Consider the following 71,850-nt stretch of genomic DNA (forward strand, 5'->3'; position numbering starts at 1 on the left):
ACGCGCCATGGTGATACCACAAAAGAGACCCTGATTCTCAAAACTTCGGATAAGGGAGGAAAAGCCCTGAACACAGATAACAAAGAGAAATGGAGATAAAGGGCACCCTTGCCTGAGACCCCTAGCAGGAACAAGCCGACCATAAACCTTACAGTTAATGACGAAGGAGAACTCAACAGTAGATATGCATTGCATAATCAAATCAATCAAAGGGAGAGGAAATCTCAAGACCACCATCATCGCTCTGAGAAAGCGCCATTCAACACGATCAAACGCCTTGCTCATATCAAGCTTGGCAGCAGCGTATCCCTCACTTCCGTTCTTCTTGTTTCGAATCCAGTGCATGCATTCATAACCCAACAGAATATTATCGGATATAAGTCGGCCGGGGACGAAAGCGCTTTGAGATTCATCAATCACCCATTTGAGAGCATTGCGAACCCTGTTGGCAAGAACCTTTGCCACAATTTTATAAGTTGTGTTGCAGAGACTTATAGGCCGAAAATCTCGCACTTCCTGTGGCTTCTTGATCTTGGGTATAAGAACGATCAAAGTTTGGTTCCAATGTCGTATACTAACGCGTCCATTAAGAACGTTTAGAACATCTCTCGTAACGCCATCACCAATTTCGCCCCAAAACCGTTGAAAGAAAAGAGGGGGAAACATCTCTGCAACCTCAAACATGGTGACAAGGATCAGCTTGTTGGTTTTTCGTTGAGCTCTGGTGAGGTGATGCTCCATGAATTCCAGAAAGCTAGAGAACGTGTTCTTGTTGAGGAGCAAGCTCTGCCGAAAGAGGGGGCTGAGTGCTGGTTCCCTCCACCCCCGGAGGTTCTCCGGCTCGACGTGGATGTGGCTTTACAGGATGACGGGCAGAAGATCGGAGTAGGCTTCATTTTCAGAGACTCCGCTGGTCAGATTGTGGCGGCCGGCTGTCAACAAATCGGTCACACGGCTACTGTTCTTCTTGGCGAGCTGCATGCGATGATGATCGCTATTGGGTTCTTCTTGGCAAACGATATTGGCCCAGTGATGCTCTTCTCTGACTCGTTGCTTGCCATTCACTCCGTCCATGATTCTCATCACGGCTCGGACTCCCTTTGCGATGACTTATGGGATGTTTTTTCTCACGCCCGGGAGCATGTTGTTCTCGACTTTTTTCATGCCCGGCGTACAGCTAATAGAGCGGCGCACGCGTTGGCTCCTTTTGCTTTTTCTTATACTGATGTAATGATCTGGAAGTCGGGATTCCCTCCTTGGCTTTCGGATATTGCTCTTTCCGACTTGTCTTAATATATGCGCTCTTTCCCTAAAAAAAAAAAAAAACAGCCTAACAGATCAAAAACCCCAATATTTATTTTTATTTTTTATTTTTTTTTGAGGTGGAACCAAAAAGCCCAAAATTTAATTTAATAGTACTACTTTCGAAGAATGACGATGAAGTAGAATTTTTGTATGCGCCGCCGCCGCTGGATCTCACTTTCCCCAATCTCTCAAACTCTGCAAATTAAGAATCCGCCGCGTCCACTTCCGCTGTCGTCTCCAACTCGCACTGTCAACTCCCTCAAGGCTCTCTGTTGTCCGACGGTAGCCGCCCCCAGCCCTCGCCGGCTCCTTCAATCGACGGCGGAACTGCGGTAAGGTATTCGAAGTTTGATTTTTCTTTTTCGACTTACTGTAATAAATGAATAAGGAAGCACTTATCAAAGTAGATTTGCACAACAGATTGTGTGTTCACTTTTCAAAACACATTTTTATTTCAAAGATAATTTTTTTTGAACAAACTAAAGTTTTCAGTAAGAATTTAGAAGAATACTACCATTCAAAAACTGTTGAAGATTTTTTCGAAGAAATAAAAGAAGTTTCCCTTCCCTGTAATCTCTAAAACCCTAAAATTGGAAATTCATATCCGCAGAAGAGAGAATAGGAAAATGACGCAGAAGGGAAATCTCTTCAAAGGGCAGAAGAAAAAGAAATCAGTTCCTCTCAATCGGCATGGCAAAATCACCCATACGCGAAAGGGTAACTCACATCACAAAGCACACAATTATATGAATGTATACCATTTCTAGTCTTATTTAACCATGCTATCATATATTTATGAAGGGAAGAAAGTGGCCAAGCCATCAAAGGTCACCAAAGAGATGGATGCCGATAGGGTATGCTTTCCTTTTTGTTTCAATTTTGCTTATTATTTATTCTTGTTTTGTTGTATGGAGACTCTTGTTTCTTGTTGTGAAAACAGTCTATTAGTCCTTTTAGGGGCGTTTACTTTGGAGGACTAGCCTTGATAGATAAAAATAGTAAGGCTAATCCCTTGTTACTTTGATGGATTGTAGCTTTGGGATATTTCAAGGCCCTTGATTATTTCTATTATTCAAGCTAGTTTTGTTTGATTCTTATCACATGGAAAGGGTGGGATTGAAGATATCCTACTCTTGAGGATAAAAATACTCAATCATACATGTAATTAATCATGCGAAGTAAACATCCTTTTGCTCTTTCTGGTGTGGTAGCTGCCTTTAGATTAGAAAAATGATAACTTGTGTTAGGTCATCAATTCTAAGATTTCTGTAGCTTATGCTGAGTTGTTTAACCTTCAAAAATGTTATGATCCGGGTGCATCCCCCTTCGCTTATGTATGGGCCGAGCATGTGGTTTGTAACACCTTGAGCACCCTCTCCTCAATAGTTGGCTTTTGGGGATGAGTTCTATTCGGGGGGTTGTAACAAAAACCTTTAATTTCTGCATTCCACTATGCTTGGACTTGGTAGGTCTGTCTACCGAAATTGATTCTCCTGTGCAAGAGTTGCCACAGTAGCTTAATTAGACAAAAATTGTGCCATATTTGTTGCTTTTTGAGATTGTTGTCTTCATAGTCCGTTCTTCCAAAACATAATTATGTATTATGTTTCCTGGTGCATTTCATACATAATACACTCTCTGATGCATCACTTCCAAAAGGCAATAACAAAAGTTGCTCAGTTCACTCAAGGATCATCGAAGGCTGTGCTTTATCGACCCAGTTAAGCTCATTCTCTTAGTTGAATGTATTTTCTAAAACACATCATGGCCTTGATGTGGTTTGATGATAAGAGCATACTTGTCTTCACCTGAGTTCTGTACCTTAAACACTAACTTTTAAAAGCTTACTTACGATTGTGCTCAATAAAATCTATTAAGACCAATGTTCAACAATTAAGATGTTGTGTAGAAAAGACTGGAAGTTGGTGTGCCTGCTCAATGTTCTGAGTTAAGGTGCTATTAGAAAAACACTCACCAGTCTAAATTCCAAAGGGGATAAGCCGACAAGAAAGGGATTATAGATGGGCGTGTTTGCAATTAAACCGGATAAATTATGGACACTAACTTCTAAAAATGTTCTCACCAATCCAGGCTACTTTTTTTTAACAAACCGAGATGAGTTAGCTGTAGCTTAGTGATAACTGTGACTCCACATCTTAGCGCTCATTCAGCAAAGCAGATTTATGTTAATATTTTTTGTTATGCATTGTGTTGTGTGTTTCAGGAGGTGAGCAAGTTTATAAACCACTGCAATGAGATGAAAGCTGTGACAGTTGCTAATAAAGATGGTGGGCATTTGAGTATTGTTAAACTACCGGCAGATTCCTCAAGTGGCGCAAAGAAGTAGATGGTCCACTGCAGGGCATAGTAAGAATTTTGAGTTGTAGAAGATCAATTTTGAAATTTAACAGTGTATCAGAATACTGTTTTGTTAAATCCTTGTGTTTCTACTGGGTGATTTGGTTATTGTTTTGTGTTTTAACAGTGTTGGTTATTGTTTTGTGTTTTAATAGTGTACATGTCTTTATTTCATTCCCAGTAACTGATTTTGGTAACTCATGTTGGTATTATACCAGTTTGTAACCAGCAGTAGAATTATGAAAAAATTTCAAGTGCAATTTGCAAATGAAATTTAACTTTTTTTTAAATGTTACACAAACTATGGTAATTATCATTTATATAATCATATGTAAGAAAGCACTGGCTTCAACGTCAAATAGATAATACACTTGTATGTAAAACTAATCTATTTGCTTCCATAATAAAAAAATGAAAAAAATCTCTATCCTAATTTTAACTTGGAATCTCCGGCTAGGATCACTAGTTACATGATAATTAATTCATATGGATAAAGTTGGGTGAATTATTTAATTACGTCTCCAATTCTATCAATTTTATTAGTCTTATTTATTTCATTTATCAAATCAAATGCGCCCATGTAAAAAACAGAAAAAAAAAAAAAAAAAAAAAAAGAAGAAACTTGAGTTTAATGGGAAGTGTTAATAGGCAAAAATGCCCACTTCCTTAAGTTTTTTTTGTAAAAATGCCCTAAGTTATCATACAAAGCATTTTATGCCCTAATTATGTGAAGTACCTATTTTACCCTTTGATGTTGATGGTTTGCTTGATTTTTTGTGAAAGTCTTACACATTTGACCGATTTGACAGCCACCCGTCATAAAAGTCAACGATTTGACAGTTATCAGTCAAGAGTACATATGACCGGTGGGTGGCTAGATTATGTGTCCGCCCGGGCGGACACATGATTTTATCGGTCGGACACATGATTTGGGTGGCAGATCATGTGTCCACCCGGTGACATAGAATGCTTATGTTTATAAAAGAGGGCATTTTTACTATAGAACTTAAGGAATAGGACATTTTAAATTTTCACTCGAAAGCTTAATGAAAAAAGACTGATATCTCAGCTCTTCGAAATATGTAGAAAATCCTCAATTAATACAAAAAAAAGAAAAGAAAAGAAACTTTGAGCCTAAGGAAGATTCTGATAATCCTCTCAATAATAATTATAAAAAAAAAACTTAGAATTTGCTTATTTAATTGTTAATTTATATATTAAGAAAAGAATTTTGAGCTCAATTAAGATTTTGAAAGCCCTCCCAATTAATATACAGTGGTTCTCGACTAAGCCGATGTATTCTTCCACTAGGTACTTTTTTTTAGTACTCCCTCCGTCCCAATATTGAAGTCTCCTTTCATTTGGGCACGGGTATTTAGGAGAGTTAAAGTAGATGTAAAAATAGTAGGGACCACATAATTAGTGCTTTAATTAATGATATTTTATTTCTTAATTAAATTAACTAATAATGCTGCATAGGCTGTTCCACCGCCAGAAATCAGAAACCGACCGCCACCTTCCCCAAATTCCACCGACCGCCAGAAATCAGAAGCTCCTCCTCCAGTTCCACAAATTCCACCGCCACCGGCTTCCCCAATTTATAGCCGGCCGTTACCACCTCCACTTCCTCCACTGGCTGTAATCGCTCCAGCTCCACCAACTCCAGCATCATCGGCAGCGGCATACTCCGGCAAGGCCACTATTTTCTCAACGCCCCAAGATTCAATCTTTAAGCCATCATCAGCTAAACCCATCTTCCACATAAGCAAAAATAATCAAAATCTTCCAAGATTTCCTACCTCTACCTCTCATGTCGCAAAGGTGGAGACCGCCGCTGCTCTTAACGCCGACGAGGGTTAAGAGCAGGGGCGGAGCCAGACTTTCGATTCAGGGGGGTCCAAAATTTTTTTTAAAAGAAAATTAATAATTAAATTAAAAAATAAAAATTAAATTAATTTAAATTGAAAATAAATGATAATCAATAACATAATTATAATATTATTTAAATTATAAAAAACACATTTTAACAGATTTTCAAACTCATATTCATTTTACGATGTATTTTGAAATAAAATTACTAAATATTGAATATTATATAGAGTGCAAATACAGGATACAGTCTCTTTCTAATTTGGAGAATTTTTTAATTGAAATTATGCGAAACGATGTCGTTTAGGCCTCACAAAAACGTCATCGTCTTTATTAATCCACGTAAGCTCCAATTCGACACTCTAGCAATCGAAAAACATTGGGGGACGAAATTGCAAAACTTGAAAAAATAATGATTTAATTCGCCAAACTAAAAAAACGTTAAAATTACAAATTCAAAATAGTGCGTGATTTTATTTTCCAAAATCCCATGAAACTTTTTAAGACAAAGTAACTTTCAATATAAAATTCAAAAAATAAATCTTTAAAATCCAATCCAAACATGTTATGTATAAATTAATTATGTGTTTACTTATTCTAAACGTCTTACCTCTAAAGCTTACATATCAATTACAGTATAAAATAACTCAACAAAATAATGATGTAGGCAAAATTATATATTTTTTATTTTAAATATAAAATTACGAAAATATCCTAGTATTTTTTAAAATTCCAGGGGGGCCCAGTGACCCCCCTGCCCCACCCCTAGCTCCGCCCCTGGTTAAGAGACCACAATTGATAGATCTGCTCTTCACCGCAGCCTTCAAACACTTCAAATTGCGCTAAGTTCAAAACAGAGAGTGACTATTTCAAAGTAAGAGAAACCCTCTCCAAATCAATTGAGTGATAGATCTGCAACAAAACCAATCGTCGAGGCTCGAGGCGGCGGAGGCGCGAGGCTCTGTGCTGGATTTGTGAGTGGAGGGAGAGGCCGTTCGTTGAAGAGGTTTAGCAGAAGGAAGAGAGAGGTGGCGCCGCTAGAAAAACGGGCGGTGGAAGCGGAGGAGATCAAAGGCGAAGGCGGTGGATGCAGAGGGTTGAGGCGGTGGAGAGATAGGAGGCGGCGGCGCCTCGCCAACGCCAGGAGAGGGTCGAGCCCTGGTCGCCGGAAAACGGGCGGCGAGGTAGGGGCCTTGTCGCTGCGGTCATCGGGAGAGAAGAGGAACGGTGGTAGTGAGGCGTCCGAGAGAGAGAAAAGGCGAATAGAGAGAGAGAGAGTGACAGATTTGGGAAAGAGAGTGACAGAGAGAGAGAGAGAGTGAGATTAAAGTTAGAAAGAGAGAGAATACCTAATTAATTGAACTAATTGTATTGTAATTTATGCCAAAAAAGGAAAGGAGACTTGAATATTAGGACGGCTCAAAAAGGAATAGGAGACTTGAATATTGAGACGGAGGGAGTACTTGATTTGTCTTATGTGTGGGGTTTATTTATAAGGTTTTAAAGAGACCCCATCTATTCGTTCCTTCGTTTTAGCCATTTGAGTTTTGCTCACTTAGCTTACTTTGCTAAGGTGTTCTCTGTTGGAACAATAAATTTATTTACACACCAAAAACAAAGAAATTCTGAAAAACTTTTAAGAGTTACTAACTTGCAATAAGTAGACCATAATAATTAAACTCCAACATCCCACACATCCCCTGCCTAGCTGCCTCACAAGTAACTTTTGTAACAAAAGAAAAAAAAAGCAGATTAGGACTCCAATTATATCACAAGATAACTGGTGCTCGAAAACTTGAACACCGCGATAATACCTCAAACATTGCTCAAACAAATAAGCTTGAAAAGTTTTTGCATGAACCTAGAAAACCAAATTATGTAGAGCTCAAAGTTTATAGCAGCACAACGAATGATATGAATTCGAATTATACCAGAAGAGACCGTCACCAAATGAAGCATAACAAACACAGTTCTTTGGCTGCAAATAGAAAAGCAGATGTCCAGCATTGTTATTCTATATTCCATTACCCCACACTTCATTCGCCTCGACTACACTTTTCATACATCCAAGCTACCAAAAGCACACAAGCAATGTGTGCATCATAATTCTGCACCAACTGAATAAGCAATATAACAAAAATTCTGACCACTGGAAATAATTCCAATCACTCTGCTTTGGTTTCTGCTGATCCGGGCTTCTCATCTGACTTAGCATCTGCAGAACAACACCCACCGCCATGGTGGTGGTGATGGTGGTGGTGGTGGTGATGCTTTCTACCCTTTAATTGTTTTCTCATATCATAAGCATCTTCTCCATCAGCATAATATTTGGCCTCCACATCATGGATCTTGTATCCTAATGTTTCGGTGTACAAATTAAAAGCAGCTCTGTTACTTTTCCTAACATGAAGTGAAACATACTCTGCCCCATACACCTGTTCCGGACAAAAGAAGTTTAATAAATCAGCTAGTGAAGCAGGTAGATAATTAACATAATAGCTCTGTTCCACATTGCCGAGTTTATCCTAAACAACCTATAGAACAGGCGCAACACCATGGCCCATTCAGAAATAGCAGACCTCGTCTGATTTACAACTACAGTGAGGGATAAAATAGTAACACTACTTTGCATGTTTTTTTTTGAGAAGAACACTACTTTGCATGTTGATGAAAGATATGCAGGACATGTGATGCAGATGGAAGTGTGAAACACACATATGATTCAAACATAAACTGTTGATCCAAGAAAGGTGCTAGATAATTGTGCTAAGATAAACACAACCCGTCCATTTACGTGGAATACCAATTTCGTTTGATAAGAAGAGAAAAAATCTCAATTAACAATAAAATTTCCAAAACCTAAAAACTCATACTAGTCATAGAAGTGAGCCCTAGTGAGTGTCACAGAAACCTTATGCACATTAACAACAAAATAAAGGGAAAATAACAAAGCTTAGCTTGCTGACTGGGACATCCTAATTTGAATAAGATTAAATTGAATGTTTGATGGTTTTTACTTAGGATAAGAGTAGATACTGTTTTTACATTATGAAACAAAGCCCAAAGTTTTCCGCATAGCATCTCTATACCAAAATAAATCCACAAAAGGTTGTAAATGTACAAAGTGAAGCAAGCTTTACCAAAGTCAGGATAGATCATCACAAATCAAGAATGGATAAACCAAATTACGCAAGGAAGCATCAAAAGGTGGTCCAGGAGAAAAGCTATCAAGTAATTAAATAAAAACTAATATTCAACTAAGCAAAGATAATTTCCGCCCTTACAACTCTAATCATCAAACAATGAAAGTTCATGTCAGCAAAATCCACCAAAAAAAAATGAAGTTCAATAGTCAGCAAAATCCAGCTCTCGTAGCTTGCGAGATTGTCAAATAATTGAATGTATTCGTATCAAGGAACTAAAGCTCTAGAACTAGAATAAGAAATCCACGGATTAGGTTACATATTTCCATAGATTGCCAAAGAAGCCAAAATACACAGGAAATCAATATTCAGAAATCAACAAAGTTGATATTAAAATGAAGAAGGTGACCTGTTCCATGGCGTTCTGAGCAGCAGTCATGAGTTTGGTGGCAAGGCCGAGTTTGCGGTGAGTTCTGAGGACGGCGAGGGAGGTGATGTGGCCGTGGCACTCGGTGGTCTCCTCCTCCATCTTGGCAAGAACATAGCCGACAATTTTTCCGTTGTAATCCTCGGCGACGTAGAGAAGCTGCGGCCACGAAAGGATGTGGTAGAAGTAGTACTTCATCTGGTAGTTCTCCGGCAAGCAGAACAGATTGCATGCCTGCATAGCCAGCAGATCATCGACTGTGGCTTTCCTTATGCACACCATGGTTAGGGTTTCGCGGAGGCAGACAATTAGGGCTAGGTTCTGATTTGGGGGTAGTGGCGAAGGAGAGGTGGACAATGCTTGTGTGTGTGTGTTGGGAAATTTTATTACATAAATCTATTTTTTTTAAACGGGAGAAAACTGTACATATAAATAAGTAAATGAATGAAAAAAAAAAAAGAATTTAGATTCTTTATAAAACAACAAACGTTTTTAACAATTTACTACCTTTTTCCTTTTGGGCAATTAAGAGCTTTTTAACTCGTGTCTAAAATGCATAGTTTTAAGGATTAAGGGTTGGTTTCAAAAAAAAAAAAAAAAGTTAGGGGTTAACTATCTACAAATACACGAATTAAATTCAAATTTGGGTTTAACCAAATTTTTTGTTTAGTCGACGGATATATATATTTTTAATTTTTAGAATTTGGCTTGACTTCATTAGTTTGTTTACCAATAATTTGATGGTCTAGAATTCGATGGACAATTAAAATGTACTACTGAAAATATCATGATAATAACTCTAATGATATTTATATTATTGGGTTTTTGATCACCAGAAATAGCCGAAAAAAAGAAAAAATATCAAATTATGATATCAACAACTTTCATGCCATTTTTTTGATTATTTGTGATGATCATAACTCAACAATACAAGCATCATTAGAAAAATAACGTCAAAAACTTTTCAATAATACTTTCAAATTGCCCATCAGACTCCAGACAATCAAGTTAATTAGCCAGCGCGAACTTTGGGCAGGGGCCAAATTCTTAAAAAAATGAAAGTTCATGTATTTTTTGACAAAAAAAAATAAATTTGGTTAAAAATTAAAATTTATGTATAATTCGAGTATTGATAGACAATTAATCCTAGTTTTAATAAGATTAATTATCCAAACTCTTAAATAATAGAGTTAATTACACATGAACTTTTAATAAATTTTCGTTTTACATGCCAACTTTAAATCTATATTAAAAAAAAATTAACTTTTAATTTTTTCTCATTTTGCATGCTTACCTATTTTCTGGCCAAACTTTGTGCCTAAAACAACGCCGGTTCTATTTTTAACCCACGGTTGTATTTATCCCATGTGACCATACTTATACCAAGCGAGCATATTTATGTCATATCATCACACAAGAAAATGGGTAAATATTTAAAATGAAAAAAAAAATTGTGTAATTTTGATACAAATTTTAAAGTTATTGTGCAAAATGATAATTTATTGAAAGTTCAATAATTTAATACAATTAACCATAAAAAGCAATAAAATTTGAAATTGATCAATCGGAAAAAATTTAATTCGAATGGTTCGAATTGAAGATAACCTGAGCTCAATGTTGGCTCGAAAATCAAGTGGATTGGTCCAATTAACCGAATTTTTTCGTATTACATGATTTTCAATCTTTATTACTTTACATTTTAATTCGATAATAAAATTTTTATACTTGTTGAACGTGTTTTGATTTTTTCCAATAGTAGTCATTCATGTTAGGGTAAATATTAAATGTATATCCAATTTTTATTGATAACGCAATCGGCAATTATTTATTAGTTATTATGTAAATTTACGTTGAAATGATAATAATTTTTATATCTAAAATGAGATGAAGTATCTTGATTTAAAAAAAAACATGATCTACTTTTTCTACAAAAATATGATTATCAACAAAAATTCATACACCTAAAAGGAAATCGTAAACTTACGAGCCTAACGGGCTAACCCGAAATAAAGTGGATTAGGGTTAGGATCGACATATTCTAATCCGAAAAAAAAAAATTTAATTAGCCCAAACTATAAATAACTCGAAATCAAATGAACTGATATCTTAGACCAAGTGGACCAACCTGATTGACATGCCTGCTAACATTACCTTACAAATATTAAATGAATCTCGCCCTCTCTTAATGAATCATAATTTACATACATTTGAACATACAGATACAACCCCTATCTCGTCATCAGAAAAAGTTAGGGTGTTGAAATAGAAAAAAGTAAAACGAAAATTGTTTTTAATTGCAGTAATTGAAAGTCATAATTGCAAAATAATGTAAATATTAGTATGTGAAATCGGACAACTAACCAATTTTATAACTCATTGATTGCAGAATATTTTATTACTCCTCCCGTCCACTAATTCAAGGCATTCTTTTCTTTTTAGTCCGTCTATTTTTAGTAAGATTTTTTCATATTTTAATTGGTGGGTCCCAATAAATAATACTCCTTGTGAGTTAATACACTTTGTGGGTCACTTTCTCCACTCAACCAATAAACAATATATTTGGTGGATCCCTTTCTCCACTCAACTATTAAAAATACATTTTTTCTTAAAACTCGTGTTTTACTTCTTAGATCTTGAATTAGAGGACGGAGGGAGTACTATTATTATATAAGTAGATGCAACGCTGAATACGCATATACATATATAGGAATTTGAAAGTCGAATCCAGCATCACATTGTCTTCTAATATTTGTTTCTCCCCAAAAAAGAAAAAATCCTACACCATTTATTTGAAACAGTCACAATTGTAAAATGGCCTTCAACTTGAAGCGCAATTACTATTCATTATTTTTCTTGAGCTACAGCTACAAAGGCGTCGACCTATAACGTTTTATTCATGAGACCTCCTACTCCACCAATTAGCTAGTCATGACACATGCAATAATAATGCTACAAAAGCTTCTCAGGCACAGTCAAGAAACCAAGTTCAAAACCAAAAGCAGATTTCATATCTTACCAAAACATCAAGCAAAAACAAAAACTTCTTACAGTGATTCCAGATACAGGTTAATACAAGGAAGATTGGCATGCTTACAGAAATAATAACTGACAAGTGTCATTTATTACCGAACTTCCAAACTCTTATGCATTTGTCACTTTGTGCAGTGACAACTTTCTGCATTCCAACAGCCAAGCATGTTATAGGAGGACGATTTGGCAAGAGATCGATGCGATCATCTTCAGTAAGTCTTATTGCTTTCTTTTTCTCAATGACTTTGTTCTTGTCTGTTGAACGGCTTGATATGGAGCTATTCTCCATGATGCATCTGGACAATACATTGCCACTGCCCTGATCGACAATTCTCAGCACACCGTCTATTCCACCAACAACCAATGTTGATGCATCACTCCGCAGATGATGCATAGAGTAAAGAACATTTGGACTCACTCGTGTTTCCCATCTTCTTCTCATTGTTCTGCAGGCACAAAATACATTAGTAACTCCATTCAATGATATCATCACAAAATCCTCTCTCTCTCTCTCTCTCTCTCCCCAACACAAACACACACAGCACACTCACGCAGATGCACAAAGTTATTCATATACACAAGCAACATAACAAACATTTTCTATCTGTTGCTGCATCGCAGATGCACAAAGTTAGTTATATACACAAGCAAAGTAACAAATACTTTCTACTGTTGCTGCATCACAGGATTATACGCTGCAATAATATACCTTTGTACTATACATAAGCTATATCCTCCATGTTTGTCATCAGTGCTTTACATTAATATCGTTCATGGTATACATGCACGGTGTATTTTCATTTAAAGTGCAAACATCCTTTATGAAACACATGTTTCAGTGGGCTGAAGAGTAACTGATCCCCGAGTGTGAAAGAAGTGCAAGGACCACTTCCATATGACATAAAATGGCCAAGGAATATACCATTACACATAAATATGATGCACCTCATAATACTAAAATATGACATAGAACTCTTGTATAGTCCATCTCATTATGCAGTATAAAACCTAAGGCTCAAGAAATCAACACGGGCAGGAAAAGGGAAATGGAATCCTTGGCTGCGCATACCTTAGGTCCCAACAAGATGCATAGCCCGTACTTGATCCACAAAATAGTGAATATGAGCTTGGGCTCAAACACAAAGTCTTTATGCCTGCCATGAAACAAAATATGGATAAAAAAATTAATACCCACAGTTGAGCAATTGCAACATTATAACTTTGTTCCTACCAGACCCCTTCACCATGGATAACTCTCTATGCAGCAACAGTTATCCAAGAAAGAGATGAAACTCCATCGATTGACACAGACCTTAGTCTTATGAGTATGAAACAAAATATATATGAAAATTTGTTTTCAGTTTAACAATAGGCATAGAGAGCTTGGACAAAAGAACTGTCAAAAAATTCACCAACTTCGACACGAATTGTAAATTGTTTTAATAATGACATTACCTTTTGAAATCTAGCAAATATAGACAGGTGTCACAGGTCCAAGATTTCTCAATGACTGGAAAAATGCCGTGGCATGATTTTTTTTCCACGCCGGCAGGAAATCTGGAGGAAAGAACTATTGGATCTTGAAGACAACATGCCACAACAATTTCCAGTCTTTGAGAATTTTGGGTGTCTTTTTTGCTACTAATCAAGAAGCGATGTCATTATAGAAACGGTTTATTAGTTGTGTCTAACTAAAACCAAACTCCAGTCAAAGTTATTAGGTTTTTTTTCCTTTTCAAATTAACACTGTAAAGAACAAATGCAGGATTATAATATAAATGAGGATCAGAATCAACAAATTTAATTAGGTAAACCTGCAGAACTAGTTGCATCAAAGGAAACCACCCTCTGATCTGATGAAAGATCTGATATTGAGATACTACCAAGAGAAGAACCACTGACAATAAGTTGCTCATCGCTAAAACATAAACTAGATACTGCCCCAGGATGCATCCTGCAACAGTAGAGGAACAGAAAATGTAACTAAAATGTATTCCAAAAATCATAGTATGAAAATCTATATGAACCAATGCTTCTATCCATAGTCAATAAGAAGTGCTTCCATGACTGAAGAAAACATCAACAGTGCTTGTCAAAAAATGCCAATGATGCAAAGAAATGAAGATTGCAAGGCATGAGACATATGGAAAACAATAGAAGGGAACATCTACGGACAAAGAAAGGGAACATGCTGAGAAAAGAAACCTGAGTAATTCCAAAATAGGGATTATGGCCAAAAAATACACGAACTTTGGTTAAAATTGTAATTTTCACCTGAACTTTCAATTAAGCCAAAAAATACATGAATTTATATTTTAGTTGCAATTTTCACCTAAGTTTGACTTCCGGCAAAATTAGAGCTTAGTTGGTAGTCGAAATTAAATCAAACATATTAATTTTTGCCTTCTTAGAACTCAGAGCTTCTAAATACTCCTCATCATCAGAAGCTAGACCAACATCATGTGAACTTCCGACTGCCAGCTAAGCTCTAATTTCGCCGAAAGCAAACTCAGGTGAAAATTGCAACTAAATATAAGTTCATGTTTTTTTTGGCTTAGTTGAAAGTTAAGGTGAAAATTGCAATTTTTATCAAAGTTCGTGTATTTTTTGGCCATAACCCCTTCCAAAATATTAACAAAATACGGAAAAGTAAAAGAATCTCAAAGAAACAAACATACTTGATTATTTGTGAAATCTTTTTGCTATACATGTCAAAGACACGCACTTTCCCATCCTCACAACCAACCACTGCCTGTGGATCTACATAACTGAAAAGAAAGAAAATTACTTTGGCACTTTAGGCAAAAGGTATTCTGAAAATTTGAATCAATCTTATATTCTATATTGCTGTCCATTTGAGAGTAGTATTCATCAACATTCCAATTAAGAAAATATAAGGTAGTATCTTGTGAAAGATACCAGATACAACCATAAGAAGCAAAACTTGCAGAGTTGTCACTCATTCTGAACAAATTTTATGATAATTCACAGAATATGGAAACATTTGTCAGTACAATAAGATATGTTATCTAGGGACTCTACATGCAACATATATAAAAACTGATAATAGTGGATCATCTAGTTACATACTGCCTCTCATGACATTGATAAGATTTAACGTGGAGCCTAATTTCAGGAAGGAAATAAAGAAATTGCTCGCTGAAGAAAAGTGTGATGGTCCAGTATGTAGTTCGAAAATAATTCCTAATCAGAACATCATTATAAATTAATGAAATACTGACTTCACTTTTAAAATAGTTGATTTTCTTGAAGTTACATAGTTTTTAGACTTTAAGGAGTGGATGTTACAAATAGAATGAAATATCACCCACCACATACACAGTCCCCTGGTAAACAAGCCTTCACGTGAGGAAAACAGATCCCTAGTTCCAAAACGCCTCCATATGCATATACGTGTTCCCACAAGACCAACAACCTATAGGATAGTGAGGAAACAAAACCCATAGTTACATGCAACAAGTCTTCAAATTAGATCTATAAGCCCCAAAGTTTATAACATTATATGCAGGCAATTTTCTGAGTGGAACCAAAATAACTAGAACAGATGAAATTATAAATGCAGTTTAAATTTACGACAGATGAAACTACAATATGATATCATGTAACTAAGTTCTCCAATATGATTCAACAAAAATAGATAATAAGTTACCACCACATCAAATTTTCTCAACTAGTACTTCGCCAATGCAATGTACAGATTTTAATTTTCTAAGCTGTAATGTTAAAGTTAATTAGATTAGGTTGTTGTATTTGTATATTAAAACAAAAAACAACTTACCTGTGTAAATAGAGAATGAAGAAATGGATTTATTTGAGGATATAATGCAAGATTGATTTATCTTGTCAAAATCTGAATCTAACGAAAACCATGTACACCTTTATAAGAAAAGGAACACAACTCAAAATGAATCAAGTCCAAGTTGAAATTTACATGCATTTGCCACATGTGAGCAAAGTCTAGTAAATGAATAAAACTGACTCGTTGTTATGCTTTATAGATTTAGTATTTTAAAGCACATGATGCATGTACATTTTTTGAAACATATTTGATTTGATCCCAAGAGAAAATTGATAAGAACTGTTTTGATATAATAAAGCAAAGACAAGAGATCAATAGCAATACGGCAAAGCCGTCCCAGCCTCCAGGCTCCAGAATAATATCCACCAAAATTAATAACAATAATAAACCCTAATCCCCTATAAATACTGCTCCAACTATAATTAAGGAAATAATATCAAATACTAATTGAACCCTAATGATAAAACTACTCCTTCAATAGCCCAGCCCACGAACGTGGGCTCACTCCCTTCCTTCACGCGATCTTCTCTTGTAAACAATCAACGGCTTCGGCCCATGCACCTCATGCACGTCAATATCCTGACCCTCTCCTTCAGCGTCGATCTCGGACTCTCTATCAACTCCATCCCCCATCGAAACAACCTTGTCCTCAAGGTTGAAATCAGGAAATTGGCCTTTGAAATTCTTTATATCAATCCACGTCGCGTCATCCTCCGACTGTCCTTTCCATTTTACCAGTAACTGTTCTTCCTCAGCTGATCCTCTCGCCACTTTCCTCCAAGCCAAAATGATTTCCGGTTCCATAACCGACATAATAGGGAGTTCGATAGATTCCGGCAATTCGGCCGCCACGGGATGATCCCCTACGGCCTTCCGCAACTGAGATATATGAAATACTGGATGTATTTTACTGCTCGCTGGAAGCTGCAGCTTATACGCCACCTTGCCCACGCGCCCAATCACCTCAAACGGGCCATAAAAACGAGCAGATAACTTGTGATGCGGCCCGCTCCGCAGCGACGAATGCCGAAAGGGACGTACCTTCAAGAACACCCTATCCCCCACTTCAAATTGCAGCTCTCGGCGATGTTTGTTGGCCTGCCGTGCCATCTCTTGCTGAGCTCTTGTCAGGTTATCACGAAGATGGCGCAAAATCTCATCCCTGCTGCCCAAGCTATCTGCCACCGCCGCGACTTGGCATTCTCCCGGAAGGAACCGTCGTAGAGAAGGAGGAGGTCGCCCATAGACAACCTCAAAAGGCGTCATCCGAGCAGCCGATTGGTACGAAGTGTTGTACCAAAATTCTGCCCAAGCGAGCCAACGAATCCACTGTTTCGGTTGTTCACTGGTGAAGCAACGCAAGTAAGTCTCCAACACCCTATTCAACACTTCCGTTTGTCCGTCCGTTTCTGGATGATACGCCGTACTAAACTTGAGCTTCGTCCCCGACTGCTCAAAGAGCTCCTTCCAGAATGCACTTACGAACATGGAGTCTCGATCACTAACAATGGATTTTGGAATACCATGCAGCCGAACCACTTCTTTGACGAATACCTCGGCTACTGATCGAGCTGAGATAGGCGGTTTCAACGCCATAAAATGCGCATACTTCGAAAGTCGGTCCACCACCACCAAAACAACTGAGAACCCTTTCGACTTTGGCAGGCACGTAATGAAATCCATTGAAATATCCTCCCAAATCTGCTCGGGCACAGGCAATGGCTGCAGTAATCCCGCCGGGGAAATCGCCTCATATTTCATCTTTTGACAAATCAGACATCGAGCAACGTAGTCCTTCACATGGCGGAACATGCCTTTCCAATAAACGTTACCCGCAATCCGGCGATACGTACGGTAGACCCCGGCATGTCCGCCCGCTGGGGTATCATGAAATTCAATAAGGAGCTTGGGTATCCAAGCAGATGATGCCGGTAGAACCACACGGCCCTGGTAGAATAGCCGGGATCCCACCAACTCGAACCCCGGCTTGCTGCCAGGTTGCTCTCGGACTGCTCGTATAATCGATCCCACATATTCGTCCTTCGCCTGCTCCTCCTCGACGTCACTAAAGCCCACCCACTCGGGATTGCTCAAGGTTGCCAGCTCACCGTCACCATCTCTCCTTGAAAGTGCATCAGCTGCCGCGTTCGATGCCCCGGTCTTGTATTCAATTTCAAAATCATACCCCAGCAATTTTGCCACCCATACTTGCTGAGCCGGAGTCACTATCTTTTGATGGAGCAAATGTTTCAAGCTGCGATGATCAGTACGGACCACGAATTTCCTTCCCAACAGATAAGGTCGCCAATGTTGCACAGCCAACGCGAGGCCCATCATCTCTCGCTCGTACGCTGATTTTGACAAGGTGCGGTCGGAAAGAGATTTGCTGAAGTACGCAATCGGTCGCCGTTCTTGCATCAGCACAGCTCCTATTCCCGTACCCGATGCATCGCACTCTACCACAAAATCCCTATCAAACTGTGGTAGCGCCAAGACCGGTGCCTCAGTTAGCACCCGCTTCAGCTGGCAGAATGCCTGCTCCGCCTCTTCTGTCCATTTCATAGGTTTCGGGGCGTCCTTCCTCAGTAGGGTCGTGAGCGGTCTTGCTATTAATCCATACTCCTTCACGAACCGCCTGTAGTACCCAGTCAAACCTAGGAAACCCCGAACACCTCGCGGTGTGGTCGGTCTCGGCCAATCGTTCACCGCACTCACTTTTGCAGGATCCATCGCCACGCCATCCTTGGAAATAATGTGACCCAAGTACTCAATTTTCTGGCATCCAAAAGCACATTTTTTTCTGTTTGCCAAAAAGTGATTCTCTTGTAGTATGCGTAGCACCACCCCAACATGCTCCCTATGCTCCTCCTCCGTGTGGCTATAAACCAAAATATCGTCGAAAAATACCAATACGAATTTCCTCAGGTGGGGCCGGAATACATCATTCATGGTGGATTGGAACGTTGCCGGCGCGTTCGTAAGGCCAAAGGGCATCACCAAGAACTCATAGTGCCCACTATGCGTTCGGAATGCAGTCTTCGGGATGTCTCCGGCTGCCACGCGGATTTGATGATAGCCTGATCGAAGATCGATCTTAGAAAACATTACTGCTCCCGATAGCTCGTCCAACATCTCTTGAATTACCGGAATAGGGTATTTATCCGGAATCGTGACTTTGTTGAGCTCTCGATAATCCACACAAAATCTCCAACTGCCGTCTTTCTTCTTTACCAACAAGACCGGGCTGGAGAAGGCACTCGAACTCGGACGAATAATACCTGCTAGCAGCATGTCTCTCACCAATCTCTCGATCTCGTCCTTTTGGTGGTGGCCATAGCGATACGGCCGCACCGATACTGGTTTCGCCCCTGCCTCTAGTGTGATCCGGTGGTCTGTGTCTCGCGGCGGTGGTAGGTCTTGCGGGTCCCCGAACACCCCCGCGAACTGCTGCAGCAACTCATCGAGCACCTGTGGAACTGGTTCGGATAATCGGGCCGCTGCTTCCTCGCTCACTACAGCCCACATCTGCGCCTCGGTTGTATGAGATAGAGACTTCACCCCAATGGGTCCTCGGCACAGTCGTGGATCTCCTCGCAGCGTGACTCGCCGCCCTTCTAACTCGAACTCCATTGACATCTGCCCGAAATCCATCCGCACTACCCCCAGAGTACCCAACCACGACATGCCCAGGATCAGGTCGACGCTTCCCAGTGTGAAAGCGAAACAGTCGATCTTGATTCGGCATTCTGCAAACTCCACTTCTACATCCGTACACCTCCCCTCTGATTCTTGTCTCCACCCATTGCCGAGTTCCACGCCAAATTTCCTCCTCTTATCCACCGGCAACTCTAACTCCCGTACCAACTTCTCTGATATGTAATTGTGGCTGGCCCCACAATCAATGAGTATAATGATTTTCCTTTCCCCAATCTTCCCATGCAGACGTATAGTCCGGGCTGTGGTGATACCTGCCATCGAAAACAAAGGTAAGTCACCTTCCTCATACTCCACAGGTTCCTCCCACTCTTCTTCCAGTCCTGTTGGTTGATAGTACTCATAATTCCTCAGCTCTGGCTGCTCCCCCTCGTCGGCAATCATCACTCGGAGTGACCTCATTAAGCACTCATGTCCGGGTGAATATGGTTTACGGCAACGGAAGCACAAACCCTTGGCTTTCAGATCTGCAAGCTCCTGTGCCGATAAGCGTGTGAACCTCGGCCGATATGGCTGCTGAACAGATGCCTCACTCCCCTTGATTGGTCCCGACTTCTCCCCTGGCCGAGAGCTGTTGCTGGCTGACCCTCGACTCTGTGCGCTCCCCGCCCCAGACCAACTCGCCGACCCGCTGCGCGTGTAGTTATTGTTTCGCGCAGATGGGCCCCACAATCCTTGGTTGATTCGTCCACCTCCCTGCATGGCCACATTTGCCTCCACGTCTCGAGCCAAATCCATCGCAGCCTCTAACTCTGTGGGTCTGAACATTCGTAGAAACCCTCGTATTTGGTCCTTTAGTCCTTTCATAAAATAGCCCAGATAATGAGCATCCGACAATCCTGGCACTTGACTAGAGAGCTGGACAAACAAATTGATATACTCATCCACCGTACCCGACTGTTTGATGTCAGCTAACCTCTCGAATGCATCCCCTGGGAAACGGGTGTCGAAACGTGAAACCAGCGCCTCTGTGAATTTCTCCCATGTGAGAGATGGCTTGCGAGACCGCAGCCACGTCGTCCAGTATAAAGCATCGCCTTCCATAGCCACCACTGCTGCTGCGACCTTGGTTTCGGGTGGCGTATCCATGATTTCAAATTGTTGATTGGCGCGAGCCACCCACCCAATCGGATCAGTTCCGTCGAACGATGGTAGCTGCAGCACGCCTCCGTTGCTTCTCCGGCTGCGCTTCTCTCCTTCTTCGCTCCCGTGCTCGGACCCGTTCTCGTCTTCAGCGTGGGATTCCTTCTCGCCGGAAGAAGACGCCGGCGTTTTCCTGATCTCCCTCAGCACCTCGGCGAGGGTGGCCGTGATGGCCACCAGATTCGCCCTCATCTCTCTCTGTTCGTCTCGTATCTCCTTCTGTTCCTTCTCCATCTTCTCGAACCGTTCATTCACCGATCGTGTCTCCATCGCGTGAGAAAGGGATCCGGCAGGTCGGACCAATTGATAAGAACTGTTTTGATATAATAAAGCAAAGACAAGAGATCAATAGCAATACGGCAAAGCCGTCCCAGCCTCCAGGCTCCAGAATAATATCCACCAAAATTAATAACAATAATAAACCCTAATCCCCTATAAATACTGCTCCAACTATAATTAAGGAAATAATATCAAATACTAATTGAACCCTAATGATAAAACTACTCCTTCAATAGCCCAGCCCACGAACGTGGGCTCACTCCCTTCCTTCACGCGATCTTCTCTTGTAAACAATCAACGGCTTCGGCCCATGCACCTCATGCACGTCAATATCCTGACCCTCTCCTTCAGCGTCGATCTCGGACTCTCTATCAAAAATGGATTTGAAAAAGTAAGGAAAGCCCAAAAAACTGTGGTTATTTTATGAGAGAAGTACAAAAGCAGAAGCCTAGTTTTAGAATATGAACCTAAAAGAGCCCAAGTTCTAAAAGTCTAATCTAAATAAGTCTTATAAGAATCTAAATTATTTAGTAGAATCTTCCATTGAAAATATCTTGACATTTTGGTAGAAAATCATAATTAGATAACAAATGACATTGAATTAAATGTTTTGCGAGTCCCCGACTATAAACAATGGTGCTATGGTGATAGAGATGCGTCGGGAGGGCTGGTTTGGAGGGCTATTCTCTGCGCAAGAAGGGAGCAATTGCAGCAACTTCAGCAGGCTTGTTGGAATTAATTTACTTAGCTTTGGGTCTTTTAGTTAATTAGTTATATTTTGGTGTTATGGGTTTTGTTCATGGGCCTCTTTTATTTATCTACTTATTAGTCTTGGTGTCACAGGTTTAGGGTATGCATGAGTATTTTCTGAGCAGCAACATAGGCTGTATCAGAGAGTTTTCTCAGTGAACCTTAATTTTGTTCCTTCTTAATTCAGTTAATTCCGTTGGTCCGTCTTTACTCTATCATATGGTCTCATTTTGTAACAATGTAAAACTGAAAGCCACATTATATGTGTTCCTTTGTATTAAACTCACTTTTAAATATTTCATCCGACCCTTCCCAAAATAGCATTTATCTTTCAAAGACTATGTAAGTACATTTCAAGAAAAGAAAAGGCTATGCTTTATATAAGAAACATTTAATGCACTAACCAGCTGAAGATTACCTTCCCCTCATCAAAGTCAAAATCAATTAGCGGTGCTCTATCAGGAAGCTGATATTCATCCAACCCCTTACAGCTCTCTGCAGACCAGAGACGCATGACCTGTGACTTTTAAGACTAAGCATTCGAAGTATGTATGCAGTCGAAAAAGGTGAAGAACAGATAAGTAAAATCATGCTCGTTTACATAGGAGACTATTTCTGACAAATACCCTCATCAGCAAGGTCATTATTCATAAACTATTGGTTTCATTGAAGCATCTAATCACCCAAGAGCACCGGAAATTTTGAACCTCCCTCCCCCAATAAAACTAAAACAGAAATACTAGAGTCAATTTTAAGAGTTACACTGTTATACTAAAATGCATATTCTGATAGAGGACACTGTCATTGAGGTAAGGTTTGGACTCATTAGCAGGGTGGGTTCACTTAGTAATTGTTTCTGGAAATTCTCTTGTGGAATGTCTAGAATGTACAGTGGGAACCGGTAATTTGCATATCCAAAATCCTTTGGCTGAAATGCCAGCATTTGCAAACTTGAATAATCGAGTGGATAGATCTGATGTTCATTATCACCAAACATTCTCACATAAAGAATAAAACAATATTTTTTGACAAGGAAACATCGTCGCTAATGGTTAAGCCAAGTATTGAGAATATGATTGAAAGATATTGTTATATGAAGTACACAGAATTGACATTTAAGATTTGTAAATTACAAAAGACAGCTACTTTCTCTTTGTACTTTTAGAGTATTTATAAAATAAATAGAAAAGTAAATCCATAAGTTTTAAGCAAGATCCTGTATTTTTTTCAAAAATAAGTTATAGGTCATAACTACATGAATCTATATCATGCAAGGAGACTGGTACATATCTTTTACTTTGACCTTGCAGAGATGAACTATGATTGATCATAATAGAGGATTCAGAACAACATAAGAAAACATAGGATGCTTCAATTTACTCAAAAGTAAGTTCAGGTAAAGTCCCACTCTGTATGTTTCATTTTTTTTTTTTTTGAAATGGTGTGTTTCATTATTATTAACTTGTCAGTTTCTCATTACCAGCATACTTTCTTTAGTAAAATAATTTGAGCCAGTCTCTCATTTCCAACATACTTTCTTTAGTTGTTTTCCAATCTTTCCTTGCATCTAGTTATCGTGCTAAGAAAAACTGTTAAAAGAAGAAAAAAAGGAAGAGCTACCAGATGCCTACTGCACATATTCGTAATAAAGCAACTATGCTGATCCCATAGAAAGACATTAGATGATATTCTTGATTAGTTGAACAAAGTAGAATGCTTCATACCTTATCTCCAACACCAGTGAGAATCAATCCCCTTTTCATTCTGCATTTGTTAAACCTAAGAAAAAAGCACACCAAAAATAGTTATGCATAACTACAATTTGGCCCAAAGGAACAAACAAAATATAATAAATCATCAAATGATCTTAAATGGAAGATCTAGAAGCTAAAAAATGAACAGTTGAGATTGCAACTTGATAAAATAATTTACTTTCAAATAAGCACAATCCTAGAGTTGGTAGAGGAAAGGTGCACAACAATAATTTATAGACAAAAGGATATATAAGCACAACAATTGTCTAGGATATATAAGCACAACAAATTTCAAGGGGTAGTTACCATGAAAAGTTCTGGAAAAGGAAATCCAAATATAATAGTAATGACATCTAAAACTTCAAATCATGTATGAATTTATCCTTGATTAAGGTGGAAAGACAATATGGTTCAGAAAACCTGACTGGTTTCATAATGTCATCACTTAAAATGCATGTCGATAAGGTGTTCCAAGAAAAGAAAATTATTTTAGAATCTACTTAGGTATGGGAAAATATTGTATTCTACACTAAAATATATTAAATAAAAATGATTATCTTGTATGAGAAAACAGATCTGAAGGTAGCTAAGAAATCATGGACAATAGTAGTATTCTTCACTTGAAGGGAATCGCTAGAGTATATTCAATAAATCATGTTCTAAGCTAACGAAGCCGCTGATGTCATTTGGAACTTATATTGAACAGACTCAAGGGAACTTTGGTCCTTCAATTGTGTCCTGACGAACGCATACTCCAAAAAATTGTTATATTATTCCTTCCTACATGTATATGGAGCCCTAAGTAATCTGAAACAACTACCATTAAATAGTACCAGGGATGATCAAATAGATATTACTACTTCCATCAGCAAGACCTGGCATGGTTGTAAAACCACTGGTTCCCACCACTTCAGAGCTGGTGGTTCACTGGTTGGTACAGGTTCGTAAAAGTACATGCCAACCTACCATATAACAAATTTTCAAGTCCACGAGTTGGAACCAGCAGTTCCGCACACGTGATCCCAACTAGTTACCCACCTCCAGGAATTTATAACCTGGGGTTGACCACAGGTTGATTCCAATTTGGACCCCTCATCAGGGAAGTTCTACCAAAAGTAATATGATTGCAACTCAAAAAGATTAGGTGATATGATTGATTTCAAGGCCTTAGTACCAATATATTACTAAAATAAATTTATCGCTACTTAAGTTGCTTAGCTCAGAAAGTTATAAATTTTGAAGTTTCAAAGCAACTTAAAAGTTGCCACTTGCCAGCCTGATATGAATAGAGTAGAAAAGGATAAAGATTTACCCTACCGAGTGAGCTTTCCACTGAAAAACACGAACAGGACCTTCTTGTAAAGACGATCTTTGTTGATCCATGGCTAGCTGCTCCATCTGTATATTTATTAATTTTTCTGAATAATTAGACAAATCAGAGACGCTAGCAGAATCAGCCTGCTGTAGCTTGTGATACTGTATTTGCAGCAGCTTCAGTTTACTAATCACTGTCCTCCTTCAACCATGAAACAAACCAAAAAAGATGGAGTAACAATTAATTTATGGAATAACATAACGTTTCAAGTTGCATGAAAATAAAAAGGAATACTCAGTTTCCATCATTCAATTAAGCGCTCCGCGCCAAAATTAACAAATACTAAGACAAAGCGCTAAAAAAACTAACTAAAATCAAGAGATGCACCGAATAGGATCGATAAAATTAGAAACAATCACTTCCTTACCATGACTTGCAGACGGCAGAGCAGCGAATTAGGTGGACGAGGTTGAGAAAAGCAAAAATCACGCAGAGAGCGTCGTCTCCGAGAGCGTCAATGGAGGTTAGGGAGGCACGGCGGTGACGCTTCGCCGACGCCGGCGGCCGGATGTTAGCGGATGACATAGGGTCCATGTGTATGTGGCGGTCTACTTTCTTCTAGCCCATGTCCCCTTTTCACGGTTGTCACATTTCCCTTTCTTTTCTTTTCCTTTTTCTTTTTCTTGTTCTAACTATGTTATCACTTATCAACTAACAACCTATTTTCTCAAAAAAAAAAAAAAAAAACTAACAACCTACACTTCCTAAAAAAAACCTCTACACTAATCCAACTTTTTAATAAAAATTTCATTTATCTCTCTTCCACGTACACAACTTATAATTCAACAACCTTTATGTTTTATCAAGGGTAAATTTGGTTTAACACCATAATAAATTTTCAAATTTTAGTTTTTCCCACAAACTTTCATTCTTGTTTCAAAATACATAATAAATCTTTTTTTTTGGAATTTCCCATAGTGTGACTTTCCGGCGAATTTTTTGAATGATGTGGCTCCGAATTTGAATGATGTGGCATATTTAAGGGTTAAGTACCAGTTTTTCCCTCAACGTTGACACCTATATCGCCTTTAACACCCTAACGTCAGAGTTGACATTATTTACTACCTCAACGTTTCAAAATTGAAGCAAAATGCCCCCACGTTTTAACGGCTGCCCCAAGCGCAGCTCTAACAGGATCAAGCACCGTTAAAACGCATGAGACAATTAGATTGTCATGTCACGTAATTTCTATATAATTACATTGTAATGCCACGTCATTAAATTTTTGATCGGAATCTGTCATCGTTGGAAATTCCAAAAAAAAGATTCATTATGAATTTTGAAACAAAAATGAAAGATTGTGGGAAAAACCAAAATTTGAAAATTTATTATGATTTTATACTAAATTTACCCTTTTATCAATGACCTCTTTTAACCTAAAATATATTTACTTATATTTGATTTTTATTATATTTAAAAAATATATAAAAAATATTTATATTTGTAATTAGCAATTAAAAATTTTCTACACACTTAAATGAAGCTACCAACTCAATAACAAAATAAACCAAATTACAAATAGATGCGTGAAATACTAAATTGCAAATACGAAAGATACATAGTAAATTTATCTAACATTATTGAATTTTTGCTATATATGCTCAATCAAGTCGTTTCTAAGAGTTGTATGAGCTTGTCTATTGCGGAGTTGTTCCCTATTAGTCATATATGTGGATAAGCTTGCAATGCGTTCGGTAGAGTATCGAAACGGTTGATCGCTATCTTCTTCCTGTACTCTTGCAGGATTATCCATAAAAAAATTATGTGGGATCATAATAATTTTGGTATGTCTCCCGTTCATCTTCTACAATCACATTGTGTATAATGCTACAAGCCATCATAATTTTTCCCATCAAATCCTTGTCCCAAATAAAACATGAGCGTCGAAGAAATGCGAAACGAGCTTGTAGAACTCCAAACGCTCGCTAGACATCTTTTTCTGACAGCCTCTTGGTGTTGAGCAAACAACCTGTGCTTTCGAGTATGTGGAGCAACAATTGACTTGACAAATGCAGCCCATGGATGGTATATGCCGTCGGTTAGATAATATGCCATATTATTTTTGTGACCATTCACAATGTAATTAACATTTGGTGCTCGATCTTGTAAGACATTACTAAAAACTGGAGATCGATGGAGTACATTAATATTATTGCACGAATCTGGAGTTCCAAAGAAAGCACGTAATATCCACAAGTCATATGATTCCAAAATTTTTGTTGGTTTTCCACTTCTCCCAGCATATTACCCAGTCCATCTAGTTGGACAATTTTTCCATTCCCAATGCATGCAGTCAAGACTGCTAATCATGCCCGAAAATCCATGTTTTTCCTCAATATAGAGTAACCTTGTCAAATCTTGTTCAGTAGGCCTTTTGAGATACTCATCACCGAAGCAGGAAATGAAACCTTCTGCGAATTTTATTAGAGTTGTTCTTGTTACAGCTCCATTCATTCACAAGTATTCATCAACAACATCAACTGACGAGCCATATGCCAACACCCATATTGCTCTAGTACATTTCACCAATGGTGATAGACCTTGTCTACCTGTGGCATCAGGTATTTGTTGAAAATATTCGTCATTAGCAGAAATGGCCTCTACTATACGAAGAAACAAATTTTCTTGCATGCGAAATCTACGTCGAAAAACTAAGGAGTGTACGTCGGTCTTTCGACAAAATAGTCATACATCAAACGCTGCTCGCCAATCTCGCGTTCTCTATTAAAGTTCTTTCTTCTAGCTCGGGGAGTGGGATCTCCATCAATTGGGATTTCCTTGGATCATATCCTTGATGATGCGATTGATTTGATGATTTTGTTCAGCGATTTGCTCATCCCATTCATCAAACTCATCAAAATTGCAAGAGTCAAAACTTGAATCCGAATCTACCATTTAAAGATTGAAGATTTGTAAAATGAGAGAGAAAGAAATTATAACTGAGAAGAAGCAAAAGAGTCTGGCGAAATATATTGTGTAATTTTAATAGAGATACAAAATTATTTAGTATAGATAATTTGTACATGTGATATTTTTCTCATCAAAGTTGAATAGACAAACACCATTATCATATCAACTCTATTCGGAGCTAGTGTCCAAGTAGCTTGGACAATGACAATTCAATTACCATAGCATTTTTTTGGCATGGACGTGAATATAATAAGTAGGAAATGTCATAACTTTTGGAGCTACCGTCTAACTAGCTTCAATGTGAACATGATAAAGTTATGGTAAAGTTAGTGTTTAGCTTGGACAATGGCAATTCTCATGACAAAGCTTCTGCTTCACGCGTGCAAATATAGCTTGTCATAACTTTTGCTCCTACATGCATGTGAATATAGTCAAAGTTAAATAAATGAATGGATAATATAATATATAATTCATATTTCACATTTTTGCTCCTGCATGCATGCATTAACATATATTACTAATTGAAATTACATGCGTGGGATTTCCAAATTTCAGCCATTTATTTTTCAATCCATTACGTGGGATTTCCAACTTTTTAACATAAATTACTAATTGAAACTACATTAATTAGATAGAAACTAATTCAAATCCCATAATCATATAATTAAAATGACATAAACTAAAATTACAACAAAAGAAGCTACATTGACTGTCTAAACACAATTTCAATTAGACGACGTTTCATCTCTTCATCTTGTGGGGACAAATGATCTTTTTCCAACAATGTGTTCAACATAACTTCCTTCATCTTAATAGCCTTTCTTTGTTCCTTCTTTAGCTCCAAGTAAACTCTAGCCTTATGTAGTTCGGTCATTGCTTCGATCTCATTGTCTTTAGTTAGTCTCAAAGCATGAATTTTTGCAACAACTTCATTATTAGATGAAGATTCTGATATCTTACATTTTCATTTTCTTTGGCTTTATCTCTTCCTGTAGGACGGGGAATAGTTGAACAATCACTACTTGGAGTTTCTGGGTTGGAAGGTGTAGAATAGTCTTCATTTTTAGAAGTCCTCAATCTTTTGGAGCTGCCACCACTTTCTTCATTAGAAACTTCATCTTCAGGACGTAGTCGTGTTGAGGCCTCAAATGAAACATTCCATTTAGGGGGCTTACTCATAACTTCGTTGAATATAACTAAATCTTGAAACTTGCAACCACATGTTTCATACTCCCTCCGTCCCAGAATTAACGGTCCGTTTCTTTTTGGCACAGGTATTAAGAAAAGTTGAATTAGGAAGATAAAAATGATGACTACATGTTTAAATATATTATAAATAAAACTAATTATTATTCAAAATCTGCACATCTTCAAAATCTTCTACCCATTCTAAAATCTTCAAAATCTAGAGCTCAATTCAAGCTTCAAAATCTGCACATAAAACATTTCGGGCAAAATCTACAAAATCTACATTCAAGCTTCATAAAAAAGCTTCAATCTACTCAATCTACATTTCAATGTTTTTTTTCAAAATCTTCAAAACCATTTCCAAAATCTGTTCAAGCTTCAACCCATTCTCTTTGCACACAAATAGATCTCTTGCAATTTCCGACGAGATTGGCCATCGATTTTCGGCGAGAACACTGTTACAAATCACCGGAAAGCTAAATCCACCAGAGATATATGTCAATCATTTACAAAATATACGAACGAAATTCAGATTCGGGACAACATATGTGAGAGAGAGATTGAGCGAGGAGACAGAGACAGAGAGTAAGATAGAGGGAGAGACAGATGTGAGAAGGATATGGAGGCAAAGTGAGCGAGGAAGAGAAAGGGAGCCGAGGCGACCGCCAGCGCTGCATGCGCGCGCCACCGTGGCTCGCAGCGATCGTCGCGAACAGGGGAGAAAGAGAGAGCAGATATAGGGTAGAGAGAAAGTGATCTCGAGAGAGAGAGAGAAAGAATGAGGGCTACCTGAGGTAGGGGGCGGTGGTGCGACGACGACAACGGTGGCGGGACTTACCGAAGGGGTGAAATTGAAAGAGAAAATGGAGGCAGATAACCCTAGAAATTGGAGTGAGAGAAAAGAAAGGAATGAGTGAGAATAAGAGGCGCCAATCTCGCCGCGCCGGAGGCGGCGAGAACCGGTAATGTCGTCGGACGATAGAGAGTGAGATAATGCAAAGAAAGAGGGAAAGTGAGTGTATGTGTCAGAAAAGAGAGTATGTTTTGGGAATGAAAAAGGTAGAAAACTTAGGAGGGGGGAAAGATTAGGGTTTGATAGTTTCATTAAAAAATTTAATTAAATGTTAATTATAGCTAAAAAAGGAATCAAGCCATTATATATGGGACGTAAAACATGGCATTAATAATGGGACATATGAAGTAATAAATTGCATGAGCTTCTTTTTCAACATCTGCCTGGCTCATTCCACTCATTTTCCGACTATATGCTTCCTTACAAGTAGGAACCCACTTGTTTCTGTTTTCATTTAGTCGTTTTCAACGACCTTTTATCATATTGATATTTCTTTCGGTGAGCTCTTCTGGATTATCTGCTTGAGCTTGTTCATACAACTTGTGAACTCGTGTCCACAGAGAGGTAATTTTTTTTATTTCTTCCACGTACATTATCTTCACTAAGATGACACCAAGATGACATTAGAGCTACATCTTCTTTCACGTACCAAATATTTTTTTGTCCTCTTCGAGTTTTGTCTAACTGTTGGCCTTCACTAAACAAAGCCCGAGTAATATTTTGTGGTGACTGGACTTGTTCAAAGGTAGGAATTTGAGTGAGATTTGAAGAAAAATGAGAATTTTGATACTATGAAGAGTTTTGATGATCTTGGGAATTTGAATAATACGAAGAGTTCAAAAAAGAGTGGAAGTTTGGAAAATGATTTGGATTATTTGGATCCATAAATCCAAATGTTGATTTTTTTCGAAAATAGAAATACGAAAGATAAGAAAATAGAAATAGGAAAAGATTGTGTATGAGAAACTATGCCACTATGAGCAATATTCAAATTTGACATTTTCTTTTATGTGAATATTTTTAGTTACAAAATTAGTGGTATAAAATGATTACAAAATTAATAAAACAATCATTAATTAAATGATGACACTTGTGCCACATGTCAAAGCAAGAATAAAATTTACTGAAGTTGGTCTGCAATCTACATAATAATAGGTTGTGGTTGTTTTCAGTTTTAACATTTTTTTTGTCTTTTTTAGTTATGACCATTGATGATCGATCATAAATAAAAGTAGTCCCTCAAAAAAAAGCATTTTTTAGTACATATAATATATAATTATTTAAATTTCTCTTTTTTTTCTTTATAAATTTTTGTCCCATTTTATGCGAGTAAGTATGGCGCGATTAGGACGTGATTGTTAATTTAAATTACTCAAATTAGCTATCATGCTCAAGTTTGGGACCTATCTAATTCATTTAGTTGATTTAACTATTGTCCATTTTAATTTTATGTGTTTACTAGATGTGTTATGATTTACATTTATCATTAATGGCCAATGTCCTTGGATTGCTACAGTACGATTTGAGGTTATGAATTATATATCGTTAGGGGGCCGTAAATAGGGTCCAGGATGGAAAGGTCCTTGGATTGCTACAATGTGATTACATGATAAAGTTAAGGTTGAACTATTATATTATCGATAGGGGCCCGTAAATAGGGTTTAGGACATTAAAGTCCTTGATATGCTACCGTGCGAATTGAGGTTATGCATGTTATGATCGTAATTTGGACAGTTATTGCATGAAGTCCCACAATGAGTGTACTTTGTATGTTCATCTCATATTTAACATTTTCATGTCTTTAAGGTTAGAGATGCGTCGAAGGTCAAATGGTGCATTAAATTATTTTAGGAAAATGATATTTTTGCAATATTATGTTATTAGTAATGTATTTTAAAATAAAATATAAATTTTCTGATTTTCACATTAAATATTTATTTATAGTCATGATTTTTCACATGAATATTCATTAAAATTTTAATTAGATTAGGGTGTTACACGTAAAGAAGGTACACAGGAAATTTAGAGGCGCGACTCATACGCATTGGCACCAGATCACCAAAGGTAACACAGTTCATGAAGAGGTAGCTGACAAGCTCAACTTTTGTGTTCTTTTTAGTATCGTGTCTAGGTCTAGATCGAGTCTTTTTCTGTGTGTTTTGCTTGTTTTTGTGTCTGAGAGGACACTTGTGTGGGTAGGGACTCGTGGAAGTCGTAATGGGCATAATGGACAAATTCTAATGGGATCTGGGAAGGCGCCTCAACGATCAAGTCTAACGAAACCCGCAGATTGGATGTAATTCAAAGATTGAGAGTCACTTATGCTAATCTATTAGGCACAATGTTGATCAAGAAGGTAGTATCGCTCAGAACAGGAGTTCTGTAGGATCTTGGGCACGATGGAGCTGACATTTGGGAGAGCGTGTTGAAGCAAAGGCGATTGCCATCGACCAAGATGTCGGCCTGACTACCGCTCAAAATTAATCATCCATCACGGGAGGCATTTAGGGCATGAAGAGTTACAGGATGGACGAAGAAAAGATGAACAAGGAAGGAGGCTGAAATGACTAGGCGTTCAGGGCAGGACGATGACGTGGTAGATTAGATGCGGGACTATTCCTTTTTCCCCAAGTGCGGAATCGATATATTCAAATTTTCCGAATATGCATGGATCAAAGGTGAGCATATCCAAAGAGAATCCTCAATTTGAAGACTCTGTCTAGGGCAGAACCTGAACACTCCAACTGGAGGCCGCCTCTTTCGAAGCTGTAGCCGCGTGTTGGCCTTCGGCCCACGTCTGAAAATCTATAAATACATGTTGTCATTTCATTTAAAGTGTGCGCAAACTGATAGTAGATTGTGTGTGTGCCAAAAATAATTACTTTTAATTTTTTGCATTTAGTAGTTCAAGTTCCAGTTTGGGCAAGACGTTTAATTATGTTCTTTTGCCGGCAGTGAAGTATCCTGCCTTACTTTTCATTTAATAGTAAGTACATTTAATTTCATTCCAATGTCTTATTTATTTTTTATTTTCGCAATTTACTTTATGTTTAGCTAAATTTATAAATCTGGGCAAGGGATAGATGATGTGGATATGAACTAACAAATCATGAGGTTAAAATTGTATTTAAGTAAATTGCATGAATGTGTTCGCGATATGCTAGGTAAGATAACCAAGTGTCTAAATCGATTTGATTAGTTAAAAGGTCATTAATTAATTGAATAGACTTAGATCATGATAACACTCATGTTTCCATGGTTTTTAGTGTTCATATGATGTAAATTCTACGTCAAAGTTCTAGTTATAATATTTATTAGACCACTGGTTTATCACGTCATGGCAAGCAAATATAAGTAAATGTTTTTGCCGTAGGTCCTTTTTTCCTTATTATCTGCAGTATTGTTGGTAGTATTGCAGGGACAAGTTATGTTTGTGTACATTTTCTCCTCCTTTGGGGAGTTCATGCCAAAGAACTATGGTGCAATTATGTCCCTACAAAGTAATATATGTCATTTAGCTTATGCAAAAACAAAGTAATATATGTCATTTAGCTTATGCAATTATGTCCCTACAAAGTAATATATGTGTCCCTACAAAGCATACACAAAAACAAAAAAAATTACAAGCAACTAATATAAAGAGGGCTCAGTTGATAGGAATCACTTGATATGCATTTCAATACACACACTGCAAAATAATATAAAGCTGCCAAGATCAATTTGCTACGATTTAATCCCAGGTTCAGCAAATTAACAAGTTTCCAATCTACATATCACTACATTAGGTAATATACATCAAACGGAAGCATCCAAACAAATTCAAGAAGCAATAGAGTCAATACAGTTGTTTCGCAAAAAGAAACTCCAAGTCCAGTACAACCATGCTGCCAACTACTTGTTTATCATGTCGAGCAAGTAGTAGACGTAATCTGCTTTGGCATCATCCGGCAGGCTGGTAAACACATCGAGGTGTTCCACCTCCTTGGCAAGTAGGTCGGTCACCTCAAATATTACTTCTTGGGGCAGACCGGGGATAGACATCAGTTGTGAGAACAACTGCTTTCTTGCTGCGGATACATCATAATCATAACCTATTCGGCCAACAATTGTATCAAGTCTCTCCTTTGTCATGTGGCTGATTTATGCCAACGCCTCGAACAGTCTGTCGGACCCGTCTCCGTGCTTCCTCTTCCTGCTAGATGCGCCCACGGCAGCCTCTGACTTCTGGGTTTGGCTTAGTATCAACGGTCTCATAAACATCTTCGAGAGACACGTGATAGTCACCGTCAATCTGTTCTTGGCTAAGATCGATTTTGCGGTACATTTCATGAGTCGCTTCCATTAGGTCTTCAACTTCTTCACCCGTCGCCTTATGTTTTTTGAAAATCTTTCTCCATTGATCAAGGTAAGGCCAGCTCTTATAGCGCATCGTCCATGCATTTTCATCTTTCTGCCATCATCTCCAGCGGTGTTAGTATTTGATACAACAAGGTTCATTTGATTTGATAAAAAAAATAGATACATACCTTCAAAATAGCCTCCCACTGTTCGTCATTGCAGTCAAGCATGTGCTTGCCATTCACGTTGAAACCCACACCACTATGTTTCAACATCAATGATAAAGAATAGTAGTTCTTCTTCCACGTGGTCGTCTTGGAGTTTATGTGAGGCATGCCCTTCAAATCGGCAGTAGGAAATTCCTTTTTCATTGCCTCCCCCAACTTGTTCAAGTATCCCGCGCGAAATCCGTTATTGGATTTCCATCCCTGGGCGACCAACTCATTCAAAGCAGCCAATAGGACTTCTTCTTCCCTCGTCGACCAGCTTCGACGCGTCTTATCCGTTTTGTTGGTGCGACAACCTCGTGCAAACCCATTGCTGCCTACCAAGCATATGAATATTATAACAACATGCTAAATAATATACAAGTATGTGGATTGGCAACGAAATCCGCTAATATCTATAGACATATGCAACATGTCTATCCCAAAATTATTCAATCACTCAAGAGTAGACTCAATTACAGAAACTACCATGTAATCAATAATAATCAATACACACACCGCAAACATTCAGAAGTATTACTCATGAAGGGCACAAATATGTTCCATCCCACAATTGATGTCATTATATGCCAAAGAAATCAATAGAAACATATCAAAAATGTTTCTTTTATGTGTCGACCAAACTATTCTAATGTTACCTTACAAATACATAGAAATGATAGCTGCAGAACACAAAACGCCCATAAACAATTACACCCAATATCACCATGACAATAAAGTTTAAACTCAAAATTGTTTTTGTCTTTCACGCACTAATACATTATCAGATACTTTGCAAAAATTTATGGGTTAAAGTAGGACTTACGGAACCAAATTCAGGAGTCGACCCAATGTACATACAACGCAAAAAAAAAAATATCTACAGATTTTTTTTTCGTGTAAGCGAGTCTAAGTGCGTCGACATTTAAGGAAAGTTCATGTTTCTCCGAATTTTGCAGGTCGATTCAATCATATATCCAAGTAGATAAATCGATAACTCACCTTGAGTCGCGAAGCTCATGTTGAAAAAGCTTCGATTCAACGCAAACCCAAGCGAAATGTCTTCCAAATCTGAACAGAAGCGGCGAGCCCTAGTGTTTTGGCGCTGGAAATGAGAATCGACAATTATGTATTGTCAGTCTCAAGTTGAGGATACGCTGGCCATTTTAGAATTTGTAGAGGGGTATATGTGTAAATGTATCAATTAATCTACCCATTGTTATTGAACACCAAACACCAGCTTTATTAAACTAACTAAAATATCAAACATAAATTAAGCTAGTTAATGCACTCTTATGTAGGAAACGAATCCAGACGTAAAATATGCGCCGACAACCAATTACACACACCAAATGGGTCCTTAGTCGTATTATGTATTCGTCAAGTCATGATATCTTATCTCGTACACGTTTGGTAGCTTGTATTATGGCAAAATAGCAAAGGTATACAGTGTAGTACGTTTGTTTGGTACTCAGATACGCATCTCACGAAGCCCGAAAAAAGGGGGAGGCCCAGTGAAATTTCATTGTTCCTTCTGTAATACCCACCTGAGCCCCCATCGGATACCTTTTCCAGCTCTTATCTGAAATTGAATTATGCCTTAATTTCCCTTTGCTTATCATTTAAAATTCATCAAATCTGATAACTCACATCTCCCTCTCTCGATTTCGTTCCCGGCGATGCTATCGTCGACCGCCTCACTGAGCTCGACGTGCCGCATCCGGCGGCTCCCTTCATTCTTTCCCTTATTCCTCCCACACGCAAGGTCATCACCAAACCTCTTCCTCCATCTGGAACCCGCCGCCGCCACTGTCTCCCCCTTCTTCTCTATTCCATCTCATACCTCTTGAAGAAAGCACAAAAGAAAACCCTAAAATTCATCTCTCTGAATTTTCGTTAGCCGCTGCCTCTGGAAGGCCGGCGAGCGGCGCCACGTTACCCCAATACCCACCTTATCTCCCTTCAATTCTCTATTTCTCTGGCTCGATCTTCCTCTTGATCTAGCCTGGCATACAACAACAGAAGGCGTCACCGCCGCCGTCACCTCTTCGATTCGATGGGATAATTCAGCCCACACCAGACCGGCGACCGAGACAACAACCACCTGCTGCTGCCATCTAGTGGCAAGGCCGTCATCTACCTTCCTCTCCTCTCGATTCTGGACTCAACTTGATCTTAAGCCGAGCCCAAATGGCTTGGTTCTAAGCACAAGAGTGAAGCATCACTCTATCTTACTGTAATTAACTTAACTTGGGAAAGATAGGATTTTTGGTGGTTTTCCCATTTGATTTCCAGTTTGTGAATCTATCTCTGTACACACCAACACCATAGCTAATTCTATCTTGTAGTGAAATATAGCTTTGCTAAGGTTAGCCATTTATGCATATTGGTTTTTCCTCATTTCTTCCCAACTTAGGCACCTGTTTCGAATTTCACTGGTTTCCCAAAATTATGTTTTTGAAATTGATTTCATGCTTTTCACGTGTTGGGGTTTAGATTTGAACCATTATTCCTTTCAATTCCTGTACATGAATTCTTGTTTTAAATGCACGTTTGAGGTTTTGTTGTGAAGACTTCCCGCTAGGGTTCCGATGTGCAGTCTGGGTCACAAATGGTGGGAGGTTTTTCGTCACCTCCATTTTGTGCCGTGCAAATTTAAATTTAAGTCGATTTCATGTTTGTGATCTTTTGATGGTTGCTAATTTAAGTAGCTAATTAACTCAACTTGTGCATAATTGATAAGATGCGTGATTGAGTATTTTTATCTTTAAAAGTAGATTTTTTTCAATCTCATCATTTCAATGGGATAAGAATCAAACAAAATTAAGTTAAATGATATAAATAATCAAGGGCCTTGGATATTTTAAAGTTGCAATGGGATTAACCTTACTATTTTTATCTATCAAGATTAATTCTTAAATAAACATAAATTAATCCTCAATGTAGATTACATTATTTTGTCCATATAACAATTAGATACTCAATAGTCTCATATAGCTTTACATATTTTATTATTTAATGTCGAATCACATATTGGATTTAATTATAGTAATAAAAAGTTCAAATTTTCTAACTCACTTTTTTGATAATATGCGTCATTGAAGTAAATCGATGTCTTTAGTTGACTTTAAAAAAGAAAAAATTTCCCACGAGAAATTATAGTTCGTTCATCCAAAGAGTGAATGGAAAAACATATAGTTTTAAGTTACCTGGCCCAAAAAAATAAGGCAAAGATGCGAGAACTTCTATATTGTGAAGACATATAAAAGTGACAGCTATCAGAATAAAAAGTGTCAAAATTTCTTTTATTCTCCTACTAAAAGTGACAATTATCACCAAAAACAAATGACAATATCATATACTCCATCTCTGTTGGTACGTCCTCACACGAGTCAACCTAAGAAAAATACATTGTCCAAATTTTCACTTAAAATATTTGGGTAGCCAAGATTAAAATATGAGGGATTCATCGCAGTAACAAAATTATTGCTCAAATCCTCCAGCTATAATAAATAATTCGTCTCACATTAATATGATAGCGTCTGTAGTCCAACGGTTAGGATAATTGCCTTCCAAGCAATAGACCCGGGTTCGACTCCCGGCAGACGCATTTTCAATTTTTTTTCTCTATTTTCCTTAATTGTTCTCCTTCTATTCTGATTATCAGACGCATTAGTTTTATTTTTCACGACTTAGGGGGGTGTATTCGTTGTGGATTTCCATGAAATTCACATAGATTCTAGACAACTTTCAAAGAATTTGTGGTTGGATTTCACCCCGATTTTCACTGATTTTCGAAGAATTTAGGGGATAATTCTGGAATTGAAATCCATGATGCCAACGCCCGCTGAGTCCCAGCGACCGCTGGGAATCCAGCGAGCGCTGGAAACCAAAAAGGCATCATGGAAACCCAGTGTTGAGCAATGCATTGGGCACCAAAACGGCACAGCAGCTGAGAGGTGAGGGGTGCGCCGGGGCGGTCCCGGAGGAGTCGGGGAGAGGAGAGATGGTGCGGCGCTCACACTGCACTGGGGGACTGTGGGCCTGCGGCGGCGGCAGCGGCAACGGCGTGGCGAGAGACACGGAGCGCGTAGAGAGAGAGAGGCAGAGAATTCAGACTCGCTCGAATCCTGGACAGCATATGCTGGAATCCAGCATATGCTGGACTCTCTCAACGGTGGCTGAGTTCCAGCGCTAACTGGCTTCTTGGCCGCGGGCGCTGGAACTCAGCGCTCGCTTAAAACTCAGCGCTCGCTTAAAATTTCATGGATTTCAATTCTCGTGGTTCTTGGTCGGATTTCGTCGTGTGTATTTTTTGGATGAAATCCATGAAAGTCATTCCAGATTTTAAGTCAATGGAATAACGAATACACCTAGATTTGTATGGATTTTAAAAAGTCTGAAACGAATACACCCAGATTTATATGGACTTTTAAAAGTCTTAAACGAATACACCCAGATTTCTGCAGACTTTTAAAAGTCTGGAACAAATACACCCAGACTTTTAAAATCCATAGAAATCTATTAAAATCCACAACGAATACACCCCCCTTAATTTTTCAATTCTTTTTTCCCTTAAATCAGTATTGCATCCCTGAAGTAACGATAAACATTCGACTTTACAAAATTAAATTATAAATTGCAACATTCTATGGCCCTACACTATTATTCTGCAGATGATCTGAGTAAAAATCACAATAAATCCGCTCCAAACACAGAGCAGGTATACATAGATAGAAATATTGATGATATATACACATTACATATATCCCGTATGTTTGAGGTGCAATATACAACTAGAGGTTGTGAGTGAGCTAATCGTTTTCCGATCTATGTAGATTGTGGAGGATGTACAAGGAAGCCGAAGACAAGAATATACACACCGAGTAGGTTAGTAGGTCGAAACCGGTTGTTATGGTTACCATCTTGCTCCTTTCAAACATCTTCACCAGTAGGATCATCACTATCACATGCCCGACTTTCGTCTTCAGCTCGTTCAGTGAGCTGATCTTCATCCACTTTGGCCTCTCCTGCAAGCCGGAGAACGTTTTTAGGTCTTAATGAAAGATGACAGCAGAGGAAGGACACAAACTTACCTTCAAAGCAAACATGCCGAACAAGGAAGATCCCTTGAGCGCGCGGTCAGAAGCTGCAGGGACATTCGGGGGCACATTTGAAATGAAGAGTCCGTACAACCCCATCCCAAATATTAACATGACAGTCCCGGCAAGATATACATCTGGAATTGAGAGATATGAATACAAAATGAGGTTCTTCTCATTTAGGTTAAAAAAAATTAATGGAAATAGTATGTTTTATTCAAGTTGGTTTGAAAAATAGTGAAGATGAAAACATGTATTGTTTCCACAATGCAATTTGGTAATATGCAGTCTTGAGTTTCAAATGCCAGGAGTTAGAAGGTTCCTTTTGGCGTTCAATCTTGCAGCAAGAGAAGGGAAACTATAAGACCATAGAAATGCAACTTTTCTCCTCTACGAACTTTGGAGACTCACCAATGGCTTCAACTAGTCGTAGAACCATTTGGCCGGAATGGACCCCTTTAACACAGCTCGTCCAGTATACTTTGTACGCATCAAATATGTAGACGCATCCCTATAAAACCATCATTCATTCTCAACAGAAGTCTTTAAAAGTTACACAAAGGCATTGATGATTGCAAATACTCATCCAAATGAGGAAAGCTAAAAGTTATTCGACACATTTTCTTTAATTTGAACTAGTGGTATGACTCAGTCCAAATGTTGGCATGTAACTAAACCATGCTACTTAAGTCTATAAATTTTTTGTTTCAGGAATATCGTACTCATACACACCATACGATGACTCATCTTATTCTTTAAATATGTTTGCTAGTTCATGGATATATTGGCTGATTAATGTGTTGATGACATTCTAGTTATACAGACTAGGTAGTATTTTGTCAATCATATTGTGGTCACTCTACAATTTCCTGTCATGAATCCAACAGATTCTGTAGTAAGAGCAGACAAGAAGCTATAAACTTGTTGCATCGTGCTAAGATAAAATAACACATATCAAGTTTTACGAAGGAAGCAAAAGAGAAGTGGAAAAATTGAGATCATTGGCCTTCTATCTGAGCTGAAATTGCCAGATAAGAGAATGTAAGAGAGAGAGTAATTACATTGAGAAAGCACAGCACCGAGCCAGCCAATGAACCGGCAACTGCTAGGAGTGCCAAAAACCGGAAATCAAATATGACCTGCACAAGTTAAATAGATTCAACAAACTAAAAATAAATGACACTGGTAACATATGAGTATATCTAAGCATAGACTTCTTTTTCTTTAATTGTTATACGTTATATGTTATTACATGATTAGTTCTTTTGGTGATCATGAGCATGACTTTATTGATGAAATTCAGCTCATCATCCCCCACTGGTTATATAGGAAATTTCTACATCAAATTATCCAGGCTAAAGCTAAATTACAAAGTTTTAACCAAGAAATGTGATTAAATTGATCAAGAAAATATCTGCAAAGCTGACAATAAAAATCTACTCTTTTTACCAACCTTAACCATTGCACTGAACACATTGCAGAATAATTAAACACTCAAGCATCAAATCTATTCCATCGAAATCAAATAACCATCTAGCCTAGGTTTAACCTATCTAATTTCACCACAACAACACTATTCAACATTTGAAGCAAATCCCCCACACAATATTTTTTACAGCTCCATTCTGCCCCAAAAATGAAACTCGATCGTCTCTTCGATAGTGAAAAGAATTCTACAGCAAAAGCACAATTAAAATAAATAAAAAATTGACATACCCTCTCAATATTGGACTCGGTAGATTGTACAAATTGTACGACCGAGCTTCCATTCGGATTGGCGAGGGTATAATTATAGGGCAACTCCGGCGGCTCAACAAAGGGCGCTTTCCCTTTTGCCGAAACTCCAAACTTTTCAGTTGATTGTGATTCTTGAGAAGCCTCTGCTGAGGAAGCAGACAGTGAGATTGAGCGTTTTCTGGAACCTTCCTTGGTAAAGTGTGGATTAGATTTGAATAGCGAGAGAGCGCTGGCTGAAACTGAAGATGAGAGCAGCGCCGCCATTGATAGAAAAATTAAGAAAACAAGTGTAGATCTTTGTTTGGCAGTCTCGTGGACTGTATGTGTCTTGGAAAAGTCGGTGTGCATTTCGCAATCAGCTCATAGCGGGTAGCGCGAACCGAACCAACGGTTACTTTTCTATGTAATCAATAAGGCTGTTGGGTTGTAAATACTCGAATTTTTTCTATTTTTTGATTTTGTACTCTAATTTTAAAATTTGCTTATAAATAATTGAATTTTGTATTTTTTTTAATTTTACACTCGACGAATTTTTACTTGCAAATCGTTGTTGACATATCAACGAAATTGACATCTCAAACCTACAATTACATATTCTAGATTCTACATTGAAAACAAATTTATCGACTTCATTATCGACTTCAACAATGGTTGGGGGTAAAAATTCGTCGGATGTAAAATCGAAAAAAATACAAAGTTCAAGTATTTATAGGCAAATTTTAAAGTTGATGTGCAAAATTAGAATATGGAAAAAGTTCAATATTTACAGGCCAATACCCTTAGGCTGTGCTTGCTTTTAGGAGTGTGCAGCGGGTCGGACCCGGACCGACCCGCCGGGTTTGTAGACCCGAAATTTTTAGAAAAGCGGACCGACCCGGACCAAAACTGTCGAGCGGGCCGACCTGGGACCGGACCGAACCCGAGCAACAGGTCTGGTTCGGTCCGGGTCAGACCCGCTAATAACCTAATTTTTTTTATATTTTTTTTCCTATGTTTTCACCTATTTTTCAGATCTAAAACATTAAAAATACGATACCAAAACACATATCATAGTCTCAAATTTTCGCAATTCACAATCACAAAAAACAAAACATAAATCACAATCAATCAATTACATGTCCAAGCATTGAAGTTCATAAAAAAATATTAATTATTAAATATAAATATTAAATATTAAATTTTTAATAGCATGGGTCGGTTCCGGGTTCGCCGGGTTTCGACCGGGTTCGACCCGGACCGACCCGAAAAACTTTCGGTCCTCAAAATAAGACCCAACCCGGACCAAACACCTATAGTGGGCCGGTTCGGTCCGGACCGAACCCGTCGGTCCGGGCGGGTTCGGCGGGTCCGGGTTGGGTTTGCACACCCCTACTTGCTTTGAGGTATAAGGGGATGATAAGTTACATATATCACCTTACATTTCGTTTTCTTTGATGTATAAAAAAAATTCGATAATTTTTCAAGCAACCCCTTATCCCTTGGGAAAGGAATAATTTTATTTAAGAGAGTGTGATATAATTTTATACCACCTTACATCAACAAGGAAGCCAGAGAGTTCGTCCGCAAGTGCGAAGCTTGCCAGAGACATGCCGGGCGAATCAACATACCAGGGGAGCCTATGGGTGTCATGTACGCGGCGTGTCCGTTTGACAAATGGGGCATTGATATAGTCGGAAAGTTGCCTACAGCACCGGGAGGAAAATGCTTTCTTATCGTGGCAGTAGATTATTTTTCTAAATGGGTTGAGGCTGAGGCTGTGGGCAAGATAGATGAAGTGACAGTGGAACGCTTCATTTGGAGGAACATCTGTTGCAGATTCGGTGTACCGAGAATCATTGTGTCTGACAATGGGACTCAGTTTACAGGGCAGAGGATAGCAGATTTCTGTGATCGAATGGACATCACTCAGCGCTTCGTCTCAGTGGCTCATCCACAAGCAAATGGCCAAGTAGAATTAGCCAACAGAACAATCTGCGAAGGAATCAAGAAGAGATTGAACCAGAGCAGAGGGAAATGGGTGGAGGAGTTAGACACCGTTCTTTGGGCCTATCGCACTAGCCCAAAAACGGCAACAGGGGAGGCACCTTTCACATTGGTATACGGATCCAACGCAGTGATACCAGCAGAGGCCAGATTGGAATCATACCGCATCATCACCTACGATACAGAGCATAACGCCGATCTCCGGAGAACTGAGCTCTACCTTGTGGAAGCACAACGGTAAGAAGCGCAAATCAGAGCAGCAAAATATAAAAGTGTCATCAAAGCAGGGTACGACAAAAGGGTCAGAGCAAGGAAGCTGGTCAAGGGTGATCTAGTATTGAAAAGAGCAGACGCATTAAAGGCAGTGGGCAAGTTTGAAGCAAATTGGGAAGGACCATTCATCATTACAGAGGTCTTGGGTGGCGGAGCGTACACATTGTCGGATTCAGACGGCAGAGCTCTCCCCAGACCATGGAATATAAACACACTCAAAAAGTTTTATGTATAACTGCTTCTTAGCAGGAGTAATCACTTGTAGACCGGATACTCTTTTTCCCCACAGGGGTTTTAACGAGGTCCGGGGCCATGATATCAATAAAACAGATATGTGGTTCTAGGGAATTCCCTGGTGTTGTGTTCGTTTATTTCAATTATTGCTTTCTTACCTTATATATGCTATTTAACATGTTCATGCAGAGCATTGCACATGTCACCAGAGGGGGGAGTAGGGTGTATACCCATAATCCCCAATTTTCAAATTCAAAATACAAAATGCTTCTTAGCAGGATAAGGGAGAAACAAATACAAAAACTGCTTCTTAGCAAGTCAAAGGGAAAACAAAACATCAGGAGCTGGTGACTTCGCCCCCATGTGCCAACACTTCAAGCTTTTCTCCTCCGTTGGGAGATATTCATGCCAGATCTACCTCAGATCCACTCCGGATTTACCCCACACCTGCAGAATACCAAGAAAAGCAACAAGTCAAAGTGCCAGAGGGAAAGAATACGGAGGAAAAGACCAATCAACTTCCAGATCTCGGGAAACCGGTAATAATGCTCTCAAATACAGGAAGTCCCCTCCTCACAATCACAAAGCTAGAGACCTGCACTGGAAGCACAGAGGGAAAAGCAAAGCCTTCAAGGATATGAATGTTCTGAGGGGAACTTCCCTTACTTGAGTGCCTTACAACCAAGCTAGGAATGGTTCAGGGGGGAAACTTTCTTCAGGAACCCTGGAGATAAAACTCTCAAGCGGGGGAGAGTCCTGTCTTTGCAGTGTACAACCTCTTAATAGGACTCGCTCCCCCGATTGAGAGCTTTACAACCAAGATGGGGAAAGATACAGGAAAGGAGAGACAAAGGGCCGGCAGATTTGGGGTCTGAGAGGAAGTCGGAAAAGGGTAACGAGGGAGCTTCCTGTAGGAATCTTGGAGATAAAACCCTCATGCGGGGGGGAGTCCTGTTTTCTTTCAGTCACCAACGGGCGCCGGCGTACTTTCACAAAAGGACTCACTCCCCCGACTGAGGGCGTTACAACCAAGATAAGAAGGCATTTTGAGCCAAAAAGACGGGAGATCTAGGGTTTGAGAGGAGAGCAGTTTGGGGCGGCGGAAAGAAAAGAAGGGATTCTGAGCTAGGTCATGAAGGATGGAGGGGCATATATAGAGACGGTATTAGGCCTAAGAAAGGGGCCAAGGGGTAATGGGCTCACGCGGGTTTATGGGTCGGCGAATGGAACAAGAAGTAATTGGGCCAACATGTTCATAACAGAGTATTGCACAGGTCACCAGAGGGGGGGAGTAGGGTGTATACCCGTAGGTCCCAATTTTTTAATTCTAAAATTTCTTCTCAAGAAAAGCAGAGGAATCACGCTCCAGCAGAGCAGAGGAATCACGCTCCAGCAGAGCAAAGAAATCACGCTCCAGCAGCGCAGAGAGGGGGTTACCACTTAATCGTAAGCCGCGAAAGTTGGTCGTGCCATCCGGGCCTTCCATGCTCCGCGCAGAGGTTGCACATAATCGTAAGCCACGAAAGTTGGTTGTACCCCCCCTGGGTCCTCCATGCTCCGTGCAGAGGTTGCACTTAACCGTAAGCCACGGAAGCTGGTCGCACCCCCCGGGTTTTCCAGGCTCCGTGCAGGGGGTTACTATTTAATCGTAAGCCGCGAAAGTTGGCCGTGCCATCCGGGCCTTCCATGCTCCGCGCAGAGGGTTACTATTTAATCGTAAGCCGCGAAAGTTGGTCGTGCCATCCGGGCCTTCCATGCTCCGCGCAGAGGGTTACTATTTAATCGTAAGCCGCGAAAGTTGGTCGTGCCATCCGGGCCTTCCATGCTCCGCACAGAGGGTTACTATTTAATCGTAAGCCGCAAAAGTTGGTCGTGCCATCCGGGCCTTCCATGCTCCGCGCAGAGGGTTACTATTTAATCGTAAGCCGCGAAAGTTGGTCGTGCCATCCGGGCCTTCCATGCTCCGCGCAGAGGGTTACTATTTAATCGTAAGCCGCGAAAGTTGGTCGTGCCATCCGGGCCTTCCATGCTCCGCGCAGAGGGTTGCTATTTAATCGTAAGCCGCGAAAGTTGGTCGTGCCATCCGGGCCTTCCATGCTCCGCGCAGAGGGTTACTATTTAATCGTAAGCCGCGAAAGTTGGTCGTGCCATCCGGGCCTTCCATGCTCCGCGCAGAGGGTTACTATTTAATCGTAAGCCGCGAAAGTTGGTCGCACCCCCCGGGTCCTCCATGCTCCGCGCAGAGGGTTACTACTTAATCGTAAGCCGCGAAAGTTGGTTGCACCCCCCGGGTCCTCCATGCTCCGCGCAGAGGGTTACTATTTAATCGTAAGCCGCGAAAGTTGGTGGCACCCCCCGGGTCCTCCATGCTCCGCGCAGAGTGCTCAAGCTGGGATGGGAAGCAGCTTGGATGAGAAGCAGCTCGGATAGGAAGCAGCTTAGGTGGGAAACAGCAAAGGGGCACTTGGATGAAAAGCAATCACGAAATCTCTGGCAGAGAAGTTAACCAAATCCTCGTAAGAGGAGGCGGCAAAATCTCTAGCAGAGAAGTCAACCAAATCCTCGCCAGAGGAGTCATCAGAATCCTCACCAGAGGAGTCACCAAAATCCTTGCCAGAGGAGTCATCAGAATCCTCACCAGAGGAGTCATCAAAATCCTCGCCAAAGGAGTCATCAGGGCCCTCGACAGAGGAGTCATCAGAACCCTCGCTAAGAAGGGTCATCAAAATCAAATCAAACAAGCAGAGGAGATGCGAGAATATAAACTCAGCAGGAACAAGCAACAAAAAACAACACAAAGAACGAAGGGAAAAAAGCGACATAAGCGGAAAAGAAGTTTCATAAAAACGTGCCAAGGAGGCACAACTGTACACCAAAAATCGGAGGTAAGTATTCAGTCTGTACAAAATAAAGAGTTACAGAAATTATTATCAAATTAGGCAGGAGGGATGGAGGCATCTTCAGGGGAAGTAGAGGAAGTGGGAGCAGAGGCAGAGGATACTGGAGGAGGAACACCACTGGCAGGGGTCTGGCTAGCAGAGGTTCCCTCTGTAAATACTGGCAGCATGCCAGCTTCCTTCACCGCGGGAAGACGGACTCCCAAGTCCAGCAATTGCACGGCTTCTTGTACAAACATTTTCTCATCTCGATACAGGGAAAAAAGCTGATCCATCGCAGAGGAGGAGGAAGCAGAATCTTCAGAAACGGAGGCCGCCAAATCAGAGGGCAGAGGAGGCACCACACCATACTGGGAAAAACTTCGGGTACTTTTGTTGGTGGGATCCCGCAGCCGGTTCACAAAGCCCGCCAGGGAAGCAGAGAAAGCAGGCGCATACAACGGAGCGGAGGGCACTGAAGCAGACCCAACCCCAAAGGCGAAATAGGGAATGGCCCTCTCCAGCACTGGATACCACCATTCTGGTTTCTTCGGAGAATCCGCAGGGATCCCCATCAGCTTATTTATTTCCTCATCATTGAGGTTATCCATCAGGGCATGCAAATCCAGGGTAGCGAGCTGCTCCGAGGTCGCCCCCGCCATCTCTAACGCCTTGGAGGCGGACTGTTGTATCACATAGGCAAAGAGGGGTCCGAAATCCTCCAGGTACTCTTGAGTCCGCTTGAAGGCCGCCAAAGTGCCTTCCAGCATCAACCCCAGAAAGTGTTGACCCTGCGGAGACAAGAAATACTCCAGGCGTTGATCTCGCGCCCCCAGGACATAGGCACGATTCTGCGCTTCCACGAGCGTCTTCTTCCAATCACGCCGAGTCGCCTTGTAGGCTTCTTCATATCCCGCCTTGAACCTAACCAGGTTCTCATGACTTTCCTTGGTTGTCCTTGTTAGTTCAGAAACCAGGGAAGACTTCTCCACCTCTGCCTGGGCCAGCTGAGCCTTCAACTCAGCAATCTCTGCTTCAGCCTTACTCAGACGCTCCACCACCCCAGCGACATCATCATCACGCTTGGCGATGTCCGCCTGCTCCTTCTCTCTTTCTTTTTCTGACATATCATAGTCATGAATGCACTTAACAGCTCCCCACATCCGAGCCTCCACCTGCAAGAAAACAAAAAGGATTCCGACAGAACAATAAAGAGGTTAGTAATTTCGTTTTTACTATGATAAAAAGTATAAAAAGCAAGGTACCTGAAGAGCCAACTGGCACAGCTGAGTAACTAAAACCCCCCGGGTTAGCTTCTCCACTTTCTCCTGGTCCTTGGAGTGGACACGAGCTATCAAGGCATCGATTAACGCCTGCCCCGACAGACTCGAAATTGGCCCAGGAACAACATCCTCTGGTTCTTCAGCAGAGGCCACAGCTTTGCCCTTGCCTTTTCCACCTACAGAAGGGAGGGTCTTCAATCCACCGGCAGACTTCTTCGCTGGTTCCTTACCCTTTCCCCCGGCGAAAGGGAAGACCCTCGAACCACCAGCGGACTTCTTCGCTGGCTCCTTGGACTGACCGGCCTTCTTCAGGCCTTCCTGTTTCTCCTTCTCCCCCACGGAGATCAGGGAACCCCTCTTTCTTTTCTTCGAAAGTTCAGTCAGGGTGACACCGGGGACCGAATCAGGTGAAGGAACTTCATCAGTAATATCCACAATCTGGATATCCCCTGCACAGGCGCCAGATGCACCATCAGTACTGGGATGCCTGCTCCTATGAACAAGGGCGCCTGCATCAACCTCCTCTACATCAAAGGGGCGGGAGGCTTCCACATTCCCCTCTGGGACCTCTACCACCGGGGGAATGATGACCAGCTCGGCCCCAGCTGGTTGTTCTGAGGGAGCAGTTCGGGAAGCAGAATCCCCCGAGCCATGCTCCCCGCTGGGAACAGGAGAAGCAATAGTGGGTAAATTGTCCCCGCACTTCTTCCTCCAAGACATGTCTGCAAATCAAAATGCTATACCATTAGCATCAGGGTAACAGAAGTTAATGTATTTTTCTAACTCATATTCTTTACCTATTGATTTCTGTGGATATAGGGGAAACAGGTCATTGTAAGCCAGAGCCGAATTATTCTCAGCAATGTATTTACAGTCTAAGGGCTGGACTTTGTTCATAGCATTCAGACGGGCTATGACATCCAAATCAAAGGCAGAGGGAGCTTCTGGGGAGGCTGGTCTATAACTAGTCCGGGGATTGTGCCATTCCAGCTCCTGAACATGATAATCGCGCCAGGTGCCGAACAGGGTGCGCACATAACAATAATAGCTCAAAAAGCCGCCATCAGAAGAATTTAGAGAAGAAAGGAAAGAAGTGGGAAATCTTCGAAGACCCGCAAAGCTATACAAAGGATTGCCCTGCATGCGAAGAGATTGGGTTTGACAGAACAGTTTGGCAGTGTCCTTAACACCGTGGGCTCGGCAAAGGATATGGAAGGCGTATAGTCTTCGGATGGCAGAGGGAGCGACTTGGAAAAAAGGGATATGAAAATGGTTGCAAACATCAACCAGAAAGGTAGGAGGAGGGAGCCTTAGGCCAGCGTCTATTTGGGCTTGCCAGATGACTATTATCCTAGGGTGGCGAAGGCTCTCGGGAGGTGTTGAATCTTTAGAGAAGGCCTCGAATTTTAAACCTTCGGGGTGACGACATTTACGTTCCAATCTCTCAACCGCCGCGACGCCAAGGAGGGAGTCAGGAACACGCTTTGGGGGTAGGGGGGTCTTCTTACCCCTTTTCTTAGGCTGAGAAGAACTGGGGACAGTTTGGGAGTCATAGGAAGCAGAGGGGGAAGGGAGGTTATCAAGATCCTGGAGTTGGGGAGAGGAAGATGAAGAAGTTCGGGAAGAAGGAGAGGGCGAACGCGAGGGTTGAGGAGCGGAAGTGGAAGCCATTACCAGAAATATCAATCCTAGGGTTTCTAACACGCTCAATCAGAGCACCAACAAACTTCAAAACTACTTACACTGATCACAAATAATGGGGAAGAAAAAGGATACGCAAATTACCTAGGGCAGAGAAAAATGGACGGTAAAAACCGGAGCGGAGGGATCGCGGGAAATACGCCGGAACAGGGAGAGAATCGCCGGAAAACACAGACAAAGAAGTGCGGAAAACTTGGAGAAGAAGAATAGTGAAAAACGAGAGTTCGAATCGACTAAGTAAAAATGTACGCGGGCAACTACCAATGCGCGGGATGAGCGACGCGTGGCATACGGAAATAAATCGACGGCTGAAAACCCTTACGGAGAGGCGAAAGGACGCAAAGGTTAAAAGATAACCTCGGGGTACGGGAAAAGCACTGTAGCTCGGACAGGCATTTAATGCGGGTGACGTCATCCACGCGGGCGAGTCCTCTGACTAGTTGCACTAATCCAGAGTGAACTAGCCAGACCAGGGGGTGGGAGTAATAAAAACACTGGAGAATAATTTATAGGGTCTTATCCTTGCTTTCTTATAGTATTAAAATTCTCGTGTTTTCAGGACTTGCAGGGATCAGGGAACACATCATAACATCAGTTTAACAATACTTCAATGGTTGAACACGAAGAATACCCGGTTCAACCAGACCAGAGGGGGGAGTGGTTGATGAGGAGTAATATGTGTAGAGTAGAGAAAGGGTACAAATCAGAGGAATCATCCTCACCAGAAGAATCATACTGGTCAAAAGAATCATTCTTACCGGAGGGATTTCATCCATCAGAGACAACTCATCCACCAGAGGAATGGCTTTTGTCAGAGAAGTCCTCCACACCAGAGAAGTCCTCCACACCAGAGAAGTCTTCCATACCAGAGAAGTCAGTCACGCCAGAGAAGTCCTCCACATCAGAGAAGTCTTCCACATTAGAGAAGTCAGCCACGTCAGAGAGATCACCTCCAGCAGAGGGATCGCCAGAAACGCGGAAGATTTCCCGTGTAAAGATGAAATTCTGGATATACCCTTCGACCACGCCAAATACATGCGCCTACACCAATTTTACCATTTTACCCTTCTCTGTACTCTATAAATAGGTCGCGCACTTGTATGTTGTAATCACGCTATCATTTATTTTGAATACAACAGTTATATTTTGCTCTCGTGCTCAATTCTCCGATCGCCACTTCACTCTTTCCGATCAACTTTACTAGGTATAGTTTATGCTTTTCACCCCGTAGTTTAGGTGTTGGTTTCGTTAAACACCAGAGTGGATAAATATATTATTCTTCAAATCAAATAAGATATAACAAATGTGGCCTCACTTTAAGTGATAAGTGTATACCTCATTATATTATCCCTCCACTTAGAGGGATAAAAAGCTAACACACCCTTAATGAATATTCAATAATTAATTATTTTCTCTCTTTAAAAAAATAATGAATTATTTTCTCAATAAACTAGAAAAGTAATCAATTATAATACTCTCTCTGCCCACAAGAAATAGTCACTTTTTGCTATTTTGAGACATTCACAAAAGTTAATCTCTTTCTATTTTCAAAAAAATTCTATTAGATAGTGAGACTTATTCTTCATTCATAATATAATTAATTATCATTATTATCACTACTTTTTAAGTGAGACCCGTTCCTCAATCACAATACACATAATCTCCTTTTAAGACAATTTTTGTGGATTAATAATTAAGGAGAGTTGATAAAGTTGCAATAGGAATAAATAAATTTTTAAAAATGACGTGATCGACAATTCCAACCCGGGACATTTCATTTTATATATAATCACTTGATCATTAGAACAAAACCCATGGAAAAGAGTAGAATTTATTTTTAATACTTCCCATATCCCACTAAAAGTGGTCTGCATTTCATTTTGGACTGTTCCGCTATAAGTGGTATGTTTTAATAAACAAAAATTTTAACTCATAAAAAAGTGTAGGCCCTACCACTTTCAATCCATTTACACATTCTCTTTAATTTTCATGTTAAAAATAAGAGCTATTTATAGTGAAACAGAGGAAGTATTTTCTTTAAGGATCAAGTAAGCTCCTCAAGTATTTGTAGGTACAAATAAATTTTTAACACACATGCTTCTTCTTACTATATTAACCAGGGGGCTTAGCCCACTGGCCACCGGGTCCTCACTTAAGTGAAGTGACCCGGGTTCGATCCCTCTTGGGAGCGAATTTGGAGATTGGAGATATAAGGTGGATTTTGGTGAATGGAGAGATAAGGTGGTTCTTGGAGTGGATGGAGGAACTAATTACTAACATCTAACATGACTTTGCCCGATAAAAAAAAAAAAAAAAAAAAAACTATTATCATATCATATTATATTTTTGCAATATTTCCATTTATTTATTTTAGGTTTAGAATAGTTCATACCCCTTGTCCACAAAGAGTATACAATATTATGTTTGGCACATATTTAATAAAATAATTAGTGAATGTGTGTTTAGTAAATAAAGAGTTTCATCATGTAGAAATGAGTGGTTATGGTTAAATTGAGTATTAATTAAAGGTGATTTTTTGGTAAATAAAAAATCATGTCCTAAAACGGAAATAAACTATACTCCCTATGTCCTTAAAAATTATGATACAAATGAGATTGCACTGAGTTTTAAGAAAAAATGTGTAGTTGTTTCCTTATGATACAAGTAATTGTCTTACTCCCACCATTTATGTTTTCATGTGGTGTCTCTTATTTGGTTGTCTTCTTGTTGATTCTCGTCTTCAGTCGTGAGGCATTTATCTTGCCTCTATGTGTCTGTATTGTTCTTCCCCTCAGTCCCGAGTCGTGTCTGTATGTGTTCTTGTGGAGCGATGCTGCTTTGATTGTTTGGCATCATTTTAACTCTTGGTTTCCTTCTGTGCACATACCTTTCCACACGAGCACTGATATTGCACGTAGATTAGGTCACTAGCGGCGGGCTTTCCCCAGGGAGGCCAAGAGACATATCTCTTTCCTGATTTCTTGTTTGATTATGTGGTTCCTCTAGATGGAAATGAATAGCCGTAAGCACATGGATATTTCTTTCGTGCTTCTCACGTGATTTTACAGATTATACATCATCTTCGCCTTCTTGTTGCGGAGGGGACACTCACTAGCACTTATTGGCGGGGATACTCTCCTACGGTTGATTTCATGCCCCCAGCTTCCCCTGTGAGGAGGCCTCTTCGCTCCACTTTGGTGCGCTGGATCCCCTCGGAGTCCCCATGGGTGAAGCTGAACACTGATGGTTCTTATAATTCACAGACGCAGCGAGGTGCGGATGAATGAGTGGTTCGTGATCACACTGGAGCCCTTGTTGTTGCTTTCTGCACTCCTTGTATTGCCACATCCAGTTTTGAGGCTGAGTTAGTTGCTCTGCTTGAGGGTCTTAGGCGGTTGAGTTGGATGTTGTGGCGATTATTTTGCTCATGTCTGCTGGGCATTATGATCATGCTAGTATCCGGCATACTATTGCCTGGATACGACAACATACTCGACATCGACAGGTTCGTTTCACTCACATCCACCGCGAGGGAAACTAGCCTGTGGATTTTATGGCTAGGAGAGGTCATCAGATCATAGCGTGTAACACCCCGTACTTTTTCCTTATGTTGTGAGATAGTGTCTTAACACTATTGAGAGTACTGAGATGTCGAGATGCGAGACTACTTTTTTTTTTTGGACCAAATAAAATAGATTGTCTTTTAAATAGTGATACGAGTGACTAAACCGATGATAGAGTTAGAGTGATGAGATTCGAGAAATGAGCTGAGATAGAGATGCTGATTGAATTGAGTTGAGATTTTATTTTATTTCCGACTACTGGGAATAGATTTACCAGATACCGAGTTATCAGAGATTGACTGTCCTATTAAGAAAATAGGAATAATGAGTCTGACATAGAGTCGAGGAAGAAAGAGTGAGAACCTTGATGAAAAGAGTCGGTCAGAGAGACGTCTAGGTTGTCTGTGTTTGCCGACTGCTTTGATATGATGTTATGTGAATTTACGTGACCGATTGATTATGTGATTTTGTTACGTGTGCCATTATGAGCAAGTTATTATGATTTTTATTTGACAACTTTAGCACTTGGAATTTTAATTAAGTTTCCAAAGCAAGTGCGGTTTATTTTTACCGAGGAATCAAAGAATGCCGGTTTATGGAAAATTTTCCAAGTATAATATTTTTAAATTATTTTTCCTATGATGAGGAATATTATAATTGAGTGAGTGCACTAATATTAGTGTCATATTTATTTTATTTTGGTCACATGAATAATTACGCTATGATATTTTATTAATGAGTAATATTTCCATGATTATTGTTATTATTCATTTACTACACTCTCTCACATTATTATTTTAATCCCTTAAGCATGTGCCTAATTGCTAAATTGCCAAGTGGATTAAGGGTGTAGAGATTAGGGGATCAAGGCATTAAATGCCAAATCTCTTCTAAGATTTGCAAATATTCTAAGTATCAAAACAAATCTTCTCAAAGATCATCCATATCAAAATCAATCTTGGAAAATCTCTCTCACTCTCTCACTCCCCCATTTTCGTCCATCTCCTTTTCTCCCTCATCTCTCTCTTTCCTCCATAACCACCATTGATGAAGACCACAAAAGCTTCATAGATTCATACCAAGAGCTCAAATCCACCTCTAAATCTAGCCTAAACACCTTCTATCTCCTAGAATTCAAGAGATACATGGAAGTTTAGTCTTGGAGTTAGAGTGAGAAAGTGTGAACTTTGGTAAGAACTTGGGTAAGTGACCATGTTTTTCCTTAAATCTTGCTTGTAGGATGTTGTGTGTGTGTATTCTTGAATGATTGAAGCAAGAAAATCACCCCTTCATTTTTCTTAAATTTTCGAAAGTTTTGGGTCTCTACCCTTCAAAGAATTTTCTTTCTCTTTCCTTGATTTGGGGTGAAAAATGAGATCTATGTGGTGATTGTTGATGATTGATGTGTGTTGTGAAATATGTGCCTTGAGATGTGAAACTTCGATGGAAGTTAGTTTACCCAAAAATGGGAACTTTTGAGTCAATGAGTTAAATGATGAATTGATGATGTAAATGAGTCCATGGGATGTATATGATGATGATTGATGGAGTAAATTGAGTATATGATGTCAATTGATGATTTTGATATGAGTTAGTTTAATAAAATTAGGGATATGTGTATCTATGCTCTAATTTGTGAATTGATGGTTTAAATGTGAGATTAATTGGTTAAAAATGATAGATCTATGGAGGGATTAAAGATTCATATGTGTTTATAAAATTTCAAAGAGTTAGTTTAGTAAAAATTAGAACTTTCTAGTCTATGTGTTATTTAAGTGGTTTTGCTTGAGATGTATGTTTTTAAGCATGATAGTAGTGTTTTTGTATATTTGATTAAGTCTATTGTAGGCTAAATAAAATTTTGGCTTATTTTAGTTTGTACGAAATTTTGAGTTTTTATATGATGTGAGTTTGATGCTTTATAAAATAAGGTTTAATTGCTCTATGATCATTATGAGAACTTTATCCTTGTTTGTTGAGAGTTTTATGTTGATACATGGATTTTCTATAAAATCTAGTTTATATGATAAAAAGAGAGTAAATATGTGAATAATGAGTTATATGATGTAAATGATCATATTTGAGTATTTGAGAAATTTCGAGCATGATATTGAAAAGGAATTTGTTAGATACGTTCGTTGAAATGTTTTCTATGAGATTTGAGTTGATGATGAAAGACAAGAGTCGAGATTGTATATTACGAGTATTTTGATGTATTTGAATGTTTTTAAGTGCTTTAAGTGCTTAAAATGAGTTTTGATGAGTTTGCATGGTTTAAATGTTGAGTTGAGCATGTTTGTTTGTGTGTATGTTTCGGAGTCGTTTTTCACGACGCGCTGACTCACTGTTTTCGAGGGGTTTTTGATATCCAAACACCATGAAAATTTTATGGTAAGTATATTTGAGAGTTTTTAGCTTACTGGTAAAATTTCAAGTCATTTGGACTTCGTTTGCTATTTTTATAAAATTTAGAACCAAAACTGCTACATTCTGCCGAATTGTTCGGTGAGTAGCCAATTGAGTCACCTATTCCAGTATCTTTCCTTAACATTATGGAATACAAATTTTTATGGTTGAGACTGGAGTGTCTTAGCTATGTACCCACCAAATTTCAGACCTTTTTGATAACGTTTACTATTTTTAAAAAATCAAAGTTTTCGGTTGCTAAAAACTGCCGAATTTGGTAGACTGTAGTAAAACAGTCATATCTCCTATGATACTTGGAGTTTTTGATCCTACTTTTTTTCAAATGAAACTAGACTCAAAGTGGTTTCTTTTGGTATAAGTTATGACTCCAGGGGAGTTCTGTACAGAGTCTGGTGAGGTTTTAAAGTTGAGTCAGTGCAGAGTGAAGTTTGTTTTTGACTTGTCTATGTGTGTTTTTCATATGCTTAAGTGTTTATACTTGTTTATATGCTTGATTGCTATGAGTTTGAGCCGAGTTGAGAGTTAAATCGATAATAGGACGTGTAAATCCTTAGAAGCCGAGTATACCTAGGGATTGAGTTTTAATGGGTAAATAGACGTTGAGTGAGAAGTTATAGTTAAGATGAGATTGGATTTAGTTAATGAGTTTCTGACTAAGGTTTGTTTTATCACATGAACCTTCGATGACGACGATGATGATATATGAAGGCCGAGCGAGACGAAGAAGTAAGTTGCCTGTTTTCCTTTCCAGGATTAGCGAAGGACTTCAGGTGGGCATTATTTTTATATTACGTATATAGAGATCCCCTGCGTGACGTAGGCCTCTTATACGATATTGAAGTGAATAATATGTTTTAACTGTTCAATCCCAATTTAATGGAAATTATTAATGATGCATGATTGAGTTAAATAATGTTGAACTATTGACTTGCCAATTTTTGAATGATGATGAACTTGTATGCTACCCTCTACTGATGAGACGAATTCGGTCCTGCCACAAGCGGGATTTGTGCACAGAGGTGACTGTGAGCCGTCTATCGGGTCGGCCGGTCACGGTACTCGAGAGGGAGGCCTACTTCTCGGTACCTTGGGTGATAAATTGTAGATGTGGTACTTACATGTGGAGTAATTTGATTGCGCAATCGTTCATTTGATTAATTATGACGCTTATGTTTGAGATTCAGCTTTCACAGGTTTATTTATACTAAAATCCCTGTGATTTGCTTAAAACTGTGGCAAGTTCAATCTATAGCTCTAAGAGCAGTTTTTATTGTTTTTTTGGCGTATGTTCACTGAGTATTATGTACTCACGCCCTGCATGTATTTCTAAACGTGCAGGCTAAGCAAGGAGCGAGAATGGTCTGGTGCTGGTGGGGATTTGTTTAGCAGATGTATTTACTTTATCGCATTTCCTTTTTGTCGATAAAGTCTTGATGAATGAAATACTTTGTTTTCTTTTGAATCAAGCAATGTACTCGCGGTTATATGTCTTCATACATATAATCGATTCGCCTTTTGCTGCGATACTCTGAATATTATGATTCCTTATGAAAAATAAGCTATATCTGCTTTGTTTTTGATCTTGAAATTCTTGATATTTATGGAGTTATGACGATGTTGACATTTTTACCCCTAGAGTTGATTTACGATGATTTCCTTAACACTTTTTCATGCGAGCTTCCGCTTGATGTTCGACCTATTCTTCTTGTCTTTTATTCTTTTAAAAATAGTCGTATCGATACTCGTACCCCACTATCACTAGTGTCGGGAATCGGGATGCGACAGGGTGGTATCAGAGCAGGTCATCTGCTCTGAGTCTATTGCTTGACTGAGTTGAACCTTTGATTGCTTCTACTCTTTTAAAATTGAGTACTAGTCTAATTTGAATTCTTAGGCTAGTTTGAGTGTTAGTTCGAAACAAAACCCCAGCACCCCATCTCCTCCGGCTTAACGAGGTAAGAGGTTGATGTTGTTTCTTGTTGCTTTCCTGTTGAGAGTTGAGTTTGGTTTACTAACGAGTTATGTATTGTTTTGATGGCGGAAACGTTTGAGGTGATGGATTCTGATATGAGCTAGTTGTTGTGCCCCACTTCCCGAGGAGCCGTTTCCGATTGCACCTCCACCCCTAGTCGATCCGATTCCAGTTTCATCTGAGCCTCAGATTGAGCGAGTGCCCTATGATCCTTATCCGAGGGTCATTCCCTTACCGGAGCCGGGAACGTTGGAGTTTCAGTTATTTATGCATCCAATTCTCTACCCACCGTCCCGAGATGCCCAGGAGGGAGGATCTCGGCCAGCCCAGCTCTACAGCGACGAGAAGGACCCCGATGAAGAGACTCTGGAGATGACGGTCGGCTACGGACGGACCCAGCCATTGCAGCGTCATACTACTGCCGACGGAGTCGAGACATGGGTACCTGTTCCTGAGGTGCCGGTTTATGGTCCGATGGTGGACACCGACATCGAGGATGAGCCGAGCGACGATAGCGTCTGCCGATTGATCGACGAGTACGAGAGTCAGGAGTCAGAGCCGAGCGAGGAGATAGAGCCGAGTGAGGATATGGAGGTTGACGATGCGACGAGCAGGATTTCAGGAGACGACGACTAGCGATCACGTGCATCTAGTAGAGGCGTACATATGTAGGGATGCATAGTTGGTATATATATATATATATATATATATATATATAGGTACAAAGGCATAGTATAGTGTGTATGTGTAGATAGTATATATCTATAGGTGCTTAGTACCTATGGTGCTTGTATAGCTAGAGCATCATTTTAGTGTTAGGACCTTTGTACATAGGATCCTACTTTTGTAAAAGACCTCGAGAGAGAGGCAGTTTTCCTTAAATATATATATATATATATATATATATATATATATATATATATACAGAGATGTTGATGATTAGTGAGCTTCACTTTCCTTATCAGAGCTTTGAGAATGATGATGATGCTGATGCATATTGATAGATGAGAAATAGAGATTGATGAGAATTACGAACGATGATAGACGAAAAATAGAGTAGACGAGAATCTTGAAAATTTTGAGATCGCACATGAGATATAGAAGTGAAGTGAGAAAAAGAGAAATTGCATTTAGTAATGACGAACGATTAGTTTCGAGGCCTATAGTTATATGATTCGTTTTCCTTATAGTATACCTCCGAGAAGAAGAGGGAACGGAAGGAACATAAATCGAGAAGAAGATAAAGAAGAGGAGCAGAGAGACCAACAGTTGAGACAATACGACGAGAGTTAGAGATTTCATCGCAAATTATAGACACGACCCTAATAGGATGAACGTATTATGGAGACCTTATGGGATGCATAGATACTATTGACCAATTGTACTTTGAAATAGAGGTACTTCCACCGGGACCGCGTTTTTCATCGCTAGAGTAGTCATAAGAGTAGGCTTATTAAGTCCCTATCCAGCTTGGTCGTATTTAAATTTTTCTGCATCCATTTGAACTCCAACAGGAGATGAATTAATTGCTATTGAGAAATTTTTCCAGATCCACTGTGTTCGAGCCTAAGTCGTTTGTGTTGGAAATCCTTACCCCTTGCTTTAACAGTGGACAATTTATTCATTTTCCACTTAGTGGATTGCTTCTACTCCCAATATTGATTTACTTCCATCATATCATATCTCAGTTTTTATTCTAGTTTCTGTTCTAGCTTTTGATCTTCCTTTGATTGTAACTTCTTCATTATCCTTGAGAAAGCACTGGCTGTTATGAAATCATTCCATTACTTGAGCTCGTCTTGTACAAAGATCAGACATTTTTATTCATCACATCCTATTCCTTACCACATCCGACAAGAGTTAGGAATGTCTAGGTAACTAGGATGGCATAACAAGAAGAGTGATTGGAAGAAACACGATTTATGAGAGCAGTCGTACGATATAATTATTACGGGACGAGCACAACTTTTCGATCATGGATTTTCTTTTATTAGCCAGTTATGCAGAAAGCTAACCATTTCGAGGATGAGAAGAAGTAATGCTAAGCCAGAGTAGGCAATAGCAGATTCAAGAAGATCAAGATGACAGGTTAGAGCAGATAATGTATTCCACGATAGCAGACTGAGATGACGACTAGTATAGATGTAGCATCGTCGTAGTATTAGGGGATGTTTTATTTTCGTTATGCCCCGCAATTAGTAAGAGTTCTCGAAAGAGAAAATTTTCTTATATATATATCTATCTGACGATGACCAGAGAGTCTCTATGCTTGAGTAGAACTTTGATCTGATGTTGTGATGATAGACATGAACCATGTCTTTGACATTGAGTTATGAAAATTGAGAAAATAGTATGATGTTGAGTAAGAGTCTTATGATTTGTGAGTCATGAGAATTAGTTCTAAGGTTGATATATGTTCCCTTAGACTACCGCCGAGAAAGAAAAACCGAATGAAGAAAGAAATAGAGTTGTTAATATGAGATAAGGCAATAAAACCGTAGCTGAATACGAACGTCAGTTTCGCGACTTGGTTCGGTATGCCACATATCGAGTAGAGGAACGAGAAGATGTCAGAATTGTTTCGATCGGGATTAAGACAAGAGATTCGAGTTGATTTAACGAATTAGAGTGCGTTTATGTGTACTGAAGCATTAAATAGAGCGCTAGATATGGAACTAACAATGCAGCCACAGAAAGCGATTCAAGCATTAGCACCCCAATCGAATTAGAGCACTCAAACGTGAAATCCACCTTTTTCTGGACGAGGGCAAGAAGGAGAGAGAAAATGGGACGTTCGAAGCCAAGGTCCCAAGAAGTCGTGGCAGAGTAAAAAAGCACCACCTTATTATCAGAATATAGATAAACGGCCTTACGTTGGCCCAACTGCCCCGCAACAGTTTCTTAAGGATCAAGATGAATACCATCCTGCCAGAAGTGCAATAAATTACATCTGAGAGAATGCAAGATGAGATAGAATAGCTGTTACACCTGCGTAAGGGTTGGACATTTTTCGAATCAATGCCCAAATCGTCAACAAGGAGGAAGCGGAGGAAGATCGAGTCATTTTCATCCGCAATCAAGGCGATGGAGGGAAATCTACCGCTACCGCCACCACAGCGACAATAGCCAGCCTATCGACCACGTCAGTCAAGAAGGCAACCACCAGCCCGGCAGGCGAATCAACCGCATCACCAGAGACTGTTCGCGCTTGAGCAGAAAGCACCGGACAAGAATCGAGGAAATTTGACAGGTATAGGCGAGATGAAAGGTGCGCCCATAGTATTTTTGTTCGATACTGAACGTGGAGTCTGCTCCACAACCTCTAAAGACTAACCACACCCATAGGCAGAACTACTACGGTTTTATCCGTGTGACCTAACTTAGAATTTAAGTTAGAATCGATTAAGCTCGAGGCTAGAAACCTGAGATTGATGCCTATGTGGCACTTGGATATAATTTTGGGAATTGACTGGTTAGAGGAGAACCATGCGAAGATACAATGCAAGGAGAGACGGATATCTTTTCAGCCACCTGGCCGAGAACCAACTTCCTTCTTAGATATTGAGAGAAAATGGAAGAAGACGCCGATCATCTCGGCACTGCAAGCAAGAAAGCTCTTGCGAAGAAAAGTTACAACAGCGTACGTTACATATATTGAACCAGAGAGATGAATCCAAGGCAAACGTTGATGACGTGCCAGTTGTACGAGAGTATAAAGACGTTTTTCCTGAAACTTTACCGGGATTACCCCCAGATCGATAGCTCTAGTTTACGATTGGCCTTGAACCCGGTACCGCACCGACGTCGAAAGCGCCGTACAGAATGGCCTTCACAGAGTTGCAAGAGTTAAAGCTGCAACTCCAAGAACTTCTAGACATGGATTTCACTCGACCTAGTGTTTTCCCGTGGGGAGCACCAGTTCTTTTTGTTAAGAAGAAGGATGTAAGCTTGAGGTTGTGTATCGACTATCGAGAGTTGAACAAAGTGACGTTAAAGAATAAGTATCCGTTACTTCGAATCGATGATCTGCTCGATCAACTACAAGGAGCGAGCACTTTTTCGAAGATTGACTTGAGAACGGGATACCATCAGCTGAAGATACGATCGAAAGATATTCCGAAGATGATATTTCATACGAGATAAAGACACTATGAGTTTATAGTAATGCCATTTTGTTTGAAAGGAGACTGTGTGTGCCTGATAAAGAAGAGCTGAAGAATGAAATCATGAGTGAAGCTCATGACACCCCTTATACCGCACATCCAGGAAGTACGAAGATGTACCAAGACTCGAAAATAAAGTTTTGGTGGGAAGGAATGAAGCAAGAGATGGCATCTTTCGTAGAAAGATGTTTGACGTGTTAACACGTGAAGGCGCCACTTTGGCAACCTTATACAAATTACACCTATTAGAGACTTCCACAATAGAAGTGGGACCACATAGCCATGAATTATAGCATTGATTGGCAAAAACGAGAGAAGGAAACCCAACAATTGAGTAATCGTTGATAGATTCTTTTGACGTTAGAGACAATGTTTCTTTAAGTTCTCCCTATCTTGGGGAGTGTATCGTTTTTATTAAAGGAAAGTTCAAACCGAGATATATAGGATCTTATGATATCCTAGAAAAGGTAGGCCCTGTAGCCTATAAACTAGCGATGCCTCCGAGCTTCGCGAACGTCTATGACGTTTTCCATGTTTCTCAATTGAGAAAGTACGTGTTTGATCCAAAACACGTCATCCATCAAGAAGAAGTATCACTGGAATCAGATTTGAGCTATGAAGAGAGACCTGATGCTATTCTGGACCGGAAGATCCAACAAATGAGGAACAAGTCGATTCCTTTGGTGGAAATTCAATGGAGACATCATGGTAAAAAAAGAATCAACATGGGAACTCGAAGAGAAGATGAAAGAGAAGTATACCGAGCTTTTTCCCGAAGGTGAATAACTCAAATTTCGGGACGAAATTTTTTTTTTAGGGGGGTAGGATGTAACACCCCGTACTTTTTCCTTATGTTGTGAGATAGTGTCTTAACACTATTGAGAGTACTGAGATGTCGAGATGCGAGACTACTTTTTTTTTTTGGACCAAATAAAATAGATTGTCTTTTAAATAGTGATACGAGTGACTAAACCGATGATAGAGTTAGAGTGATGAGATTCGAGAAATGAGCTGAGATAGAGATGCTGATTGAATTGAGTTGAGATTTTATTTTATTTCCGACTACTGGGAATAGATTTACCAGATACCGAGTTATCAGAGATTGACTGTCCTATTAAGAAAATAGGAATAATGAGTCTGACATAGAGTCGAGGAAGAAAGAGTGAGAACCTTGATGAAAAGAGTCGGTCAGAGAGACGTCTAGGTTGTCTGTGTTTGCCGACTGCTTTGATATGATGTTATGTGAATTTACGTGACCGATTGATTATGTGATTTTGTTACGTGTGCCATTATGAGCAAGTTATTATGATTTTTATTTGACAACTTTAGCACTTGGAATTTTAATTAAGTTTCCAAAGCAAGTGCGGTTTATTTTTACCGAGGAATCAAAGAATGCCGGTTTATGGAAAATTTTCCAAGTATAATATTTTTAAATTATTTTTCCTATGATGAGGAATATTATAATTGAGTGAGTGCACTAATATTAGTGTCATATTTATTTTATTTTGGTCACATGAATAATTACGCTATGATATTTTATTAATGAGTAATATTTCCATGATTATTGTTATTATTCATTTACTACACTCTCTCACATTATTATTTTAATCCCTTAAGCATGTGCCTAATTGCTAAATTGCCAAGTGGATTAAGGGTGTAGAGATTAGGGGATCAAGGCATTAAATGCCAAATCTCTTCTAAGATTTGCAAATATTCTAAGTATCAAAACAAATCTTCTCAAAGATCATCCATATCAAAATCAATCTTGGAAAATCTCTCTCACTCTCTCACTCCCCCATTTTCGTCCATCTCCTTTTCTCCCTCATCTCTCTCTTTCCTCCATAACCACCATTGATGAAGACCACAAAAGCTTCATAGATTCATACCAAGAGCTCAAATCCACCTCTAAATCTAGCCTAAACACCTTCTATCTCCTAGAATTCAAGAGATACATGGAAGTTTAGTCTTGGAGTTAGAGTGAGAAAGTGTGAACTTTGGTAAGAACTTGGGTAAGTGACCATGTTTTTCCTTAAATCTTGCTTGTAGGATGTTGTGTGTGTGTATTCTTGAATGATTGAAGCAAGAAAATCACCCCTTCATTTTTCTTAAATTTTCGAAAGTTTTGGGTCTCTACCCTTCAAAGAATTTTCTTTCTCTTTCCTTGATTTGGGGTGAAAAATGAGATCTATGTGGTGATTGTTGATGATTGATGTGTGTTGTGAAATATGTGCCTTGAGATGTGAAACTTCGATGGAAGTTAGTTTACCCAAAAATGGGAACTTTTGAGTCAATGAGTTAAATGATGAATTGATGATGTAAATGAGTCCATGGGATGTATATGATGATGATTGATGGAGTAAATTGAGTATATGATGTCAATTGATGATTTTGATATGAGTTAGTTTAATAAAATTAGGGATATGTGTATCTATGCTCTAATTTGTGAATTGATGGTTTAAATGTGAGATTAATTGGTTAAAAATGATAGATCTATGGAGGGATTAAAGATTCATATGTGTTTATAAAATTTCAAAGAGTTAGTTTAGTAAAAATTAGGACTTTCTAGTCTATGTGTTATTTAAGTGGTTTTGCTTGAGATGTATGTTTTTAAGCATGATATAAGGAGATTATTAGCAAAGTTCCTTCTCAAACCTGCAGGGCTATAAGGAGATTATTGAGATTTTCCCAGGGGAACTTTCCAATTTCTTACCTTGGGGTTCCTATCTTTAAGGGCCGTGTGCGTGCCTCCTATCTTCGACCGATACATGATCGTGTGATAAACAAGTTCGCGAAATGGAAGGGATTACAGTTGTCGATGGCTGGGAGGATTTGCCTGATCAGGTCGGTTATCCAAAGCTCCCTGACGCACTCCATGATGATTTATAGATGGCCGACTGCTCTTATTAAGGAGCTCGATGCGTGCTGCCGTAATTTCCTTTGGACTGGCAACATCAAGCAGACGCCGTCTTGTTCTGTGAGTTGGAAGAGGGTCTGCTCGATTAAGGAGGAGGGCGGTCTCGGGGTAAGGTCATTCGAAATCATGAATAAGAGCTATCTCATGAAAATGGCATGGAAGGTGGTTGGTGGGTGTGAGTTCGGATATGATTTGATTAGAGATAGATATCTCGATCGCTTTGGGCGTTGTAAATCTCTGGTGGCTGCTTCTACTATCTGGATGAGCTTACGTGAGGAAATTGATGGCTTGGTGGCGGATTCGTACTCGTATATTGGTGACGGCACTTCTACTTCGTTCTGGTATGACGACTGGCTTGGGTATAATCTTATGAATAAATGCGGTATTCCGCTTTTCATGCTTCCGTTTCTTACTCAATCGGTGGCTGATTATTTCTACGATGGGGTCTGGCATTTCACGCAAGCCTTTGTTAATGCTTTTCCTGAGATAGTGTGTGATATTTTACTCACTCCTCTTGGTTATGAGGGAGATGTGCGTTTCTGGAAACCCTCGTTGCAAGGGAATGTCACTACTGCGTTGGCCTTCAACAAGCATTGTCATCATTATCCGAAGGTGTCTTGGGGTTCTTGGCTTTGGGAATCTTTTATTCCGATTCGACGTTCTTTGATCTGTTGGCGTCTTCTTCATTATAGAATGCCGACTTATGATCGCCTTATCCGCTACGGTATGATCATGCCTAACGTCTGTTTGCTTTGCTTAAAAGGAAGTGAGTCTCAGGATCACCTTTTCTGGAATTGTGAGCGTGTGAAGAATATTTGGGCTACGTTACTTGGGTGGTTTAATTTCACGCAAGGGTTGCAAGAGAATGATATTCATAGTTTTTTGGTTGCAGCTTGGCAGTATAAACTTAGTCCCCTCACCGGTAATTTCTGGAAAGTGGGTATCATCACGGTCATCTGGGCCATCTGGATGCAGAGAAACAATTGTATCTTTGATAATCAAAAGTTCGAAGCAAGTCGTGTCATTCACACTGTGAAAGTGGCTTTCAAAGAGATTGATGATAACTTTTCTAAATTAGGCTACATGTGGAATTCTTGGTCGGATTATCTGATTCTCCGGGCAGTGGGTGTTACTACCAGGAGTGCTCCTCCTCCGGAGTTTGTCGAAGTGCATTGGTGGCCACCTGTGGCGCCGTGGATCAAAGTGAATACTGATGGATCGGCGACGGGAGCTCCGGGCACTATTGCTGCAGGTGGGGTGTTTAGAGATAACTGGAATGTGGTGCGTGGTTGTTTTCACTTCAAAGGTGGCTCGGGTTTTGCCTTCGAAGCGGAACTCCTGGCTGTTATCTCAGCGATTCAAATAGCTCACAATCGTGGATGGCACAAGCTTTGGATTGAAGCAGATTCCACCTACGTGATATCCATTCTTAATTCTCGTTCTTTAAATGTGCCTTGGCGTTTTAAGGCGGCGTGGAATAGGATTTTAAAGATGTTAGATGCTTTCTCGCTGCAGGTTTCTCACATCTTTAGAGAAGGAAACAAGGCGGCAGATTTAATGGCTAACCAACAACGTTCGGAAGGGTGGTGGCCGCACGAGATTGAGGAGATTAGGGCTGCGGTTCGCCTTGACATGGCTTCGCATAGCCATCTGCGTCAGAAACGGTAGTTGGGGCTGGTGGGTTGTTGTTTGGTTCGGCTTTTTCTTGGTTTTGTCGCCATCGGTTTGGGGAGATCTTGGTTTGGGTTTTTCTTCGATCACTTGGCAGACGTTTGGATTTCGGGTTGGAGGTTGTGGAGTGCTCACGGAGATGGCATATACCCGGATGTTTTGCTCTGCTTTTTCTTTGTTTGGGTTTGTTCTTCTTACGGCGACGGCGTCTAACCGGCCGTTTAGTTTTTTTCTTGGGGTGAGAGCCGGGATAGTTTGGGGACGATGGTTAGGCCGGAGTTCCGGAAACTTTCCCTTCCGCTCTTTCCTTCTATCGTTTTGTGTTTTGACGAGTACTCTTTTTCCTTTTCACGGTTTTTCCCACTGGGTTTTCCGTGAAAAGGTTTTAATGAGGTTCGGCCCTTAGTCTGCTCCTTCTGTGCTTTCAAGGGTTTTTTTTGGGTTTTTTCTTTTCTTTTTTATATATAAAATCGTCATTTAATAAAATGTTTTTAAGCATGATAGTAGTGTTTTTGTATATTTGATTAAGTCTATTGTAGGCTAAATAAAATTTTGGCTTATTTTAGTTTGTACGAAATTTTGAGTTTTTATATGATGTGAGTTTGATGCTTTATAAAATAAGGTTTAATTGCTCTATGATCATTATGAGAACTTTATCCTTGTTTGTTGAGAGTTTTATGTTGATACATGGATTTTCTATAAAATCTAGTTTATATGATAAAAAGAGAGTAAATATGTGAATAATGAGTTATATGATGTAAATGATCATATTTGAGTATTTGAGAAATTTCGAGCATGATATTGAAAAGGAATTTGTTAGATACGTTCGTTGAAATGTTTTCTATGAGATTTGAGTTGATGATGAAAGACAAGAGTCGAGATTGTATATTACGAGTATTTTGATGTATTTGAATGTTTTTAAGTGCTTTAAGTGCTTAAAATGAGTTTTGATGAGTTTGCATGGTTTAAATGTTGAGTTGAGCATGTTTGTTTGTGTGTATGTTTCGGAGTCGTTTTTCACGACGCGCTGACTCACTGTTTTCGAGGGGTTTTTGATATCCAAACACCATGAAAATTTTATGGTAAGTATATTTGAGAGTTTTTAGCTTACTGGTAAAATTTTAAGTCATTTGGACTTCGTTTGCTATTTTTATAAAATTTAGAACCAAAACTGCTACATTCTGCCGAATTGTTCGGTGAGTAGCCAATTGAGTCACCTATTCCAGTATCTTTCCTTAACATTATGGAATACAAATTTTTATGGTTGAGACTGGAGTGTCTTAGCTATGTACCCACCAAATTTCAGACCTTTTTGATAACGTTTACTATTTTTAAAAAATCAAAGTTTTCGGTTGCTAAAAACTGCCGAATTTGGTAGACTGTAGTAAAACAGTCATATCTCCTATGATACTTGGAGTTTTTGATCCTACTTTTTTTCAAATGAAACTAGACTCAAAGTGGTTTCTTTTGGTATAAGTTATGACTCCAGGGGAGTTCTGTACAGAGTCTGGTGAGGTTTTAAAGTTGAGTCAGTGCAGAGTGAAGTTTGTTTTTGACTTGTCTATGTGTGTTTTTCATATGCTTAAGTGTTTATACTTGTTTATATGCTTGATTGCTATGAGTTTGAGCCGAGTTGAGAGTTAAATCGATAATAGGACGTGTAAATCCTTAGAAGCCGAGTATACCTAGGGATTGAGTTTTAATGGGTAAATAGACGTTGAGTGAGAAGTTATAGTTAAGATGAGATTGGATTTAGTTAATGAGTTTCTGACTAAGGTTTGTTTTATCACATGAACCTTCGATGACGACGATGATGATATATGAAGGCCGAGCGAGACGAAGAAGTAAGTTGCCTGTTTTCCTTTCCAGGATTAGCGAAGGACTTCAGGTGGGCATTATTTTTATATTACGTATATAGAGATCCCCTGCGTGACGTAGGCCTCTTATACGATATTGAAGTGAATAATATGTTTTAACTGTTCAATCCCAATTTAATGGAAATTATTAATGATGCATGATTGAGTTAAATAATGTTGAACTATTGACTTGCCAATTTTTGAATGATGATGAACTTGTATGCTACCCTCTACTGATGAGACGAATTCGGTCCTGCCACAAGCGGGATTTGTGCACAGAGGTGACTGTGAGCCGTCTATCGGGTCGGCCGGTCACGGTACTCGAGAGGGAGGCCTACTTCTCGGTACCTTGGGTGATAAATTGTAGATGTGGTACTTACATGTGGAGTAATTTGATTGCGCAATCGTTCATTTGATTAATTATGACGCTTATGTTTGAGATTCAGCTTTCACAGGTTTATTTATACTAAAATCCCTGTGATTTGCTTAAAACTGTGGCAAGTTCAATCTATAGCTCTAAGAGCAGTTTTTATTGTTTTTTTGGCGTATGTTCACTGAGTATTATGTACTCACGCCCTGCATGTATTTCTAAACGTGCAGGCTAAGCAAGGAGCGAGAATGGTCTGGTGCTGGTGGGGATTTGTTTAGCAGATGTATTTACTTTATCGCATTTCCTTTTTGTCGATAAAGTCTTGATGAATGAAATACTTTGTTTTCTTTTGAATCAAGCAATGTACTCGCGGTTATATGTCTTCATACATATAATCGATTCGCCTTTTGCTGCGATACTCTGAATATTATGATTCCTTATGAAAAATAAGCTATATCTGCTTTGTTTTTGATCTTGAAATTCTTGATATTTATGGAGTTATGACGATGTTGACATTTTTACCCCTAGAGTTGATTTACGATGATTTCCTTAACACTTTTTCATGCGAGCTTCCGCTTGATGTTCGACCTATTCTTCTTGTCTTTTATTCTTTTAAAAATAGTCGTATCGATACTCGTACCCCACTATCACTAGTGTCGGGAATCGGGATGCGACATAGCGCTTACTACTTTTGATTGCTTATCTGCTCCTCGACATTTTCTTGCCTTGGTTAGGATGGATCAACTTGGTTATCCTTACTTCAGATTTAGATATCATGTTGATAGTTAGATGGTTCCTGGTCTGCTTATCTTTGATGTTGTTTCCTTTAGTCTCTGGATGTAGTCACTTTTGGACTACATCTACTTATGGTTTTGTTATGTATGATTCCTTTTTTTTCCCTGTGGTTTATGTTGGGCATTGTCACTTTTGAGCAACGCCATGTATATGATATTGTTTGATGTTTTATTTACAGGTTAGGGGTCTGCCTAAACCCTCACCCTTCGGGTGTTTGGCTTAAAAAAAATTATGGGGTCATTTCCAAATATGGAAATACCACAATTTTCAAGGACGTAATGATATGGTAATAAGACCACAATTTTGAGAGACCCAGGGAGTAGTACTATTTATAGACGCTAAATAAGGCAATTGTTGTATACTCTTTATGGACGAAGGATGTAATAAGAACTAGCTATAATCATTTATCTATACATGTGGCAGTCCGATTTTGCTAAGGATGCATAGGTTAAGGAATCCACTATTAGAGATGAGGATAACACAATAGGGGAAAGAAATGGGCGATATTGAACAATAAATCTAACTAAAACTCATGAAAACTCAATAAACAAAGATGTAATCAACAAAGTTCAATAAATGCTACATAGGTAACTAAATTAATATTAAATTAAGTTTTACAGATTCTCATGTGCGTGTGTTGGCCTAGTGGTAGGAGGTTAATGCCTAAGACATGAGGTCCTGAAGTCGAGTTCTCCGTCGCGCAGTCTTTTAATTTATATATTTACTTATGCAATTTATCAAAAAAAAAAAAGTTTTACAGATTCTCGAAGAAGACCATCGTCTCAAGAACTCAGTATAAAACCTAAGGAAACATCAAAATTGTGTAGCGGAAAATATAGCTAGTTATATGACGTTGACTGATTGATAAATAGTCATTTTATTTATAACTTATAAAGACTGTACTCAGCACAACTCTATCACCTCACCAGCTCATCTAATAGCTCTTCGAACTTAAAACTTGACTCGAGTAAGTTTCCAACTTAACGAAAAATTTAAACTCAAACAAACAACCCACTTTCTTAATAGATAATTTCATGTTCGTCTCAAACAGGTAATGGGAAAGATACCATTACAAAGCTATTCAAGTCATGGTGCAATAGGAATTGACGGTGCTCGAATCCAACAACTACACAAAAAGTTATAATAGTTCTTTGACGATGTGTCAAAACTGATATTAAAATTCTGGCATAACCTATTCGCAAATAGTATCATCCAACAAGGTCTCTACGTAGGAAACTCACTACGTGGACTCGTTTCTTACTCAAAACTTGACATCTCAAACCATCAAATGACTATTTATCAATCAACTATCACTTGTGCTCAAAATCATCTGTTCGAGCGTTAAATACCAACAATTATGTGCATTACTTATAACTCTCACAACTCACGCCATTAGTAAGTAATCGATATCTCGACTCATCTCATATTCTCATTAGTTAAACTTAGAAACTACATATAATGAATGTCCCTTTGGGGGGTGGCTCTAAGGAGGACCCTGCCTCTATATAAGCTCATTTAGAGTTTCTATATTGTACATAATCTGAGAAAGTTCAACGCTTAAACTTTTCTAAACGAACAAACTTCTTGATGATAACTTTGGAATACATTAGGCATAAGTAGTTTATTTATATTGGAAGATATTAATAAGTTGTAAAGGAATATTTATAAAAGTAAAGTTAAAATTCATCTCAATACGAGTTTGTAAGCGTAAACAGTAAATATTGTAAGAATTTAAATGCAAATGAAGGTGAAAAGACTTGAGCTAGTTAACACTTCACAGACTCGCGACCACGTAAGACAAAGGGCATGTGGCCGCTACCATGATCGCAGGTTTTCGCTGTCTCAACCGGGGATTGTTAGTGGTCACACTCCACAGGTGATCGTTGAGTTCCCCATGTTTATGCCTCGTGGCCTCGAGCGATGGTGATGTCGTGACCATGGGAAAAAACACAGAGATACACATTTTGTAGCCCTAAATTTATTTTTCTATAAATACTCATGAAATCTCCAAGATAAAGGATTATCTTTTTACATATAATTTTCATTGTTTTTTTTTTTTTTAGAGTTTAGATTACTTTTATGCAATGATCGAAGATTCAGTTTCAAGTTGTTCATCACAAATTTGCTTAACGGATTTCTTTATTTATTCAATTATTGATATTTTCTTCAATTATGTTGTGTTTTTATTTAATTATGTTTAGCTAAACTTTTATTTGATTATAGGGTTTTTATGATTTAACTGAATATACATTTTTAATTTATTGATTCCAATTTGCCTTTGAGTTTATGATTCATGATTTAGTGATAATTATTCAATCGAATTAGAAATGCATGATATGGTTATTCATTGAATTCTAGTGGAGATAAGTGAGTCATATAAAGCTAATCTTTATGAGTTTTTATGAATTACTCCCTCCGTCCACCAAAAATATGCCACAATTTTCTTTTTCATCCGTCCACAAAAAATA

General features: G+C 39.3%; 4 protein-coding genes and 1 non-coding gene across 8 annotated transcripts; 2 read left to right on the plus strand and 3 right to left on the minus strand.

Moving 5' to 3' along the window:
• Positions 1–1,384: 1,384 nt before the first annotated feature.
• On the plus strand, positions 1,385–3,843 carry LOC131006918 (uncharacterized). 3 transcript variants are annotated; one of them, XM_057934058.1, is made up of 4 exons: positions 1,385–1,642; positions 1,863–2,022; positions 2,107–2,159; positions 3,530–3,843. In XM_057934058.1, exons 2-4 carry the CDS (start codon positions 1,932–1,934, stop codon positions 3,650–3,652), a joined length of 267 nt encoding a protein of 88 aa, XP_057790041.1. In that variant the 5' UTR covers positions 1,385–1,642; positions 1,863–1,931; the 3' UTR covers positions 3,653–3,843. The 3 variants fall into 3 exon arrangements, with proteins under 3 accessions (XP_057790041.1, XP_057790040.1, XP_057790042.1); XM_057934057.1 differs by having other exon boundaries at positions 1,390–1,637; positions 1,916–2,022; XM_057934059.1 differs by having other exon boundaries at positions 1,624–1,642; positions 1,916–2,022.
• A 3,580-nt stretch (positions 3,844–7,423) lies between these two features.
• On the minus strand, positions 7,424–9,686 carry LOC131006919 (N-terminal acetyltransferase A complex catalytic subunit NAA10). The gene is made up of 2 exons (XM_057934060.1): positions 9,085–9,686; positions 7,424–7,967 (listed from the first exon to the last, which is right to left on the minus strand). Exons 1-2 carry the CDS (start codon positions 9,382–9,384, stop codon positions 7,698–7,700), a joined length of 570 nt encoding a protein of 189 aa, XP_057790043.1. The 5' UTR covers positions 9,385–9,686; the 3' UTR covers positions 7,424–7,697.
• Positions 9,687–12,087: 2,401 nt separating this feature from the next.
• LOC131006920 (F-box/WD-40 repeat-containing protein At3g52030) lies at positions 12,088–25,593 on the minus strand. Of its 2 annotated transcripts, XM_057934061.1 has the most exons (9): positions 25,335–25,593; positions 24,905–25,108; positions 23,563–23,617; positions 22,257–22,355; positions 15,465–15,568; positions 14,811–14,900; positions 13,947–14,086; positions 13,202–13,286; positions 12,088–12,578 (listed from the first exon to the last, which is right to left on the minus strand). In XM_057934061.1, exons 1-9 carry the CDS (start codon positions 25,499–25,501, stop codon positions 12,218–12,220), a joined length of 1,305 nt encoding a protein of 434 aa, XP_057790044.1. In that variant the 5' UTR covers positions 25,502–25,593; the 3' UTR covers positions 12,088–12,217. The 2 variants fall into 2 exon arrangements, with proteins under 2 accessions (XP_057790044.1, XP_057790045.1); XM_057934062.1 differs by lacking the exon at positions 22,257–22,355.
• Positions 25,594–38,000: 12,407 nt separating this feature from the next.
• TRNAG-UCC (transfer RNA glycine (anticodon UCC)) lies at positions 38,001–38,072 on the plus strand. The gene has a single exon. It is a non-coding gene; the product is annotated as a tRNA-Gly (tRNA).
• Positions 38,073–39,144: 1,072 nt separating this feature from the next.
• Positions 39,145–41,704, minus strand: LOC131006922 (uncharacterized). Its single transcript, XM_057934063.1, has 5 exons — positions 41,281–41,704; positions 40,626–40,703; positions 39,976–40,075; positions 39,559–39,701; positions 39,145–39,492 (listed from the first exon to the last, which is right to left on the minus strand). The coding sequence occupies exons 1-5, from the start codon at positions 41,647–41,649 to the stop codon at positions 39,277–39,279; spliced, it is 906 nt and encodes a 301-aa protein (XP_057790046.1). The 5' UTR covers positions 41,650–41,704; the 3' UTR covers positions 39,145–39,276.
• Between the last annotated feature and the right edge of the window lie 30,146 nt (positions 41,705–71,850).

The sequence above is a fragment of the Salvia miltiorrhiza genome, chromosome 1, assembly GCF_028751815.1.
Source record: "Salvia miltiorrhiza cultivar Shanhuang (shh) chromosome 1, IMPLAD_Smil_shh, whole genome shotgun sequence".
NCBI lineage: Eukaryota > Viridiplantae > Streptophyta > Magnoliopsida > Lamiales > Lamiaceae > Salvia > Salvia miltiorrhiza.

Excerpts from the sequence above, each read along its gene's own strand:
- LOC131006918 (XM_057934057.1), top strand. The coding sequence starts at position 1,456 with ATGCGCCGCCGCCGCTGGATCTCACTTTCCCCAATCTCTCAAACTCTG. Across the intron at positions 1,638-1,915 it reads CAATCGACGGCGGAACTGCG|AAGAGAGAATAGGAAAATGA; the intron begins GTAAGGTATTCG and ends TCATATCCGCAG. Across the intron at positions 2,160-3,529 it reads AAGAGATGGATGCCGATAGG|GAGGTGAGCAAGTTTATAAA; the intron begins GTATGCTTTCCT and ends TGTGTGTTTCAG.
- LOC131006919 (XM_057934060.1), bottom strand. The coding sequence starts at position 9,384 with ATGGTGTGCATAAGGAAAGCCACAGTCGATGATCTGCTGGCTATGCAG. Across the intron at positions 7,968-9,084 it reads CTCAGAACGCCATGGAACAG|GTGTATGGGGCAGAGTATGT; the intron begins GTCACCTTCTTC and ends TGTCCGGAACAG.
- LOC131006920 (XM_057934061.1), bottom strand. The coding sequence starts at position 25,501 with ATGGACCCTATGTCATCCGCTAACATCCGGCCGCCGGCGTCGGCGAAG. Across the intron at positions 25,109-25,334 it reads TCTGCCGTCTGCAAGTCATG|GAGGACAGTGATTAGTAAAC; the intron begins GTAAGGAAGTGA and ends TCATGGTTGAAG. Across the intron at positions 14,087-14,810 it reads AAGATTTCACAAATAATCAA|GATGCATCCTGGGGCAGTAT; the intron begins GTATGTTTGTTT and ends CTACTGTTGCAG.
- LOC131006922 (XM_057934063.1), bottom strand. The coding sequence starts at position 41,649 with ATGCACACCGACTTTTCCAAGACACATACAGTCCACGAGACTGCCAAA. Across the intron at positions 40,704-41,280 it reads CCGAGTCCAATATTGAGAGG|GTCATATTTGATTTCCGGTT; the intron begins GTATGTCAATTT and ends TAACTTGTGCAG. Across the intron at positions 39,702-39,975 it reads ACGACTAGTTGAAGCCATTG|ATGTATATCTTGCCGGGACT; the intron begins GTGAGTCTCCAA and ends TCTCAATTCCAG.